Source organism: Pseudopodoces humilis, chromosome 10 (assembly GCF_049639895.1).
Source record: "Pseudopodoces humilis isolate 2021_Gansu_Grassland_sample_001 chromosome 10, ASM4963989v1, whole genome shotgun sequence".
In the NCBI taxonomy this organism is placed as follows: Eukaryota; Metazoa; Chordata; class Aves; order Passeriformes; family Paridae; genus Pseudopodoces; species Pseudopodoces humilis.
The window spans coordinates 30,720,670-30,789,176 of record NC_142209.1 but is presented as its reverse complement, the minus strand read 5'-3'; the positions used below and the strand labels follow the sequence as shown (position 1 = coordinate 30,789,176).

At 50.9% G+C, this 68,507-nt stretch overlaps 3 protein-coding genes across 6 annotated transcripts; 1 reads left to right on the top strand and 2 right to left on the bottom strand.

The window, feature by feature from the left end:
- The first annotated feature begins 12,124 nt into the window (after positions 1 to 12,124).
- On the top strand, positions 12,125 to 28,090 carry SERBP1 (SERPINE1 mRNA binding protein 1). Of its 4 annotated transcripts, none has more exons than XM_014250769.2 (10): positions 12,125 to 12,605; positions 15,608 to 15,770; positions 16,835 to 16,972; positions 17,118 to 17,189; positions 17,747 to 17,821; positions 19,530 to 19,707; positions 23,022 to 23,069; positions 25,671 to 25,844; positions 26,780 to 26,818; positions 27,665 to 28,090. In XM_014250769.2, exons 1-10 carry the CDS (start codon positions 12,245 to 12,247, stop codon positions 27,719 to 27,721), a joined length of 1,305 nt encoding a protein of 434 aa, XP_014106244.1. In that variant the 5' UTR covers positions 12,125 to 12,244; the 3' UTR covers positions 27,722 to 28,090. The 4 variants fall into 4 exon arrangements, with proteins under 4 accessions (XP_014106244.1, XP_014106243.1, XP_005521294.1 ...); XM_014250768.2 differs by having other exon boundaries at positions 17,094 to 17,189; XM_005521237.3 differs by lacking the exon at positions 23,022 to 23,069 and having other exon boundaries at positions 12,128 to 12,605.
- A 3,200-nt stretch (positions 28,091 to 31,290) lies between these two features.
- IL12RB2 (interleukin 12 receptor subunit beta 2) lies at positions 31,291 to 47,206 on the bottom strand. Its single transcript, XM_088060488.1, is given in 16 exon segments — positions 31,291 to 32,600; positions 32,879 to 32,978; positions 33,599 to 33,686; positions 33,952 to 34,089; positions 35,039 to 35,194; positions 35,272 to 35,373; positions 37,213 to 37,413; positions 37,879 to 38,095; positions 39,709 to 39,788; positions 41,310 to 41,454; positions 42,045 to 42,184; positions 42,384 to 42,559; positions 42,748 to 42,862; positions 43,222 to 43,536; positions 44,420 to 44,485; positions 46,918 to 47,206. Coding segments are annotated over 15 exon segments (2,472 nt in total). The 5' UTR covers positions 44,478 to 44,485; positions 46,918 to 47,206; the 3' UTR covers positions 31,291 to 32,159.
- A 4,933-nt stretch (positions 47,207 to 52,139) lies between these two features.
- IL23R (interleukin 23 receptor) lies at positions 52,140 to 65,474 on the bottom strand. Its single transcript, XM_014250596.2, has 15 exons — positions 65,323 to 65,474; positions 64,295 to 64,371; positions 63,214 to 63,501; positions 63,003 to 63,126; positions 62,011 to 62,180; positions 61,123 to 61,268; positions 60,507 to 60,666; positions 60,248 to 60,327; positions 59,875 to 60,082; positions 58,081 to 58,278; positions 56,852 to 56,926; positions 55,387 to 55,437; positions 54,948 to 55,041; positions 53,579 to 53,669; positions 52,140 to 52,970 (listed from the first exon to the last, which is right to left on the bottom strand). The coding sequence occupies exons 1-15, from the start codon at positions 65,469 to 65,471 to the stop codon at positions 52,374 to 52,376; spliced, it is 2,508 nt and encodes an 835-aa protein (XP_014106071.2). The 5' UTR covers positions 65,472 to 65,474; the 3' UTR covers positions 52,140 to 52,373.
- Positions 65,475 to 68,507: the final 3,033 nt, after the last annotated feature.

Here is a 68,507-nt window from a genome sequence, read left to right as displayed (position 1 = left end):
GGTGATTTCCTTATCCCCCTGTTGGGAACCTCCCTGGGGTTTGTTCTGCAAGTGCCCCCGGCCCGGCTCTGCAGCCTGATGAGCCCCGACACGACTTAACGAAGCCCACGGCGCCGGGAGAAAGGGGGGAAAAGCCCTTTTTACATCAGGTGGAGGGGTGGCAGATGGCTGGACCGCAGCAAAACAGGTGGGAGCATTGTGTGGTGACCCTCCGAATTAAGTTCGCTTAATTTGCTGTATCTCTATTAGCAACTGCAGGCTCCGGCTCCGCCCGTGGCTCCGGCCCCGCAGCCCCATCTGTGCCGGCCCCAGAGCTAAATCTGTCTCGGAGGCAGCTGGGAAGCAGCTGAAGCCTCTTTTCTCTCTCCTGGGCAGTTCCCGGAGCGGGCAGGCGATGCTCTGGAACTGCGCTTTCCCTGCGGCTTTCCCGGCCGGCCGCAGTTTTGCTGTCTCTCGCTTTTCCTCGAGGAGCAGCAGGGCTGCTGGGGACCCTGGGGCTGCGGGGACAGTGGGTGGCCGTGCTGGGGATGTGCTGGGCAGCCCGGGATGGAGCCGGAGCCGCAGTTGTCCCTCCGTCAGCTCCCAGCTGGCAGCTGCTGCTAAGCCTTCCTTTCATCGCCTGCCAAAAGCGGCCGGGGTGTTTTGCTCTCCCCCTGCCCTTTAATCTTGACTTTCATCATTCTCCGGGCTGTGCCTGCCCTCCCCTCCGCGTTCGGCATCACCGAGGGGTCGGGAGCTGGGCCGGGCTCAGCCCCCCAGGCTCTTCCCCCCACCTGCCACATCCTCACCCCAAAAATTCTCCGGGCCGCGGGGTTGGGCTGCCCGTAGTGGGAGGCGGCTTGGAGAGCAATGGGTTAACCCCCAGGGATGTGGGAGATGCCCACTGGAGCCCTCGATGGGGGAGGACGTCTGGGCCAGCTGGGGAGGTGCTTCCTGCACGTAAGAGCATCGAGTTGTTTAATTTGGGTTTTTGGGAATGAGACCAAGCATCAAACAGTGCCCCTGAAGGGCGACAAAGCCCCGTCCCTGCCGGGGCAGCCGGCCAGGGCCCTTCCCAGAGCTGCCTCCGGGTGGTCCCTGAGCCCCCGGGCCGGTGCCGGGGGCTTCTGCTCCCTTTCCCCTCGGCTCCCTGCTGTCCTTGTTCGGGTGTCCCTGGTTCTCTCCCTCGTTTCCCTGCCTTGGCCCGTCCCTTGGGACCTCTGTCCATCCCGGCTGCTGCAGCAATTCCCTCCGTGTCCGTGTGCTGGGACAGCCCAGCCGTGCCCCGGGCACCCCACACTGCCGGGCCGGGCCCGCGGAGCGTTCCCGGTCCCCTCTGGATCTGCTGGATGCCGAGGGCAGCAAACGCCAGCTTGCACATTCCAGGGGCGGCCTCTGCTCCAAGAGTCGCTGTTTTCCCAGTGCCACCAGTTCCGTGTCACCGAGCTGACCCCAGCGCCCCAGCTCGCCGCTGTGTCCGGGCACATCCACCTGCCCTGAGCGGGACATCCCGCCCTGGAGCCCTGCAGGAGCTGATCCAGCCGGGAAACCTCGGCTTTGCCTCCCCATGGAGCGGGGCAGGAGCCTGGGATTGCCCCAGGATCCGGGGCAGTCCGGGATTGGCACTCCAGCACTTGCAGCACAAGAGCAAAAAGATATTTTCCGCCTGTTTTCCTTGGAGTTCCTCCATCCCCGCCGGAACTAAAAGCGGGGTTCAGCTGCGGCCATCCCTGCTGCTGTTGAGGGTTTGACTTTGGCCAGACCTGGGAGCGCTCGGGGCAGCCGGGAAGTCTGGAGCCGGCTGGGTTTGGCTCTGGAGCTGGGCACGGTGCCAGCAGCTTTCCCAACGTCCCGGGTCACGGGAGTGCAGCTGAGCCCGGCTCGGTGGCACCGACCCCAAAACCCTGTGCAGGCTCCTGGTAACCTCTCCCAAAGGTGGGAGGGGATTGGGGGATCTGGGATGTGTTTATCCCAGATTTATCCCAGCCGCTTTGCCGGCACTCAGCACATTCCTGCTGCCCTCCGAGCTGCTGGAATGCCGCTGGAAGGGAGCTGGGGCTCCCCGGCACAGCGAACACAAGCGGGAGCCTGGGAGTGCTTGGGTGGCTTTAAACTGAAGGAGGGGAGCTGGAGATTGGAGATAGGAGGAAATTCTTGGCTGTGAGGATGGGGAGACCCTGGCAGCTGCGGCTGTTCCTGGAAGTGCTCAAAGCCGGCTTGGACGGGGTTTGGAGCAGCCTGGGGTAGTGGAAGGTGTCCCTGCCTGCTCCCCAGGGAAGTGGGACTGGATGAGGTCTAAGACCCCTTCCAGCCCAAACCATTCCAGGATTCGGTGATTTTATGGCTCTCCCACCACCCTGGGTAGCTGCTGGAATCTCTTTTCCTTCCCCAGCCCGTGAGTTGGTGCCCCCAGCAAGTCCCTGCTCGGCTCCCAGCAGCTCCTCGTGCCCCTGAATTCAGGGCAGCAGAAACCTGCGGAGCTCCAGGCAGGGACATTCGCTGTGCCTGCTGCCCCTGGCCCTGCGTGCATCCTTCCATCCCTTCTCCCGGCAGGATCAGGCGGATTTCCCAGCCTGTGCACGCCGGCCACACGTGGCTGCTGTGGGAATCACCCGGCCGGGCAGCGCCGGGCGAAGTCCGGGATCGGGGCACAGAGAGCTGCAGTAAAACGAAAACAAACTTTGTCCATTTAATGGCAGCGTGGGCCATAAACCAACGCACGAGAGGCATTTCCGTGAGGGAAAATTGTCCTACACCACGAGGAATCCTCTTCCCCCATCCTGCCTCCCGCGGGGAGGTTCCCTGTTCCCATTTCTCCGGGCGTGCGGGGGAGCCCCGGGATGGGCAGAGGGAAGGTTGGACCCTCCCAAAGCAGCTCCCAGTCCTGCTGATGGAATCAGGGGCTGGGGGGGCTCGGCCTCCAGGCACAGTTACCTCCACTGGTGCTCCTGTGGGCAGCGGGGAGCTCGGGGGGGATGTTAAATCATTAATCTGAATTAATTTTGTCTCCTGTAAATGCATGGAGGGGGAAGAGTGTTTGGAAAGCAAAGACGAAGGACCTTGGAGTGAAGCCCAGGGTTTGATGGTCATTGCAGTAAAGATAATGAAAGTGAGGTGTTTATTTGAGAGCAGATTTTAAGATATAAATCAAAATATAGAATTTAAAATGTATATAATGCTTATGAGACCCTATTTCAGAGCTGCCTCCAGCCCTGGACTCCAACATCAAGAGGACCTGGAGCTGCTGGAGAGATTCCAGAGGAGCCCCTGGAGCTGCTCCAGGGCTGGAGCCCCTCTGGAGCCAGGCTGGGAGAGCTGGGGGTGCTCACCTGGAGAGGAGAAGCTCCAGGGAGAGCTCAGAGCCCCTTGCAGGGCCTGAAGGGGCTCCAGGAGAGCTGGAGAGGGACTGGGGACAAGGGATGGAGGGACAGGACACAGGGAATGGCTGCCAGTGCCAGAGGGCAGGGCTGGATGGGATCTTGGGCAGGAATTGTTCCCTGGCAGGGTGGGCAGGCCCTGGGATAGAATTCCCAGAGCAGCTGGGGCTGCCCCTGGATCCCTGGCAGTGCCCAAGGCCAGGCTGGATGGGTTTGGAGCAGCCCTGCCTGGGTTTGGTCCCTGCTCACACATGGACAAGGACACGGACACAGACGGGAACAGGGATGGGGACAGGGACACAGGGACAGACACGGGACAGGGACACAGGGACAAGGAGACAGGGACAGGAACACAGGGATAATAACACAGGGACAGGACGGGGACACAGGGACAGGACGGGGACACAGGGACAAGGACAGGGACACAGGGACACAGAAACACAGGGACACACAGACACAAGGACAGGGACACAGACACAAGGACAGGACAGGGACACACAGTCACAGGGACAGGACAGGGACACACAGACACAGGGACAGGACGGGGACACACAGTCACAGGGACAGGACAGGGACACAGACACAGGGACAGGACAGGGACACACAGACACAAGGACAGGACGGGGACACACAGTCACACAGACACAGGGACAAGGACACAAGGACAGGACAGGGACACACAGACACAAGGACAGGACGGGGACACACAGACACAGGGACAGGGACACAGGGACAGGACGGGGACACAGGGACAGGGACAGGACAGGGACACACAGACACAGGGACAGGACGGGGACACACAGACACAAGGACAGGACGGGGACACAGGGACAGGGACAGGACAGGGACACACAGACACAGGGACAGGACAGGGACACACAGACACAAGGACAGGACGGGGACACGCCGCTGCCGCTGTCGCTCCGGTGCCCTCTGGCGGCCGCAGCCGGGAGCTGCCGGGGACATCGCGGCTCTCGCGCGGCCGGAAAACGCCTCGGGAAATTTTTATATCTTAAATGTAGTTTTGCAGTAAGGAAAAAGAGAACGGTGCTCCAGCCTCTCATCCCGGGATCCTGGGGTGGAGAGCCTGGTGGGAGCAGTGGGATTTGGCTCCGTTTGTGCTGAGCCCCTGCCCCGCTGTGGGACTGCAGGCTGGGGGCCACCGACACCCCAGGGACCCGCTGGGGCTGCGAAAGTAGAGGAGCGAGGGTGGGAAAACATCCCACAGAGGATGGAGGAGGCGGCAGGAGCGGTGGGAGCAGGCTGGGATGGAGCTTAGGACATCCCATCCTGGTGGCATCTGCACACCAAACCCGTCCAGCAGCGCAGGGAGCCCCGGGGGAACGCGGGGTTTGTGCCCCGAGCCCAGAAGCTCTTTAGGAGGAATTAGAGGTGATGAAAGAAGCAGGAAAATGCAGCAGCACGTGCTCCGGGGCAGCTGCAGGGAGCTGCTTCCTGCCTGGCCTCATGGAGCAGCAATGTCCCGTGGGGCAGGAGCAGGGCTGGGGATCCCAGCATCCCTGGATGTCACCGTGCCACTGGGATGGGGGTGACACTGCTTTCCATCTGCCGGGGAGGGGTGAGCACCTGCCAGGCCAAGTCTTTAACGTGAACCTGTGACCAGGATGATTTATATTTCTTGAGAAAATTCACACCTTTTTTCTTTTTTTTCCCAGTTTTCTAATTCAAATGAGGTTTATCTGGAACGAGGTGGTCTTTAAAGTCCCTTCCAGCCCAAAGCATTGTGTGATCCAATGACCACGAGCACGGATTTCTGGCATGGATGGGATGGGATGCCTGCAGTGCCACTGGGGAGGGCACTGCCTGTGCTGCCCTAGCAGAGCTGCCAGCCCTGACACGAGGCTTAAGCACTCAGGGTTGAATCCTCAGCCTGGGGAGGGCTTGGGTGGGGTCCAGAAGGGATGGTGGGGTCCAGGAGGGATGGTGGGATCCAGGCAAAGGTACACTTCCCGGGCAGGAGCTCTCCCAAACACATCCCAAACCTTTCCACCTCCTCCTGAGGCATTTCAAGGCCGAAGCCTTGGGGACAGTGTGTGATGGAGAGCTGGCCTGTGGATGCTCAGCCTGTGAGAGCCTCCTGTGCTCTGCCCTGAGCTCCAGCCCCTCCATCCCCCCGGAACATCCCTGGAAAAGGCAGCTCTCTGCACCTCAGCATTCCCGGCTGTCCATCCACTCTGGGCTGAGGATGCACACAGAGCCTGCCCGGGCTGCAGGGCACCTCCCGGGATTTGGGATCCCCTGGGGAGGACAGGAGGTTGGGATGGGCTGGGGCAGTGGGGACACCTCCCAAGCTGCCACCCCAGCCTCAGCTGAGCCGAACGTGCAACAACAGCCCCGGGGCTTGTTGGAGACGTGAGGCTCGGGCACGCCGCTCGTTAGCTGTAATCAGCCTAATGAGTGGGTTTGTGGCAGAGCAGCAGCAGAGGCAGCTCCGTGACCTCCTTTGGGGCTGTTTGATCTGCCCGGTTCTGCATTTCCTCACCCGGGCCAGCCGCTGCTGCAGCAGCTCCGGCCGGGCACGAGCGGGGCCAGCGCTGCCGGGAACAGCCCGTGGGCTGAGCCGGTGCCCTGCTCGGCTCCTGGGAATAACAGCCTGGGAATGAATAACAGCCTGCTCCGTGACTGACGGCAGGGATGGCTCTGGCTCACGGCCCCAGCCGGGCAGGGTGGCGCAGGCGGTGTCACCCCCATGCCCGCGGCGTGTGAGGTTTCTGTGCTGGAGCTGCTGCTCCTGCTCTGCCCCAAAAACCCACCGAGATCCTGGAGTTTGTGCCAAGCCAGTTTCAGTCGAGCACAGCAGAGAAAGGGGGGGCTCAGCTGAGTGCTGGGGAGCTGATGATGGGGTCACTCCGTGAACCCCTCGGGGGGATCTCCCCTCTTCTCTGGGGTCCTGCGGGGCCGGGCTCCTCCCAGAAGAGGCAGGAGAAGCAGGCGGGAGGATCAGGCTGGACGAGGAGAGCTGGGGGCCCTGCCCCATGTGCAAACAGCAGTGGCTGGGTGTTCCCAGGCCGGGCTGCTGGCTCGGAGGGCTTGGCTCAGGTCAGGTTTGTGTCAAACGCATCTGCAGGGACAAGAAAAACCAAACACCGGGGCTGGGTGGTGTTTGGGACAGGTCCTTCGTGTGAAGAGGGCTTTGGGTGCCAGAGGGGATGGGTTGCACTGATCCCTGCTCCAGGAGGGTTATCCCAGTGCCACGAGGCTCAGGGTTCAATGGGTGCGGCAAAGAGCTCGGCCAAGCTCCGGCTCCTCGCTCTCCTGCAGCTGCCAGGTGGGAAACTGCATCTTCCTTAACTCAGCCCTGCCTTGGCCGTGCCCCAAAATAAACCTGCACTCCTTCCTGCCCTGCCTTGTGCTCCATAAAACAAAAAAAGGCCTTTTTTATTTGTGTGGAAGATGAACTCTGTGCTCCACACAGCCGCTGGAGGGGCAGGCTGAGGATTGTGAGGGTGAGCAGGAAGGATGAGGATGATGAAGGTGAACGGGCAGGATGGTGAAGGTGAACAGGCAGGATGAGGATGATGAAGATGAGCAGGCAGAATGAGGGTGATGAAGGCCGGGCAGGGTTGCTGTGGGGTGACTCAGGGCGCCCCAGCTCCGCAGCAATTCCCGTGGATCCAGCAGAGCTGCCGGCTCAGCAGCCCGGCCCAGCTCCCTTGGCCGCCCTCCACACCCCGCGGCCGCTTGGAGCTGGGTGCACAAACAGGACGGGCTGGTTCCCAGCACGGAGAGAACGACCTGGGCTCGGGGACAGCAGTGCCGAGCACAGCTCCATCCCCACCGTCACATCCCCAGGGCCACCGTGGCTTGGATGAGGGTCTCCTGCACAGCCCTGGTGGCGGTGTCACCATGGGACACGTTGACACTGGTACCCCAGATGTTTTCAGTGCTGCAAGGACAGCGACAGCCCGGATTTTGGCTGGTGAGGGTACAGGGCAGCGAGTCAGCCTGCTGCAGGTGCTGGAGCTCCTGCGCACATCCCATCTGCTGTCTTCCCTGGCAGCCCCGTATCCCTCTCAGGGACCCGATTCCCTCAGCACCAAGGCCTGTGGCCGTGGGTCAGGGTCAGCAGGAGCTGCTCCAGGATGGGCAGTGGGGAAGGAGTGTGGGACTCCCAACACCGAACACGCGCCCATGGGCTGCCCCACGCCCGGCTGCGGTCGCGGTTTAACGCGTTCCCTTTTCCTGCCGCCCACAGGGCTGCGACACCGGCACAGCCAGCCCAAAATAAAGTGACACGGGGGAAAACCACGGCACCTTTGCCTTTGGCAGGCAGAGTGGGCCCTGCTCCAGCCGGTGCATTCCCGTGGCCGTGCGGCGGTGCCGGCGGCGGGTGCGTGGGAGGTGGCAGCGGGCACAAGCGCCGTGTCAGCTGCCCCTGGAAGCAGAGGCAGTTTGAGCTGGCAGGGAGGAGCAGATTTCTGCTCAGACAGTTACCAGCCTGCCCAGCAGGCTCCACCTGTGCACATCCCAGTCCTCCCAGCACTGCTGCTCTTGGCCCTTGGCTGCTTCGTGGAGACACCTCCTTGTTTTTCACCCCTAGCTTCCCCCAGGAATGCCCTGGGAAGAGCTGTTGTGGGTGCTGGAGGGGCTCGGGGGGAGCACCTGGTGCCCACCAGGAGCTGAGCCCAGCAGTGATGGGTGCTGGGATGTGGAGGCTCCCCTTGGTCCCACAGCACTGTGATCCCAGAGTGCCTGAGCTCTCCCGAGCTCCTTAGGAGGGGAAACATAATTTTCTCTTTGTCTTTTCAGATTGGGAAGGCAAAGCCTCTCTCCTCCAGGGCAGTTTCCAAGGGAGGTGTTTGATCGCTGCAGCCAAGGAGGCTCCTGTGTGCCCATCCCTGGAAGTGTTCAAGGCCAATTTGGAGCACTGTGGTCTCGTGGAAGGTGTCCTTGCTCGTGGCAGGGGGTGGAATAAAATGAGCTTTTAGGTCTTTCCAACCCAACCCATCCTGTGATTCCATGATTCCATCCCCCAGCCCCTCCTGGCACCAGCATTCTGCAGCTTTGGGAGCCAGGGAAGGGGTGGCTGGAGCACAGCTCACAGGAACCAGCCCAGCTCACAGAAATAGCAGCGACAGAAGGAGTGTTTGGTGTACCCGACCTTCTGCTTTGTACAGCTCCAGTGCTGCTTTTCCAAACTAAAAATACCTCTTACCTTGACTGCTCCGAGGAGGAACACTTGCTCGGCAGGTTGTTTAGGATTCTGGGGAAGAAAGTTCAGGCAGAGCTCAATTAGTCTGCCTTAATTTACAAGCCAAGTTCTGTGTCTGCATGATTTGCTTCGCTTGTCTGTGCACATTTTAAAGCACAGAGCAATGCTGTGGGAGGGCGTTTTTCACTGCACGTACTTAGGGTAGAAATGCTGCTGTTATTCACATGTTTACAGCCCTCCTCATGAAACTGCTGTGTTTTCTGCCATATTAAAACAAAATAAAACCTCAAAAAAAGTGATGTGCTGAAATGAGCAGAATATGTGGGAAGGTAAAGATATGGATCTCCTCTTGAGCTCTGCCTTCTCCTGCTCGTTCCTGTTGTCCAGCTGAGCAGTGTTGGTTGATTCTGGGAGTTCTTCTCAGACTGGATCCACATGTGGATGTGAGCTGAGAAGTTGTTACATTTCTCTGTGATGTATGGGAATCTTTTCGTACTCAGAAGTAGTGGCCGTACTTGACTTTATTTGGAAGCAATCCCTGTATTTCCTGTGGCCTAGAATCACAGAACCATTAAAGTTGGAAAAGACATCCAAGACCATCCTAACCTAAGGGAAGATTCATGTCAAAAAAACCTCCCAGCAACATCTTCCTTGTCCTCATATTGCCCACGTTGACAGCGAAATAACTGAAAACCCCACAAACCAGATTTACAAAGTCAAAAACGAGGAAAACCGTGTTTTTGGAATGGAGCAAGGACCCAGCTGAATGCTTTTTCCCCCTGCTGTGAACTTGCTGCATTTCCTATTCCTGCTTATTAAGCAGGCAGCTGACAGCTGCTGGCAAAGCTTGGGAACAGCAGAGGAGTGTAGCGTGTCCAAAGGCTCTGCAGGCCTCTTTTGGGCAGCAGCAGCTCGGGAGCAGCTCCTTAGGTGGGATATCCACAGGCCATGGAGAGCTGCGTGTCCCAGCCAGAAATAGCACTGGGAATCTGCTCCTTTGGCTGCTGGGAATGCTGCTTTGCTCCAGGGGGAAAGGAGAACACAGGAGTCTGCTGTGAAGGGGGACTGAAGAAGCCAGCCCAGATTTTGGTGGCAGCTCCTGGGAGAGCTCTGTGTGTTTTTTAATCACTGCCTCACTGTCTGCTGGTGCCTCCTGAATGCAGACCTCACCATCCAGCCTTCCCTTGGCTGGCTGATCTGTGTCCAGTGTGGGATGGGATTCCTGCAAGGCTGTGCCTGTCCACTGGGGAAAACTTATCAATTTCACTGTGCTAATTAATGAGTTTCTTTTCAAATTAGGCCTAAACAAAGGTGACTTCTGGTCCTTCACACGACCAAGGACTCTCGTGTGGGTACATTGCTAGGATCCTCCCTTGGTGTAAAGGCTTCTTTTTAGTTCAAATATTTTAAACACCCTTTTTTAAAGCTAGGAGTGGTAATGTTGTCTTGAGGCCGGAAGTGCCTGAAAACTGAATTATACCCACGGACAACGTTGTCTTTTGGAGTTTTGGCCGTTTTGATGCAAACAGGAACGTGCAAGCACGGAGTGTGACATCCCAGAGCGGGGCTGGAGCTTCCTGCAGGCTGCAATTCCTGCTTCCTGCTGCACAGAATGCACAGCCCTGGCAATTGTGTTCACGTGCTGATCCATTTCCCTGTTTGTGTTAAATACTTCGAGTCTGTTTTCATCAGAGAACGGAATGGTTTGGGTTGGAAAGGACCTTTCAGACCATCTGGTTCTATCCCCTGCCATGGCAGGGACACCTTCCACTATCCCAGGTTGCTCCAGCCTGGCCTTGGACATTCCAGGGATCCAGGGGCAGCCACAGCTTCTCTGGGCACACTGTGGCAGGCCCTTGCCAATATTGGAAGATGGGATATTGGGAAGGAATATCCCTATCCCTGTCCTCTGGCAGTGGGGAGCCATTCCCCTTGTCCTGTGTTTGGCACGTGTTTAATTCAAGGTGTCCCCCCAAACCTTTTATGCCGTGTTTGCGCTTGGGAAATGATGGAATACTGAGGGGGAGCTGGACGTGCACAGCCCTCCCAAAACAACAAAAGGCAGATGCTCTGGCTTCCCTTGGAGCTGCAAATCCCAACCCTCGGAGACAGGCAGTCCATTTCCCTGAGCAAATCCCCTCCCAGAAAGCTGCCGGTGCCATCTGGCAGAAGCACGTCAGGGATCCGAGCGGGAATCGTTCGTGTTTTGTCCATAAAGTGTGCGAGTGATGCAGCGCGGCCTCGGAGCGCGTGATGGGACAGCCAGGATTTTCCTGGAGACGGAGTTTTAATTAAGTGCTGCTTGGTGCTGTTTGATTCATCCCTAAAAGGCTTTGAGAAGAGAATGTTTTCTGTTTTTAGGGTATAATTTATGGTGATGATTTGTATCCCAAGAAGGGTTGGGGGGAGCTGCTCCAATCCTCCCCAAATCTCTGAGGGGTTTCCTCAAAATCCTCCCAAATGTGAGCACAGGGACCTGTGGGACTGAAGGAAAATATAATGAGGAACAATCCATGAAACCAAAAATTTTCCATTAATGTGAAGAAACTAAACCATGGAGTTTTCCAAACCGGCTGAGTCTTGAATTTATGAGCAATACGTATTCAAGAACTGAACAAATGTAATTAAATTAATTTTTAAAGCAATTATTTCAAGCTTCTTGGAGCAGGCAAAGCGAGTATTGGAAATAACATCCTTGCTGAGCACAAAGTTTATTTTACAACAGGTGCCAAAATGTTCTGATGACTTGGAGACATAAACTGTGAGCAATCAAATTGTGTTTTGAAGGACATGGACAATCTGTGCCTGTTTATTATGATATATATATAATATTTTATATCTATGTTCTGATATAATGTCTTTTGGTTATAATCAGATACGAGTATATATATATTTGTTATATTATATCAATGTTATAATTGTGGTATGCTGAAATAATGACATAAATAAATTACTATTAATATACAATATTTATTAATATTAATATTCTGTTTTGTGTGCCATGTATTATTCATGATGTGTTATGTTTTTATATATGATACGTTACCTTAGGTACTATACTATATATTTCATATTATTATAGATAGCAATATACAGTATTTATTTATATAGTATATGGCTATATTAATAGTATGTTAATACGTATCAATACCGCAAAATACCTCAACTCAACACTACCTGCTGCGCCTGTCCGCTAATTAGATGAGCAGAAATGCCCACGAAAGAGGGAAATCTTGTTATAACTTTCAGATCAAGGCCTGGAAATCAACTTTTATTAGCTAATAACGGCAAATCTCTTAATTCCGCTTTATCTAGGTTTTATTTCTGAGGGAGCCCACACGCGGGAGGTACCATCGGCGAGGGAAGCGCGGGGGTCGACGGGGGAGGCGGGGGGGGACGCGGGGCGGGGCGGAGCCCCGCCCCACGCCCCCCCCGCCTCCCCCGTCGACTCATTCCCCCCCTTCCCGCTGTCGCCGATGGTAGAGTCCACGGCGGGAAACCCCGCGCCCGCCCGCCTCACACAATGCGCGCGCAGTTCGCGGGGCGCCCGCCGGCGGCGCTGCAGCGCCCGCCCGCCCTCCCCGCGGAGGTGCCCGGATGTGGCCGCGCCGGAAGAGAAGCGCGTCTCCTCAGGGCCCGCCATCTTGTGCGGCAGCGAGCAGGGCGCGGGGGGCCCGGTAGCATCCGCGCAGGATCCCGCCGACGGGGGCCCATCATGCCCGGACACCTGCAGGAGGGCTTCGGGTGCGTCGTCACCAACCGCTTCGATCAGCTCTTCGATGACGAGTCCGACCCCTTCGAGGTGCTGCGCGCGGCGGAGAGCCGGAGGAAGGAGAGCGGCGGCGGCGGCGGCGGGAGCCAAGCGGGCGGCGGGGCCCGCGGCCCGGCGGGCGCCCAGAGCGGCTCCTCGGGCGGGGCCGGCGGAGCAGGCCAGGCGGGCGGCGGCGCGGGCAGCGCGGCCAAGCAGCTGCGCAGGGAGTCGCAGAAGGAGCGCAAGAACCCGCTGCCGCCCTTCGCCGGCGGGGATCGCCGGGAGGATGGCGGGGGCCAGCCCGGAGCGCCACTGCGGAAGGAGGGTGAGCGGGCCGGGGGGTCGGCGGGGAGGGTCGGCCCGGCCCGCACAAAGGGGGCCCGGGTAGGGCCGGGCCGCACGTGGGGCCGCGCATGGCGGAGCCCGCCCGGGGCGCCCGCGGGGCCGGTGGCGGCGGCCCCGGGCTCGCCTGGCCCCACGTGTGCCCGGCCCGGCCCGCGCAAAATGGAGTCGGGCGTGCGGGGCGGCCGGAGCTGCCTCGGTGCCGGCGGGAGGGAGAGGGGTAACGCGGAATGGGGAATCCCAGCAATGAGGAGAATCGTGGAGTGGCTCCTGTTGGAAGGGATCTTAAAGGCCATCTCGTTCCGTCCCCTGCCACAGGGCACCTTCCACTGTCCCAGGCTGCTCCAAGCCGAGTCCAACCTGGCCTTGCACACTTCCAGGCATCCAGGGGCAGCCACAGCTTCTCTGAGCACCCTGTGTCAGGGCCTCTTCACCCTCACAGGGAACGGTTTCTTCCCAATATCCCATCAAAACCGGCACGTGGAGTCCTGGAATGGTTCGGGTTGGAAAGGCCTTTCTCGTTCACCCCCTGCCATGGGCCGGGACACCTTCCGCTAGACCAGGGTGTGCTCCAAGCCGCGTCCAGCCTTGTAGCCTGAACTTGACTCGTGTTTCAGGTGGTCCGATGGATTTGTCAGGATATCTGGAAGTTCCTGGGCTTTCCAAAATCTGTTTGGGTCATTTTCTAGGGGGACAGCGTTGATAGCAATTTTCTTGTTTTCATATACATTGAAATAACAACTTGTACGAATTCGTAGCTTCTGTAAATTTCGAAGACATCCTACACGAAAAAACTTTGGAAAAAAGACACGGAAGTGTAAACAGACCGAAGAATATGCTTTGGGAATTAGGAGGCCAGGTCCCCACATGGGTAGGGAGGGATGTGGGCACATGGCGTCCCGTGCAGGCAGCTCCACCGCGCCCAAACTTCAGCGCTCGGCAGGTGGGTCACAACTCGGGTTCAAAGGAATCCTCGAAAAGCATCAGAGTGTGCTGACAGCAGGTGATGTGGGAGCAAGGGAATAACGGGTTTACTGCGATTTCAACAAGCTTTTCACAGAGCACGGTGCTACGTGAGAGCATCTTTGTGCTTCCGCATTTGTGTTCCGAAGTGAAGCTGGTTCTCCAGTTTGATGCTGTTAAAGAAAGAAATAGTTTTAATGTATTGTTTTCGAAAGTGGGTGTTATAAATGTTACTCGAAAGCACCTTGTGAGAAGACGAATTTAGGAGCTATGTTAGAAATATTCTTTGCTTGTGGGTCTCTCGCTCATTAATGCTTAGGAGTGTTTTCTGTGGGAGGGATGCAGTGAGCGGCTTGTCCGGGGTCCCAATTCGCTAATCCAGTGTTCTCTAGGAGCCTTAGTGAGCTTCGGGGTCCCGGTGCTGTCCCCCACGAGATGCACCTGGGACCTGGCCGTGTCTTTGGCACCGCAGGAGGGGTTTGGGCAGGGCTGGCAGCCCCTCTTCACCTGCCGAGTTTCACATCTCGATGTCAAGAGCAGTGTGAAAAATAAATATTTTGGTGGTTTGTTATGGTAGTGAAAGAGAGAAAGTCGGGGCTGCTGTTGTAGCAGTGTAAACAAAGCCAGTTTCCACTTTGAAAATGTCTATTTTTGTGCGTGGCTGTTTTTGCAGTTCTGGCATCAGAAAGGTGCTCGATGCCAGGGTTTGTTTCCTGTGTGAATGTGTTTTAAGCTCTTCCACTACTCCATAAGGCTGCAAGTGATTTGCCTGCTGAATTAGCAGTTCAAAGCTTGGTGATGATGAGAAGCAACTCGTATTTTGGGTTAGGTTTCAGCAGGAACCGGGTTTTTCTGAGTGCAGGGTGTTGAACTCGAAATTCAAACTTGAATGGCTGTTCCATTCCAGTTCTGCAGCATGCCTGCTCCTCTCCCTGCTTCTCCTCCTCACGTGGAATGCCTGTCCTCATTGGAGAGCCCTGCTCCAAGTGCTGACTTTAACCCCTTGTTTCCTCAGGAAGTCGGGAATGCTTAGGGAGCTATGTGTGCCATGCAAACTTCATGTTAAATACAGCTTGGAAAGGTGAGGGAGACATTGTTCATCTGGGTGTGTTGGCTTGGATATCATTACAACTGCAACTTCTGTAGCCCCACCCAAATTTGACATTGCTTGCTAGGCAGGATCTTGGTTCTTTAAAAAAAAATAATTAAAAATCAGCTTTGAATTTAAAAGCTGGTTTGATAGTTTTGAAGCCAAGTTAAGTTTTGGCAAGAAAGTGGTACAACAAAACAGCAATGTGTCCTCATCTTTTAAAGAAGAATAAACAAGGCCTTTCACATGAGTGGAAAAGAAGACTCTGTTAGATCTTTGAGAGGGCTTGGTAAAGAAGGGAATGTCCATGGGAGGTTTTTATTTGCAATAAAAACCCTTTTAGGAGGCCTAGGCAGGGAGGAAGAACGCTGGGCAGCTCGGTGGCACCGCAGATTCTTAAGCTGTTTTGAGAAGTGCACCAGAAGGAGAATCTTTGTCAGAGAATGTTGGGCTGGGAGGATCTGTGAAGATGAGGACCCCAGAAGTATTTCCAAAAACAGAATCACGGGATCATTTAGGTTGGAAAACACCTCCAGGATTATGGAGTCTGTTGGAACAGCACTGTCTCAGGAGCACAGGATTGACTGTCTTAGGGCCAGTGAGGTGATGCTCACTTCTTTTGGGTGTTCTTCAAATGAAACTCACTTGTTTTACCTGAAAAGCACCTTTCAGAGAAAAAAAAAAATAGTAATAAAATCTTGCTTACCTTGATCTTTGGAAACTGCCCCTGTCATTTCAGCAGGGAATAAGTTTTCAGTCAAACACAATTTGAAATTCTTGGTAAAAATGTGACTGAGAAGAGTCGGGTGAAAGTGGAGCCGCTCAGTTTCTGCAGAAATAAAACTTCTCTTCCCTTGTGTTTGCCCGGGGGGGGTTGGTATCTGTCCCGGAGCACTCCACATTCCGTTGATGTGCCTGGCCTGATGTTTCAGGGATAAGGAGGATTGGCAGGAGGCCTGATCAGCAGCAGCAGCAGCAGCAGCAGGGCGAAGGCAAACCCATCGACAGGAGACCCGAGCGACGACCTCCCCGCGAGCGCCGCTTCGAGAAACCCGCTGAGGAGAAGGGCGAGGGAGGAGAGTTCTCTGTGGATAAGTAAGAGTTTTGTCTTGATGATAAACGGCTTTCCTAACTTGGACAGGACAGGGCTGTCCTGCCTTCTGCTGCTCAGGCAAAAAAAGCTGATTGAATCAAGATTAAATTCCTCTCATGGAGACGATAACAATTCCCTTTTCCCCGGTTTTGTTTGCAAACTTTTAAGTTTTAGCTTGGGAATGATCTACATGACCAGGTTCCCAGGTAAAACTGAATTATGGTTCAAATTAAGATACTCACCATATTTCTGTGCATCTATAGGTCAGGAAGAGAACCCAAGCATAGCTGTTTCCTGCAGGATGAGATTTGTTTGCTGTTACAGCTGTAGCTTTAATTTGCACAGCTGAATTAAAGCCAGCTAAAGTTTGTCCAGTAGGTGTTTACACCCTGGCTGCAGTGGCTTCAGAACTGGAGGTGGTGAAGCCATCTTAGATCTACATGAAATGTAAATTGTCTTGGGTATTGTGAGGCAGCTAGAATTCAAGTAATGGTCAAATATTAAAGTTTTAGTTGCTAAAGTTAAAATCCTTTTAAAAGTAAGTTGGATAAAAGAGAGTTTAGTTGAAGTTGCAGCATCAACTACATTCCAAATTTTGGAATAAATGGCAGAAGATGTAAACAAACAACAATCCTGAGCATTTGTTTCTGGATCCTAAAATCATGGAACTCATAGAATGGTTTGGGTTGGAAGGGATCTTAAAGGTGGTCTGGTTCCAACCCATACCATGGGCAGGGACACCTGGGACACCTGCCGTGATCCCAGGTTACTCCAAGCCCTTCCAACCTGGTCTGGGACACTTCCAGGAGTAGGGGCGTGACTTCTTTTAAATCAGAGCCCAAACCCAGCTACAAACTAATTATAAAATGAAAAACAAAAAGAGTTCTCAGAGGGGAAAAGAACCACAAAACCCGCTGTACATTTTTGGAGGCGAATCGCTTGACCCATCTCACAAACAGTAATTACCAAAGCAAAACCAAGTAAATAAAATCCTCAGAGAGGACAAGACAATGAAATGCTGTCCATTTTTGGAGTGAATCCCTGACCTGTGGCTGTTCCATGCCAGACCCATCCTGGAGCGACCCATGCGTGGACGTGGAGGCCTGGGCCGGGGCCGTGGCCGCGGGCGCGGGATGGGCCGAGGGGATGGCTTTGACTCTCGTGGCAAACGGGAATTTGACAGACACAGCGGCAGCGATAGATCGTGAGTCTTCACCTTTCCCTGCCCCTTTTGGCTCTTCTCTGCCACTCTGACCCCTCCCATTTAAAATTGATCTGTTGAATTTCTGTGTCTGGACACTATAATGTTAACTCAGTTTTGTTAGTTCTGTTTCACATTCACATTTCAGCGGCCTAAAGCACGAGGACAAGCGCGGTGGCAGCGGATCACACAACTGGGGAACCGTCAAAGACGAGCTAACGTTAGTAACCTGTCATTGCTCACTAAACTATTAGCACTGTGTTAATCAGCCCTAATTATGGCTTGCAGAACAGCCAGATATAGCTGCCTTTTTGCCTTTGATCTCCATGATTTTTGCCACGCTTCTGCAGAGTTCTAAAACCCCAGTGATTTCTTTTAATATAAGAATGGCTTCACTGTTCAGGCAGAATTTTGGGGAAGTTTGGGAGGTCTTGTGCTGGTTTTGTAAAAATTATTTGTTCTGTTTCTAGTAAATTTTGATCAGGATAAGCATGCATTTTGTATTGCAAAAACTCAGCCGTCCCATTGGAATCTATTTTTAATGTCCAAATCCATTTTGTGTTTTAAGGGACAGTGGGAGCCTTTCAGGAGGGGTAGGGGGAAGCGTTGGGGAAAACCATTAGTTAAGTGAACAGCTGAGAATTTAAAAGGCACAGAGAGCACCGATCCTCATTGAAACAGTAAATCCACCGTAGATCTTGACTGTTAATCTTACGTAGCTTTAAGGAGGGATGAAGTTGTAAAAAAGCCCCAACTCCCAACATTATGTAATTGCAGTGAATTGGATCAGTCAGCTGTAACTGAGGAAACGCCAGAGGGAGAGGAGCATCCGCCTGCTGATTCTGAAAATAAGTGAGTACCACCCCTCTCCGTGCTCCTGGCTTGCTTCAGAGGTGCTGTTGCATTACCTTTAACCTCTGCTAGCTATTCCCACATCTGTGTGGCCAAACTCAGATTATCAGTAGATCATCCATAGTGCTGCTGAATGAGTCTCCTTAAAAAAACTCATGTCTGGAAATGTTTGTCTTTAAACCATTCCTTGGTGTCCTGCAGGCTCTTTCAGATTTATTTACGAATAATAATTTCTAATACACTTCTGGTCTTGGGATAGCAGCTCCAAATTCCAAACCCAAAAGCATCTGTGCTTCAGACTAGGTAGAAACACCAAGTAAATGGGATAAAAATGCCAGTGGGAGGCAATTTTTTAAACTTCATTTTGGAAAACAGCCTTGGAGAGGGAAGTGACTGAGCTGTGGGAGAAAGGTTGTATCCCTCATTCTCCAGGCAGTTTTCAAAGTTACCTGGATCTCTTCCCATCTCACTTGGACACTGTTACAGAAGCAACCAGGGACTGGATGAATGAAAGAGTAACCAGAGAAGCAGAAGCAGCCTTAGTGATACTGAGTTGATGTAAAAATACAATACAGATTTTTATGGTAGCCTAGAGTGACTAATGTTGTATTTTAATGAGGAGTGGGCTTTGTAAAGGACTCAAAAAAAATACCAAACAGAATTTTGAAATACTTGTTCCTAATGATTCCTAATGGCTTGATTGCCTCACTTTATATAGAAAACTTTATAGAACTTTATATAGAAAAGCATCTCTACGTATGTAGCTTTTTAATTGTCTGGTTTTATGTGGATCTTTACCCTCTGTTTCAGCAGAGGATTTTTTACTGCAGGAAAATCTTTGCCTTGAACAAAACAAATTCTGATTACATCCCGTGTCAAAAATCATTCTCTCCTACAGAGTGAGAAAAAGCTGAAATACAGCAATTTTGACATAAAACCTTTGCATTATTGCTCAAAATTAGTGGCTGCCAGATGAAAACCTTTGAAATCGAGGCTTTCATGATCTCCTTGCTGCACATACACAGCATTGGTTTCCTATAAATCAGAAATTCAGTTGGATACACACACTGAACAATGACCAGAGGCTTCCAGTAGCTGGAATATGATCCTGTTATTGAGCACAGGGGCTGTTTTACTTAAAAATAGCCTTTGGCACAAGGTAGAGCTGCTGTATCTCACAAATAAGGTGTGTGCTGTTATTTTTTCAAATTAGCTGGAAATAAAAGTTGTTTGAATAGTTGTCTTTGGTTTGACAAAGGAAGCAAATTATCCCAAGCTGCTTAATTTCTGGTTTTTAAAATACTAAAAAGCTTGAAAAGTGTGGGAAGAACAAGTTCTCACTGCCTTGATTTGAATGTTTATGAGAGATGTATTTCAAAAAGGGGGGAAGGAGCTCCGAACGAGTCACGACAGAAGTTAAGCTTTCAGTTTTGGAAATAAAATTGACAGTAATATGGAGATTTGATGGCATGGGTCAGTTTTAATTTTCACATTTTGCTGTGCTCAGAGGTGGCTGGGTGTAATTTTGTTTGGCGCTCCCTCTAAAGGAGATGAATTTTCCTTTGAGTGTTTATATTTTCACCTCTTAACTGCCAAATCCTTGACGAAGTTCAATTTATAACCTGGTACCAGCCAGCAAATGATTTTGAAATTGCATCTAGAGTGTAAATCCTAGGTTGTGATCATAATCTCCCTGAATTCACTACAGAGAGAATGAGGTTGAAGAAGTTAAGGAAGAAGGCCCTAAGGAAATGACCCTGGATGAGTGGAAAGCCATTCAAAGCAAGGATCGTGCAAAAGTCGAGTTCAACATCCGCAAACCAAACGAGGGAGCTGATGGGCAATGGAAAAAAGGATTTGTGCTCCACAAGTCAAAGAGTGAGGAGGTAAAAGTGCCTTTCCATACTTGGAGTGTCCACTTTGTGAAGGTTTTGTTATTGATGAGTGTTTTTTAGAGTGGCAGCCCCAGTCTGGGAGATGCTGACCTGTAGCTGGAAGTTTAGAAAGTGGGAACAGTATTTTTTTTCAGTTTGAACTTCATTCTTGTTTATTTGAACAATGTTCTTTTAGCAAAATTGAACTTCTGCAGTAACACAAGTGGCCATTCTGACTGTGGTTGGGTTTAGGAGCTGAGCTGTGCCCTTAGGTTTGTCAGAGCTGCCTCTTGGTGAGAGTTTTGGGGGAATGTTGTCAAGTTTGCATTCTAAAAAAGGCAACTCTTGTTATTTAGCATCTGTTGTGCAGTACACAGATTCATGGTGCTTGTTAAGTGATGTCAGCTTGAAGGAAGACTGGTCATGCCTCAGAGACCTTCAACCCAAACCGTGCATCTTAAATTGGAGACGTGGGTGTCTCCTCACTGAGTGCTGTGACACAGACAAGCTCTTGGGAAAGCACTTGAAAAGGGTTTTGTGCTCCAGTGGCACTCAGCATAGCTGCTGTAGAATTGTTTTAAATTTGTAGTTTCTCATTTCGGGCATTACATAATGCTCATTATTCTGTTCCAAGAGTGGCAAGGGGAGATGCACAAGGGAGGGAAGTGCTGAGAGCTCTTGTTTTGTAATGCAGGGCTGTGCTAATCTTTAGTTTTAATCTTTGTTTTTAACACTCTGTAATATGTTAAGTAGCTCACTTAAGAGATTGGTGGCTTCAGCTTTGTGTACTGATGGTGCTGAGTCCTTTGAAGTGGCGGGGTAGTGTGTAATACTCTGTTTGCTCTCCTAAAATGTATTCCTGCTTTTTCACACCTTGCCAGTTTCTATCCTGGGAGCTGGGATATAAAAGCAGGTGGGGGGCGCTGCTCAGTGCTCCAGTGAAAGTTCCATTTCTGTTCTGATTGAACTCAGAGTTTGACTTGGTCACAAATCAGGCTGTTTTCTTGCTGTATGGGGTAGTTCAGTTCTTGAAAGGATTGCATGGCTGTGTCTACTCTGAGCTGTTCACTGAAGTGTTTGTTAAATGCTGAAATGCTTTATTTCATTTAATCTGAAATCCTTTCTCTGGCTTGGGTAGAAAAGGGAATTTGAGTTCCATTTAATGTTGCTGTTTACTGAAAGAATGTATTAAACAGAAGTATTTATGTACTTCACCAAGATTTACCAAACCTGTAGTTCTTCAGATTCCCTCAGTGTCTCTGAATCAGATTTATTTCACATTTACTCATCTGAGGACACTTTTTTTTAACATATGAGCATCTGTGATGGTAAAGGTGATGCTACTTGTGAGAAATTTAGAGGCTAGAAAGATCCAGCCTGTAATTTCCATTGGAAAACTGAATCAGTGAACTCAAAAAAAAAAAACCAAAAAAAACCAAGCAATAAACAATAAGAAATAAAAGAATCTGAACAAAACCTGTGAATAATCAAATTACTCCCATGGAAGACCTGACATAATTAGTAGATTGTTCTATTTAAGAGGTGAACTTCTCAAATAAACAAGTTGGATATTTTTAGCCCCATCACATAAGAAGGTAACAGCCTCTTGCTGTGTAAGCATGAAAGTGAGGTATTAACAAATCTGCCTTTAAATTGAGCTGCTTTTAGCCTGCTTTATTGTACATCCAGCAGATGTGTCTCCCCATCTCCCTTCTTCATTGTTCTCTGATCCCATGGGAAGCAGTGTGGGGATTTTCTCTCAGGATTATAGGAGAATAGCTCTATAATACAGGCGTTAAGAAAGCTTCCACTGCAGCTCCTTTGTGAGCAGCTTTAGAAGGCAAAATATTTTAAAAAACCAGCAATCACCTGCTGTTTCCTCTCTTTGTCCTCTTGGCTGTACTTAGGAGTCAAGAAATTAAGGTTTCTCTGATTCTTATTGGTAAGAAGGGAGATGATGTGTGGATGTCGTTTGGTTTCTAGGTAAATTTTGGTTTTCAGCCCCAAATCTTCTGTACTCTTATGGCTGAGAAACACTGTGTGCCCCAATAGATGGCTCAGAAATTCAAAGCATTGTGGTGAACACCTGCATTCCTGTAGCTTGAGAACTCCTTGGAAAACTCCCACCAGGAGTCTGGGAAAAGGGAGAATGAGGAATCTGATGCTGCTCATCTGCCTCTGTCTTGGGAAAGAGCTGTCCTCCTTCTCCTCCTGCTTGTCCTCCCCTCTGAGGGCTGAAATGCTTGGCCTGCCTGAGGTCTTTCCTCTTTTTCCAATTTACTCTGCAGGTGCTGGTAAAATTCTTAGTTCTGTCTCAGATTCTTGCTGCTTTAATCTGAAATCCAGGAGCATCAGCAGCCCTGGTCCAGTGAGCCTCTTCCCAGGGCACGGGGTTATGCCATAAACCACAGATCCTCTTCTTCTCTGCAGCTGGTTTTGGTGGCTTGAGCCTTCAGTTCCTGCAAAAAACAGGAAAAAGTTATACAGATCCTAAAATTTATCCCAAAAGCAGAATCCAGGAGTCCTGGAAAAACTGATACCCAGGAGATCTCTGTCCCTGCTGTGCCTCTCTCTCCAAGCCTCCTCACTAATCCAGTCCCTTCCTTAGAGGAGGTCACAGTGGGAGATTAGGAAACGTATTTTGGAAAAGAATAATTCATCTCCTCGGAGTTGGGAGGAAAGACTCTTGAATGAAGGCTCTGCAGGAAGATTTCCATGAGCAGTGATTCAAACATCCCGGCTCTTGTGCCTGACGTGTGGCCATGCTGGAGACCAGCCTGCATGTGTGGTCTGACAGGGCTTCCACACCTCCTGGGCAACCTTTTGGTGTCCATCCATCCATCTGAGCCTTTTTTTGGTGTCCATCCATCCACCTGAGCCTATTTTGGTGTCCATTGAGCCTTTTCTGGTGTCCATCCACCTGATCCTTTTTTGGTGTCCACCTGATCCTTTTTTGGTGTCCACCTGATCCTTTTTTGGTGTCCACCTGATCCTTTTTTGGTGTCCACCTGATCCTTTTTTGGTGTCCACCTGATCCTTTTTTGGTGTCCACCTGATCCTTTTTTGGTGTCCACCTGAGCTTTTTTTGGTGTCCACCTGAGCTTTTTTTGGTGTCCACCCTTGCCCCGTCCGTCCTGTGCTGTCTCTGGCCGCTTGCACAGCTGCTCCTCGTCCCTCTGCTCCGTGTGCTCAGTGCCATCTGTCCCCAGCAGCTCGTGTGACCTGATTACCTGGTGTTCCTGTACTGAGTTGAGTCTCATTTCTTCCTTTTGTTTTCTCCCTTTGTTCCTTTTGTCACTTTGGCGTGGACACACAACTGTCACCAGACAAAGGCGATGACAGAAATGCAGGGGAGTCTGCTGGATTCAAATGAGGTACTGCTCCTTTCTCTCTGATACCTGGGTTTTAACATCAGCCCCTTCAGCAGGGAACGTTTGGCTGCTAAAAACTCACCAAAATAGAGAATTTTATTAAACACAGAGCTTTTCTGTCCGTGCCTCTTGTCTCACTGTGCACCATCCAGCACCCAGCATGGTTTTAGAGTCCTCTTGCTCCTCATCCTGCTGATTTCAAACCTTATCATAAAAGCTTCTACTGTGAGTCTCTGTATTTTTTATTGCTGCTGTTCTTCCGTCTCTCACTGTCTGCTTTGGCTCTCTTGGTAGTTTGTTTTTAATTTTTGACAGCCTTCCCCAAGACCCTTAAGCACAGCACTGCCTTCAAGAAGTGATCAGTTACTAAATCAGAGCACTATTGATACATAGAAATTTAATGTTTCCCAGGATTACTCAGGATAAGCAGCTTGTTCAGTGTGTCTCACTTGTCACCCAAGTGATGGAAGAGGCTGAGGAGAATGTGCCAGGTCTTTTGTTGGAATTTTTTGAAAGAGCTTTAATTACTTTGGATAGAGAAATTATCAGGTTACACAGGGTATTTGCAATTTGTTGGTTCAGTGGTTATACCAAAGTCAAGTTGTGGAAATACAAATGATTTTTTGTAAACTGTAGCAATTTGTTTTTAAATAAAAGCAGCATAGGGATAGAAATGCACAGAAATATTGTAGAAATCCACTGATCCCACCACTCAGGAAAGGGAATTACCACATGGCTACCAGTAGTTGGAAATAGAATCTCAGTCCCCTGCAGTGATAAAAACTAGATAAAAAATGAAATGGTCAGAAAGGAATTTAAAACATCTCTAAGGAGTTTTGTAGTGTTTTACAGAGTGTTGCTGTTAGGTTTGAGTAGTGCCATGTCAGGCTGAGGTGTGGAATGGCTTTTCTTTGTTGAGACAAACTTCCCAAGTTTGGCAAAAGAGATTTCCAAGGGAAAGGTGTACAATGAAATGAATAAAATCAGGAGTGAATTAGGGACCAGCTGTTCTGTGGGATACCTCCCAGTGGAATGTGCTGGAAATCAAGCAGCATGGAAAGGGTATTTTTAATTAAATTGGAGGGACAGGACAAGGGGGAATGGCAGGGATAGATGGGATTTTGGGAAGGACCCATGGAATCCCTGACAGCAGCTTTGACTCCAGACCTCTCCATCCCCTGGCAGCCTTGTGAGGGCTTCACAAATGGTAATTAAAGAGTACAGGGCTTAATTGCACAATGTGTTGCCTTTGAAAGTCCAAATGTTGTGTAACTACAGCAGAAAAGTCAGTTGGAGTTGGGAAGCTTGAGCCTGCACGTGGCATTTGTGTAGGAAAACCAGGAAATTGCTGTGCCAGGAGTTGGGGGCTTGGAGGGAAGGAAAGTCTTGGATGTTGTTTCCAAAACATGCTTGAGCTGTAATGGGCAGGTTTTTACATTTTTTATATTATCCTAGATGCCAAAAACCCACTTGCACATGGGAAAAACACCTGTGTAAAATAAGATAAATAATTGCTTTAAAAACACCCGGTGGGGTTCAGTGTGTAACTGAAATTTTCCAAGGTGCTGAATAATAACATTGTTGGTGTTTGTAACTCCTGGGAGCATCCCTTGCTCCTCCAGGCTCAGGTTTCCACCAAATGCACTGGGAGCAAACCAGTAAGAGAATATCATGGCAAAGGTGCTGAAATCCCCATTTTCCAGTGTCACTGGTGATGCATTTCAGCTCCTTCAGTTCCTTATGTTTGAGTTTTTTGTGTCTCATTTGCTGTTAGTGAATGCAGAGCACTGAGGGATTGTCTCTCAGCAGATCCCTGGTCTTAAGGATTTATCAAGGGCTGAAGTAAATAAAGTGTAAATCCTCAGGGAGCAAAATAAGGATGAGTGATCAAGAGTGGAAAAAGAATGGAATTGATGGAAGAGGGACACAAAAATGAGAATTGCTGCAACATGACGTTCTGTATTGGCTTGGTGTAATGTCAGTCTGGCCTGGGATAAGGACACACTGCTCTGATGGAATTTTGGGAAGGATTTCTCCATGGAAAGGGTGGCCAGGCATTGGAAGGAGCTGTCCAGGGAGGTTTGGAGTGTCCATCCCTGGGGTGTCCAGGGAAGGACTGGACATGGACTGGTGACAAGGTGGGGATTGGGTGCAGGTTGGACTCAGTCCTGGAGGGCTTTTCCAACCTCAGTGATTGTGTGAACTCATGAATTATCCTGGAAGGGCAAAATACCTGGGTTGCTGAGAAATTCCAAGTTCCCCCAGTCCCTCCAGGGAGCTTGTGAAGGCTTTGTGTGATGGGAGGCGACCTGTGGTGGCCAGAGCTCAGGTGCACTAAAGAGGACTTTGGTGGTGTTTCCTTGGAGGACTTTGGTGGTGTTTCCTTGGAGGACTTTGGTGGTGTTTCCTTGGAGGACTTTGGTGGTGTTTCCTTGGAGGATTTTGGTGGTGTTTCCATGGAGGATTTTGGTGGTGTTTCCTTGGAGGACTTTGGTGGTGTTTCCTTGGAGGATTTTGGTGGTGTTTCCATGGAGGATTTTGGTGGTGTTTCCTTGGAAGATTTTGGTGGTGTTTTCCTTGCTGATGGAGAAATCCTCCTTGCAGGCTCATGCTGAGGACTCGGTAATGGATCACCACTTCCGCAAGCCCGCCAACGACATCACATCCCAGCTGGAGATCAACTTTGGAGACCTGGGCCGCCCCGGCCGCGGCGGCAGAGGGGGCCGGGGGGGCCGAGGGCGTGGGGGCAGAGCCAGCCGTGGAGGCAGAACTGACAAGGTGAGCACCACCCCCAGCTCTCATCCCCAGGGAAACTCATTTCCTGCTAGGATCTTCCTGGTTTTTTTTTCCTGGGGGAGGTGCTCTGATTTTCCTGGGGGAGATGCTCTGACAATAAACAGGATGTTTTAAACTCAAGTGAAAATCTTCTTGGTCAAAGTTTGCTTTAAAGCAGCCTGTTGGGTGTTTGAGTAGTGTTGTCATCAAACACTAAAAAGGGAGGGTGGATTTTTTTTTAAAAAGTGCCTGTCTTTGTGTCTAAACCTGAAAAATGACTTTCCAGTGTGGACAGGTTAATGTACCATGAGCTGCCTCAGTTTGGGCCAGAGCAGAACCACAAGTGCTGGGCTGGTTGTTTCCAGCCCCAGCCAGGACACTCTGTGTGTGCACTGTGACCTGCTGGGGGTGAGGGACTCGTACAGCTGCATGTCAGATCTTGAACCTGAGAAATTCACGTTTTCCAGTTGGAAACGGGGCTCTTTCTGGTTTTTCTCTAATGTCCAGTCATGTTTTTCCCTTCTTTAGTGATAAGGGGAATACCCTGGAAAAATACTGAATGGGGTTTGGGAGAAAATACGTGAGCTTCAAGCACTGTAGTGTAGCTACAGTGAAGATTTGATTTACTATGAATCACTTTCTTGCCTTAAAGGCATCAATCAAATTGTTACTATCTCAGAGCTCAGTCTGTGTCCTGTGGTTTCCTTCACACAGATTTGCTCATTTTTGTCCCTTCCAGCAGACACAGGCTTTACAAATTCTAGTTTATTAGTTGGGAAGCTCTCTCCTGACAACAATATCAGGATATTTTAAGGAATTGAAATGAAACAGTGCTGGTTTGCTCTGACTTGTTTCGCTAATACTCAAGAATGCTGCCATAAAGTAATTCCAAGCTTTCCTGCAGCTGATTTTGTGTTGTTGCCTTTGTTTCCTTGCAGTTGGTCAAGGAGTTTGATGTGATCCACACGCCCAACCAGGTGGGTGAGCTCTGCATGTGCATTCCCTGGGATCAGGGATCAAAACTTGCCTCCTTTTCTTGGCTGTTTCTGCTCTTGTGTGCTGAGCAACTGGAGGTGCTGAGCCTGTAACTGAAACCCTGCTGTTACTTTTTAATTCTGGTTTGTGGTCTGTGGAGTCTTAGGCAAGGCAGAGGCTCTGCAGCTACAGGTGTTGATGCAACTCTCATTTTAAATCTGTTTCTTGATAAACTAATATCACAGCAGGAAGTTCCATTAGCTTGGCTCTCCCCATTCTTCTCCAAGGACCAAGGGAAGAGTATGAAATTCTTAATTTCTGCACTGGTTTTTGCATGTGGTGCAGAGCCTTTCAGAAAACTCTGTTGGTAACTACTGAGGGGAACCTTGGGTAAAGCATGAACTTTTAGGGCTAAAAATCTTGCACAGAAATTACTTTTATCGACATCTGGTTTCTGAGTGGGAAAAATTAAACATGAAAAACTTAATTTGTGCTCCAGACAGGGCCTTTTCTGTAACATTTCACTTGTGTCCCTCAGTAAGGATTGGTCCACAGGGAAGGATCTGCCCATGGCAGGAGGTTGGAATTTCATGTTCTTTAAGGTCCCATCCAACCCAGGCCATTCTGAGATCTCTTTAAAAAAGAGAATTGTGCAATAACAATGTGCAAACATCAATTTGCCTACAGTTCCTCTCCAGACAGCTTGGTTTAAAAACAAAAACAATTATGGGAGGCTTTGTAATATTTGGAATAAATAAAAAAAAGGGTTGTTTTTGTAGTAATTCTCCATCCCCAAAGTGCTGCCAGCTCTGTCTCAAGGCAATAACTCTGTGATGTTTCTCTTGCAGTCAAGTGCTTCTGCTCCTGACGTAGATGACCCAGAGGCTTTCCCAGCTCTGTCCTAAACTGGATGTCATAAAGCCAACCCTGCCCTGGTCGGGCCTTCCTCTCCGAGGCTTGCATGCTTAAGGATCCTAAAACAACTAAGAAATTGAAAAAAAAAACAAAACAAAACAAAAAAAAAAAGACTGTCATTCATACCATTCACACCTAAAGACTGAATTTTATCTGTTTTGAAAATGAACTTCTCTCGCTACACAGAAGCAACAATATGGTAGTCAAGTTTTGTATTTAGAAATGTAATGGTAGCAGGGATGTTTTCATAATTTTTTCAGAGATTATGCATTCTTCATGGATACTTTTTTGTATTGCTGCTTGAAAATATGCGTTTCCAAACTTGAAATATAGGTGTGAACAGTGTGTACCAGTTAAAAGCTTTCCCTTCATTTGTGTTCATTTTTTTTAAATTCAGGATTTTAGACTTCCCCCCCCCCCCCCCACCTCCCCCCAAAAATCCAAATTAGGTTTTAATTATTGCACACTACTTCAGTTTCCTTAATTCCTCTTTGGCAGGTTTTTCTCAGCCCATGGAATCTCTGGAATATTAATTTGGCAGACTGTTAGTGCTGTGTGGAATGAACTCCTGGAGTACTTTAAAACAAGTTTTAATGCTTCATTTCCAACATGGAAAACCAGTCATTTTTTTTCATCTCTGTTGGGTAGTTCTGTTTACACAAAATCTTTCTAGAAAATTGAAAGCAGATACTTGAAATCAAGATTCAAAGCACGTTGGTTTATGATTCAATACCTGTGTATGGATCCAGCAATGGGTAACTGGTCTGAAAACCAGATTTTTTTAAAATTCCTGTACCCCACCTTTCACTCCCCCTTTGGACCTTTTATTCCTTCCTCCTTCCCTTCAACAGAACAAGATGCTTTGTTGGCAAAAAAAAAAAAGGAAAAAAAAAAGTTTTTAAATTACCTTTGCTTTTTGTTTGAGAGGATAACCCTGAGTTTGGGGCAATTCCTGTCCTTGGAACTGGGATACCCCAAGCTGGGGATAATTCCTGCTGTTGGAGCTGGGGTTGGGGGGTACCAAAACCTTGAGTTTGGGGTAATTGTTGGAGCTGGGAGTGGGAGGAAGGTGGCAGCTGTGGCTCTGGAAGCCCACACGGATTCCAGCTGGGATGTGGGATTGCCACACAGGCACAGCAGTACCTGAGGCATTCCCAGGCTGCATTCCCAGGGAGGAGCAGGGCTGGCTCAGGAGGGAGTTGTGGCTCATGGCTTCAGACTGGGACGATGACCATCTGTGCCTGAGACACCAAAAATTCAACCCAAAACCTCAACACTTCACCTCTCCATCCAGATGCAGCTCGGGCTCAGGATCTGCTGGGGACAGCACCAAGGAATGTTTTTCCAGAGAATGATTTTAAGAAATTCCTTCTCTCCCATGGAAATCCACCATAGGTTCAATTTCATCCCCATGTATCCATCCCTTCAATACACAAAACGAGTTGAGTGAATGACTAATAAAGAGGATTTCTTAGGGGTTTTATCCAGCATTTGTTAGGAGACTAGGAACAAATCTCTCATTTTATTTCATGTTTTCCTCTTTGGCCAGATTAGAAGGTATTTGTAGTTTCTTAGGTAGGTAGAAAACGAAAGGTAATGCCCTATTTTTATAAAAACTGTGCAGGACAGTCAAAAAGTGTTGGAGAGCTTGGAATATGGAATCCCAGCCTGCTCAGCTGTGGTGTCAGCAGCTGCCTTTGCTTTTCCTGAGCTGTTTTCCACGAGAGCTCGTGTCGTGACCCACTGTGAGTATCACAGATCAGTTCCCTGGCCTGCATTTCCAGCCCCAGGTGGGAGGAGGAGGCCAATTTTCCATCAGAGGGTGGGAAAATCTCCTGCTTCACCTCTCCTGGCTGCTCTCAGTGTGGGGCTGGTGTAGGAACAGAGTTGTTCCTTTCCCTCTCCTGTTGTTTGGTGGGATGTGCTGCACTTCCAGCCCTAGGGACACCCTGGATAGCACAGCAAACAGAAACGTGGAGCAGAGCTTTCCCTGGAGCACAAACCTTCCCTGATCCAAACTCTATTGGCTGTTCCAGGTGATTTTGCCAGCTGGATTTTCCCTTTCCCTGCTCTAGACCGTTCCCAAATGGCCCAGAGTGATTTTCAACACGGCTTGTAACAGAATTGGTCCTTCTGCTGTTCTGCCAGATGTAAATTTGCCTCTTTCAGTCCATTTGTGTCAAGAACTAAAACTGTGAACGTTTCTCTTTAATATTGGTGGGTGTTAACTGAAATAAAGGTTTATTTTCATGCTCTTTAAAAAAAAAAAATGTCCTGAAAACACATGGAAATGAAACCACTTGGGTTCCTAGTGGCTCATCTAAGGTCTGTCCCAGGAAGTCCAGCTTGCATTCCCATTCCCAGGATGGATTTTGCCTTGGAAAAACATCTCCCAAGTAGTTTATTTATGATTAATGAACTTGCTTTTGCTAACACTTCTGTCCTCTTGCTCCTGCTGTCACCAAATCTAGGGGAGTACAACTTTTTAATTGTGATCCTTTGGAAAAGAGAGCAGGAAAAGTTGGAAGCACGGAGCAAATTGGCTTTGGAATGACCAAGGACAAGGTTTGAGCAGGGAAGTTGATCTGGGAGGGAGCAGGGGGGGGGACTGATTGATCCATTCAGGAATTAACTGTATGGGAAAGGATGTGGATTCTCCTGGAATGTCAGGAATCAGTTGGAGGAGCTGAGCCCAGGCTCACCTGAGCCAGCTCTGCGCACTGGGATGGGTTTATTGGAGCTCTGCCTCTTCCAGCTGTGCCACCCTGCTGCTTTTCCAGAGTCATTCCAAGGACCAAACTCCCTGCCCTGGGCACTGCTGGCTGCTCTGCCTCAGCTTGGGGTGTTCTCAGGAAAGCCAGAGCTGACATTCCTGCTGGAAAGGGTGTCCTGAGGGGGAAACACTTCCTGGGATGCTCAGGGCCACTACTGGGGGACTTCCAGGCTGGAGTTAAAAAGGTCTGCTCCTTGTCTCTTGGAAAGACTGGACATGAAACCCCACATTTTGATTGATCTGGAGATTTGCAGAGCAAGGAGAAAATGAATTCAAATATTCCCTTATCCTTACATGGAGATCAAAAATCAACATGCAGAAAAAGATGATTGGTAAAATAATGCTTTATAAATAAACCCCTTTTTTGGCATCTAATCTGCCTTTCTAGTTCAATTTGATTTGCAGACCTGAGTTGTGGGGCTCAGGCAGAATCCTTTTGCCAGGGTGGTTCCCAGGCAGGGTGTGGAGAGCAGGCAGCAGGTTCTGGTTTTCTGGATGTGTGACCCAGTTCTGAGGGAGATGTTTTCCTTTGATGACACGCAGCCAGGTGACACAGGTGGGACCAGACCTCAGAAGCCCAAAGTGAAATGGCAGAGCTGGTGTTTGGCAATACCCAAATCTGCACTTGAATGGTGGCATCAGCATCCTGGGGAGGCAGAGGATGCTCCAGGTAAGTTCATACCTGGACTATTCCATCTCTAACTGCAACATTTCAGCTTTATTTTTAATTTTTAATTGTTCTGTGTGAAGCTGGAGCTTGACCAGAGAAAACAACAGGAAGCCAAGTTCAGATTTCCAACATTTTATTTATATACACACATCTGGTAAACAAAGTCATTAAATGTGTAACACCCTTCCAGCCTGTAATTAGAGCACTCCAATAAATCACTTAAATTCCTCTTGACAATCCATTTGGCTGAGTACAGATGCTGCCTGCTGCTTTTAGTTCTGGTCAGGAATTTTCCTGCCCTGAACTGAGGCAAGGAAGGTGCTGTGTCCCTCGTGGGTCTGGTGTCACTGGGGGCTCTGTGACTTGGTGCCAGGGGAGGAACAAGAGGTGCTGAGCTGTTCCATCCCTCCCTTTTGCCTTTCCATCCCTCCCTTTTGCTGTTCCTTGTTCTTTCAGGAGGAAATGATTATTTCCAGCTCTGATCCAGCCAGGCTGAAGCACTCGTGGGACAGGGCTTGAGGCAGCCCAGGCTGCAGCAAGGGCTCCCCAAATCCCCAAATCCATCTCTGGCATCCCCAGCTGTACCTCTGATTCCAGGCTGCAGAGGAGCAGCTGTGGTGAGGTGTGACTGGGAAGGGTTTTGTCACTTGGAGGTGTCACATGGGACTGGACTGGCTGTGCTGAAACATTGAAATATTTTGTAAAGTGCCAAAGTCCTGGCTGGGCTCATATCAAAACACACTGAAATATTCTGCAAAGTGCCAAAATCGAGGCTGAGATCACATTGAAACACCAAAATACTCTGCAAAGTGACAAAATTCAGGCTGGGCTCACTGGGAGCAGCCTAGGACAGTGGGATGTGTCCCTGCCATGGCAGGAGTGGCTCTGGGTGGGATTTAAGATCTCTTTCAACCCAAACCATTCTGGGGTTTAATCCCTCTCAACAAACACCCCGATTTTATCGGGACACAGCCGATGGATCCACTCACACTTTCCTGGCTGAGAGGATGAGGAAGCCGCAGACGAGCACCAGAGTCACCCATAGTGCCCAAATTCCTGCCGGGCTCACATCGCCACCTGCCTACCTCGGGAAGGAGCTGCCGCTGAGTTTCACTCGATCCAGGCTCAGATTCCCTTGGCAGCAGGGCCCGGGAGGCAGGAACGCGGCTGGGAAGAGGGGAATGGGCTCGGGCTCAGGCTCGGGGCTCCGGGCGGAGGGGCCGGGGCTGGAGATGTACTCGGGCTCCAGCAGCAGCTTCTGGTAGAGCTGCTGCTCCCGTGGCCAGTGTCCCCTGCTGCCAGCGCTGCCCACCAGCAGCTTGTCCCCAGGCTCGGGGGGCTCAGCCCAGCTCTCCTCCACCGGGGTCGTTTCGGGCTCTTGGAAGCCGCTGGGCAGGAAGGGGCTGGAGGGAGCGCTCAGCTCCGCCTGCGGGGGAACACGGGATGAATCCCGGCACGGAGCTCCCGGGACTCCACAGCCCCTCATCCGGATAAAAAGAAAAGATCTCTGCATTCTTGTGGTGGTTAATTTGCCCAGCACATCCTCCAGTCTCCTCCAGCGGAGATTATCTGCTGCCAGAGATTGCTGGATTTGCTGCTTTAGGAGATTACTGCCTGCCATGGCTCCAATTGCTTTTTTTTTTTTTTTTTGGTTGTTTTTTATGAAGGTTTTGGGATTAGAATGAAAAAAACTCTCTAATTTACCTTGGTAGCTGTTAAGCTCTTGGCCCACGTGGCGTTGGCAGGGTCGGGAATGGCTTTGCTGTGCCACTGCGGCAGGAGGAGGGACAGGAGCCACTGGAATCTGCAGCGGGGGATAAATGCAATTAAAAACGTCAATGGTGAGACCTGCAGCACCTTGGTGCTCCTTGGGTGTGGAATTAAAGCCAGGTGTGATCGTGGATCTGCCCTCAGAGGGACCTGCAGAGCTCTTGGCTGGGTAGGGTTAATTCCCAAGGATTGCCGCCCTTCTGCTTGGTTTTAAGACCTGGTTAAAAATTCACAATATCCATGGACTGCAGGTGTATTTTAAGGTCAGAGCCTGATTTTATTATCGTTCATGTACTCTGAAAGCTTCATTTTGGAGAACCCTCACTGTTCCACAATCATGAGGGGGCACAACCATCCTGTAGGACAAGGGAAAATGGCTTTAAACTAAAAGAGGGTTGATTTAGATTAGAAGGGAGAAAAGGTTTTTAAAATGCACTGGCCCAGCTGGGGCTGTCCCTGGATCCCTCCCTGGCAGTGCCCAGGGCCAGGCTGGATGGGTTTGGAGCAGCCTGGGACAGTGGGATGTGTCCCTGCCATGGCAGGAGTGGCTCTGGGTGGGATTTAAGATCTCTTTCAACCCAAACCATTCTGGGATTTAATCCCTCCCAACAAGCAGCCCGGTTTTATTGGGACACAGCCGATGGATCCACTCACACTTTCCTGGCTGGAGGCACAGAACAAACACAGGCTGAGAGGATGAGGAAGCTGCAGACGAGCACCAGAGTCAGCCAGTCCCCAGCACCTGAAATGCAGAGCAGGCATCAAAAAGATGAAAAAAAACCCCAAATCTTTGTGTGCTCCATGAATAAACCACCCTTCAACTCCAAGGAGACATCTCTGGGAGCTCAAAGCCGAAGAGATGCCACGTCTGAAACAACAAATCTTCAGCGACCAAGAGATCAGAAGGCTTGGGGAGCTCCAGGGATTTCAGAGGAGCAGGAAAAGCATTCCCAGAGTGTGGAAAGGAGGATCCAAGGGCAAGGAGCAGCCTGGCACGGGTTCCTTACCCTCCAGGCAGACGCTGTCGCTGTTGCCCCGGGGCCCCTCCCCGGCCGCTGTCGCCGCTGTCATCCAGAGCTCGTGGTGCTCCCCGGGCTGCAGCGCCGGGATGTGCAGGGAGCGAGGAACCTTCCCAGCGGGAACGGCTGGAGGAAAACCGGGATGGGGATGGAGAGCCTGGCACGGGGCTTTGCTGCCTTCAGCTGGGCTCTGGATAAAGGGAAGGAGGGGAGCAGGGAAGGAGGAGGAATAAGGAAAAAGAAAAGGAAGAAGAGGAAAAAAGTGGAGGAAAAAGAAGAGGAGGAAGAGGAATAAGGAAAAAGAAAAGGAAGAAGAATAAGAGGGAAAAAAGTGGAGGAAAAAGAAGAGGAGGAAGAGGAATAAGGAAAAAGAAAAGGAAGAAGAATAAGAGGGAAAAAAGTGGAGGAAAAAGAAGAGGAGGATAAAGAATAAGAGGAAAAAAGTGGAGGAAAAAGAAGAGGAGGAAGAGGAATAAGGAAAAAGAAAAGGAAGATAAAAAAGGAGGAGGAGAAAGATGAATAGGATGAAGAATAGGAAGAAGAAAAAAAGGAGGAGGAAGAGAAGATGAGGAAGAGCAAGAAGAAAGATCAAGAAGAAAAAGAAAAGAGGAGGAGGAAGAAAAGAAGATGAGGAAGAGCAAGAAGAAAAAGAAGAGGAAAAGAGGAGGAGGAGGAAGAAGAAGACGAAGAAGAAGACGAAGAAGAAGAAGAAAAGAGGAGGAGGAAGAAGAGAAGATGAGGAAGAGCAAGAAGAAAGAGAAAGAAGAAGAAAAGAGGGAGGAGAAGAAGAAGAAGAAGAACAAAAGAGGAGGAGGAAGAGCAAGAAGAAGGAGAAAGAAGAAGAAAAGAGGGAGGAGAAGAAGAAGAAGAACAAAAGAGGAGGAGGAAGAGCAAGAAGAAAGAGAAAGAAGAAGAAAAGAGGGAGGAGAAGAAGAAGAAGAACAAAAGAGGAGGAGGAAGAGCAAGAAGAAAGAGAAAGAAGAAGAAAAGAGGGAGAAGAAGCCAGGATGAATTCCTGGAGACCTTCAGTTATGAAAGGGGGGCAGGAGGAGCACTTCCAGCCCCAGGAACCCACCATGGACCTCGGGCTGGCCCTGCCTGGTGCTCCTGTGCAGGTAGATGTGGTAGGCAGTGATGCAGCCCCTCTGCTGGGGAGCTGGGATCTCCTCCCAGGACACCAGGACACCGCTGGCCCAGGGGGTTGTGAACATCTGGGGCCCGGCTGATGGGGCTGCAAGGCACAGGATTGCTGTTGGAGCTGAGTTTAAACTGTTTTAAAACCAGCTGGGAGGGTGTTCTGGGGCTGACCTTGTGCTGTGGAGTTGGCCCTGACGGAGGCTGCCTGGCCAGCCCTGCCCTGGTAGAGCGCGGACACGCGGATCCCGTAGCAGACGTTGTCTCGGATGTGCTCTGAGAGGAGAAGTTACACCTGCAGAGCCGCTCCTGCCAACATCTGCACAAATACTGCGGCAGCTGCTCTAATCTGAGACCAATCTTGGCATTATTGATATTATTGGGATTATTGAGAGATCTTTCATAAATTTTCTCTGATTTACTGAGCTCGGCTGAGCCCTACTGGGAATTAAACTGGAAATTAATGGTTTCCCAGTGCCAGAGGGCAGGGATGGGTGGGATCCTGGGAAGGAATTGTTCCCTGGGAGGGTGGGCAGGCCCTGGCACAGGGTGCCCAGAGCAGCTTATTTTTATTATTAGTAAAAAATAATTAGTTAAATTAATATAATAAATATAAATATATAAATATATGAAATAAATATATGAAATAAATATATGAAATAAATATAAATAGATAAATATATGAAATAAATATATGAAATAAATATATGAAATAAATATATGAAATAAATATATGAAATAGATAAAATTTATTTTATATTTTATATATAAATAAATATATACATATATAAATATATAAAATATATTAAATATAGATATAAATATATAAATATGTAAAAGATATAAAAACATAAAATACATAAATATGTAAAATATATAAAAACATATAAAATACATAAATATGTAAAATATATAAAACCATATAAAATACATAAATATGTAAAATATATAAAAATAAATAAATATGTAAAACACATATAATAAAAATTAAAATGTATATAAAATATATAAAATAAAAAGATAAAATATATATTTTATATATAAATATATAAAATATAAAATATATTTATATATAAAATATATAAATATAGAAACTATAAATAATATAAATATAAATAAATGTCATAAAATAGACATAAGTACTGAAATAATAAATAATAATGAATTGAAAAATGTATATATAAGAAATTTTATATTTATATATAGAAATTATAAGAAAATATATATAAAATATATAAAAATATTAAAATATATTTTATATATTATATTTATAAAATATATATAAAGTATCTAAAATATATAAATATATTTTATATATATCAAATGTATATAAAATATCTAAAAATAGATATATTTATATTTTTTAAATATAAAATTTATAGAAATATAGGAATATAGAATCCCAGACTGGTTTGGGCTGGGAGAGACCTTAAAGCCCATCCAGTGCCACCCTTGCTGTGGCACCTCCCACCATCCCACCCAGCCTGGCTTGTGAAGGTGACATTTACCTGCCATTGCAGGTGACATTTACCTGTCATTGCAGGTGACATTTACCTGCCAGCACAGGGTGACATTTACCTGTCATTGCAGGTGACATTTACCTGCCATTGCAGGTGACATTTACCTGCCATTGCAGGTGACATTTACCTGCCAGCTCAGGGTGACATTTACCTGTCATTGCAGGTGACATTTACCTGCCATTGCAGGGTGACATTTACCTGTCATTGCAGGTGACATTTACCTGTCATTGCAGGTGACATTTACCTGCCAGCACAGGGTGACATTTACCTGCCATTGCAGGTGACATTTACCTGTCATTGCAGGGTGGCATTTACCTGCCAGCACAGGGTGACATTTACCTGTCATTGCAGGTGACATTTACCTGTCATTGCAGGTGACATTTACCTGCCAGCACAGGGTGACATTTACCTGTCATTGCAGGTGACATTTACCTGCCAGCACAGGGTGACATTTACCTGTCATTGCAGGTGACATTTACCTGTCATTGCAGGTGACATTTACCTGCCAGCACAGGGTGACATTTACCTGTCATTGCAGGTGACATTTACCTGCCATTGCAGGTGACATTTACCTGTCATTGCAGGTGACATTTACCTGCCAGCACGGTGGAGAGCCGGGTCGGGGGCAGTTTCCTCCAGGTGTTTCGGGGCTGCAGGTGCGGATCCCTCCCGGGCTCGGCCCATTCCAGCAGGTACCCCCCGACGGGCAGGGTGGGGGTGACAGGGGGGCTCCAGGTCACCAGGATGCTGCTGTTGCCCAGGGCAACGCTGGACACTCGCTCAGGAGGGGGCAGATCTTCCAGGGGACAACAAAACCCACCCAGTTATCGCGACCCGGAGCCGAGCGCCGCCATCCCCGCGTGGGTTGTGCCATGGAGGGTAAAAATTAATGGGAATTACACAGAAGGGAGGGAGAGGGGGCTGCTGTCGGGAACAGTCACATTCCCAGCTTTTCTCATGGATTGGGCACCCTCAGCACGGCTCGGTTGTGCCATCCCAAGCCCCCTGCCCCGATGGGAGCACCAGGAATGATGTGGGGCTGCTGCAGCGATCCCAGAGCAGGGATATTCCCTGTAACGGGGATATTCCAAGGGCTGGAGCCGCTGTGGCCGGAGCCAGGCTGGGAGAGCTGGGCCCGGACACTGGAAAGGGCCGCAGGGAAAAGCGGATCCGAAGTTCCGCCGGGAGGAGCGCAAAGGGCAGAACCCTCTGCGGGAAGCGGAGCAGGATCCCGGGAATGCCGGGGCAGCGGGAGCCTTACCCGGGCTGCCCGGGAGGATGAGGATGGCAGCGGGGCGGGAGCTGCCCCGGGGACCCTGGGCAGTCACTGTCACCCTGTGGGCCACCCTGGGGGTCACCCTGGAGAAGCTGGTCTGGCTGGTCCGGTGGGATTGTGCCGGGAGCTTCCCCTGGCCCAGGGCTTCCAAGGTCACCGTGTATCCCAGGATTCTTCCTCCTGCCTCCAACCTGCTCAGGGCCTGCGGGGAAAATGCAGCTGTCACCTGGGAATGCCAGAGAGGGGCTTGGGGTGAGGGATGGAGGCACAGGACACAGGGAATGGCTTCCCAGAGGGCAGGGCTGGATGGGATCTTGGGCAGGAATTGTTCCCTGGCAGGGTGGGCAGGCCCTGGGATAGAATTCCCAGAGCAGCTGGGGCTGTCCCTGGATCCCTGGCAGTGCCCAAGGCCAGGCTGGATGGGTTTGGAGCAGCCTGGGACAGTGGGAGCTGTCCCTGCCATGGCAGGGCTGGAATTTAAGGTCCATCCCAACCCAAAACATTCCAGGATTTATTTTTCCCACTCAATTCCAGTTTAGGGAAGCTCTTTTGCTATCAGATGCTGATTTTTCCAGCAGCAGCACAGCTGGGGAGAGCAAAACCCTTCCTGGCCTGAGGCTGAATTCACAAGGGATGGAAAAAGAGATTATCAGCTGCTCTCCTGGATCTGTCAAAATGAGCAGCTTTTGCTTGGGAGGAAAAACCTGGATTTTACTTAAAACCAGCGTAAAGAATTATTTAAACTGAACCACTCAGAGCACACATCTCTGACAGTCTGTGGAACACCACACCCTGCTTTACTCCCCTCTGGGTGCAGTTGGACTCCCAGTTTCAGTTTCCTGCTGTTTCTGTGACATTAATCCATTTGTCTGGCTGATTTTTGTCATAACAAAACAAAGCACAAACCAAAATGTTTGCAGGGCTGGAAACCTGCTGAAATTAAATTTGCAACCCTTTTCTGGGTATTTGTCAGAGAGTTAGAGCACAGCCTTGGTAGGAAGTGATCCTGAGTCTCAGTCTGGCTGTGAAACCTCTAAAGGCAGTTTATTACTCTGTTTCATGAATGATGCTGCAGGAAGTCACTCCTGATAAAGAAAATGCTGCAAGATAAAGGTCCTCAAGTTAAAGCCACAACATCTGGGCTCACAGAATCTCATGAGAATTTCTGCTTTCACTTCCATGGTGCCTGCTGGTGTGTGCTGGGGGGAGAGCACAGTGAATTTTTTTACCTAATTCTGGTGGGTTTTAAACCAAATTCTGTCTGGAATGTTCCCTGTGGGGTCCCAGCCCCCAGCTCTGCCCACCAGACCCCAAAAACGCTGTGGAATCTGGAGAGGGGTAAAGGGAGGGAGGGAGGGACAGGAGCCAGGGAATGGCTCCCAGTGCCAGAGGGCAGGGCTGGATGGGATCTTGGGCAGGAATTGTTCCCTGGCAGGGTGGGCAGGCCCTGGGATAGAATTCCCAGAGCAGCTGGGGCTGTCCCTGGATCCCTGGCAGTGCCCAAGGCCAGGCTGGATGGGTTTGGAGCAGCCTGGGACAGTGGGAGCTGTCCCTGCCCATGGAACAAGATGACATTCAAGATCCCTCCCAATCCAAAGAATTCTGCCATTCCATGAAATTGCAGATAGAAAAATGATGATGGATCTCCTTGTTCCATGGAGCCCTTGTTCCATGTCCCTGGGAACTGCTGAAACCCTTGTGCTCTCCCAGGGTTCAGTCCTTGCTGCAATCCTAAAAATCAGAATTGCTCCTTTCACCTGGCTCTGGTTTCCCCTCTCACCTGGCTGGGTTTTGCTGGGGTTTCACCAAACTCACCTTCCAAAAAAGGGAGAGGTTCTGGTGCCCAGGGCCCAGGTCCTGCTGCCGGTACCAGACATCCAGGATCCCAGCTGGCACTGCAGGGGAAGGAAAAGCAGAGCAGTGGGCATGGCTGGGGCATAAAACCAAGAAATGAAACAACAGGGAGGTAAAACCCCTGAGAAAAACTCAAATTGAAACTTTAAACTGTCCCTGAAATGCTGCAGGGTGTGATAATCCATGTCTGCTGTGGTTTGGCTGCTTTGAGGACGGGATCATGAGGACAACAAAGCCACAAAGCCAAGGAGAGGAGTTTGGATCTGCTGGGGGCTTCATCCTGACCTCAACAATCCCGATGGCTCCCAAGGACACCCACACATCAGTGCACAGCATTAGCTCCTGCCTTTGCATAAATCTGAGGCTTATGAAGGTCCTTGGGCTCGGCTCCATCAATCCCAGATGCGGATGAGGGCGTCTGGGGGATGTGTTGGATTTTCCTGTCAGGTTCTGGGCACTAAAGGCCTTTAACAGCTCCTCTGAGGCAGCTGAAACCCCTGGTGCCTCCCACAGCTCTGACTGGAAACTCTTGCTGTTTTGAAGAAACCCCCCCAGATGACCTTAAAGGGAAGATCTGGCTGGAAATCCAGAATCAGAGATGAATATGTCAGGAAAGCTGAGGTGACAGAGCTTGGCTCCTCAAGGACCCTGACCAGCATCAACTGATTAAATTAAATTAGCGATTGCTAATTATTAACAGCAGGGGGCAGCTGATGGGACAGCAGGGCTGCAGCAAAGACACAAAACCCTTCACATCAGCGATGCTGGGAGCACTTTGTCCTGCACTGACTGCAGAGAGTGACTGGAACACAAACAAGAAGCAGCAGCAGGAACAAAGCCAGAGCACTGAGTGTGAGCTCAAAGCAGCAAAATTCAAATGTGGGATTGCACCTGCTGCCCTCCAGCCTGGATGTGAGAGCCTGTGAAGCCCGTGAGCAAGGTAAGATTTTTGGCAGTTCACAGGAAAAGGAATTTCTCCCTGAACAGGTTTGATTGGAGACAATTTGTGGAGGATTTCAGCTCCTGCAAGGCAGAGCGGGGATGATGAACCCAGAGCTCCTCGATCAGCTGAAAACCCTCTGGGGCTGGTGATGGCCACAAACCCAGGGAGAAAACTGTGGAGAGCGAGGGAGGCGTTCACACCTCCCCATCAATGAATGCAGAAAGTGCTGCTGTCGCTGGGGAATGGGAAATGGGCTGATCAGAACAGCACCAGCCCCACCAGCTCCCAGGAATTCACAAAAATTCAAAAAAAGAGCAGCCCAAGCCAAGCAGAGAATCACAGAATTAGAAGGGTTGGATGGCACCTTAAAGATCAATCTCATTCCAACCCCCAAATCCTTCAGCTGCTCTCAGTGAACTCTGGAAATTCCTGTTTTGAGAGAAACACCAACAGCTTCCCCGTTTGTTCATTAAAAAAATGCAATTTTCTTACAGAAACCTCTCTCTCTCTCTCGGATTAGGGTTGGCACAAAACAAGGCAGCAGCACTTTGAGCCTCCTGAGCTGGAGTTTCCCGTGGGATGCAGAGCTGGCTTTAGGGCAGGAGGGTTCATTCCTTACCTGCTGCTGGAGTTTGGCTCTGGGTGCTGCTCCAGTCACTCCACAGCCCCCGGCCGGGCAGGATCCTGCAGCTCACCTGGAACTCGTAGGTTGTGTCAGGCTCCAGCCCCTGGAGATGATATTTCTCCCTGCTGAAGATTTCCACCTTTGGTGGGGATGAGGGAATTGATATTAAACTCCCAAGGAAACGAGAGGCTGGATTATGAATTCAGGAGAAACCCTGATCAGGGAATGATGTGAGGAATCATCAGGCCTGCAGGGCTTCAGCTGAGAAATCCCTCATTTCTGAGGGATTTGCTCAGCTCCCAGCAAAACCTTCCTTTTGCCACCTAAAGCAAATAAAACTTCACGGAATTGTGGAATGGTTTGGGTGGGAAAGAACTTAAATCCCATCCAGAGCCATCCCAGCCATGGCAGGGACAGCTCCCACTGTCCCAGGCTGCTCCAAACCCATCCAGCCTGGCCTTGGGCACTGCCAGGGATCCAGGGGCAGCCCCAGCTGCTCTGGGAATTCCATCCCAGGGCCTGCCCACCATTCCAGCCAGGAATTCCTTCCCAAAATCCCATCTAAATCCTTCCTTTTTCAACTCACAGCCATTCCCTGTGTCCTGTCCCTCCATCCCTTGTCCCCAGCCCCTCTCCAGCTCTCCTGGAGCCCCTTCAGGCTCTGAGCTCTCCCCAGATTTTTTCCTTCTCCAGCAGGACCAGAACTGCCTCATTCCCGAAGGGAATTACCGTGCTCCAGGTGCTGCTGCTGAGGGGGCGATACCTCAGCCTGTAGTGCTGTGCTTGTGCCTCATGGTGCCAGGAAAGGCTGCAGCTGGTGGCAGAAGAATCATCAAATTCCACCACAAAGTCAGGAGGATGTGGCTTCACTGGCACCAAAACACAGAAACAAGCAGGGCTCAGAGAGGCAGCACAGCCCAGAACGGGGGGTTAGGTGGAAAACAGGATTATTGGTTTAGGCTGGATGATTTTTCCAAGAGGTTTAATGTTTTTCCAAGAGGTCCTGAATATTTTCAGCTTTTCCCCGAGGGTCTGGGGCTGACTGGGAGGTGAGGAGTGGTGCTTTACCTATGTCTACCAACATGAAGGTGAGTGGCTGGGAAGAGGCATTTCCTAATTGATTGGAGGCAGAAACCACCACGGTGTAATTGGAATTAAAATCCAGCTTGCTCAGACTCCCAGAGCCAAGCACAGGGCTGGGAGTTTCTTCTGGAAAGCAGAAGGTGTCAGTCCCATTGGAGAGCCTGGAGCAGAAGGAAAAGTTTGGTTGGATTTCTGTGGAGCAGGGAAGGTGTGGGGGGACAGGTTCCCTTCCCAAAGGGATGGATTGGCACAGCCTCTTCCCTGACCCCCGAGGGAGCTGCAGGGCACCATCAGAGAGCTGCTCCAGGGGGTAATTAGGCATTAATTACATTTACAGCCCCTCACTTACTCTATTCCATAGGCAGTGTCGAGGTGGGTGAGCCTTCCTTTGTGCCAGCTGCAGGTGGGACGGCCCCGTGTCCCAAACTGGATACAGGACACGTTCCTGGGCTCGTCTGGAGGGGCTGGAACAGAAATTCCCGTCAGTCCTAAAACCACAGCCTGCTTTGGGTTGGACCTTTGAGGATCCTTCAGTCCAACATCCTCAGGCAGAGCAGATCAGAGCCTCATCCAGCCTGGCCTTCAGCGTCTCCTCCTCAGAGAGGTTGGCAGGAGACATTTTCAGGGGTGCTGGGTAGGGAGGACGTTGTTTGCAGATTTATGGAGCCTCTCTCCCTTCAGGAATAACACAGCTGCACAATTCCAAGCAGGAATATTCCCAACAGGAAGAGCCCCTCACAGCCAGCAGCAGCCCTGGCCAAAGCCACCCCTGGGAGCCCCTCCCCTGTTCCCCAGCAGGGATGAAGAAGCGATGTTCCCTTACTCCCAGCCCGGATATCGATCCCACAGACGAGTTTTGCCCTGTCTCCACAGATGCTTTTGCACGTGAAGGTGTGTTTGCCGTGGCTGCTGAGCAGGAAGGTTTTGCTGACGGAGCCTCCCTGCCCTCGGATTTGCTCGGAGCTGTTGAGGAAGATCGCTGCCCAGCACCAGGAGGCTCCTGGAGGAGCTGCCAGCCTGCAGGACACGGTGATGTTGGTGCCAGGCGGCACGGCCTGGCCACTGCTGGCTGTCACCGTCCCCTTGGCGCACACCCCCGAGGCTCTGGGGGCACTCACAGCCCCTCTCCTGCAGGATTCTGTGGGGGAACACAGAAAACTCCAGCTGGAGCCCCCCTGGCTTCCCTGCTCAGCCAGGGGGTCCCCAATGCCTGCTGGAGAAATTCCGGGCTCTGCACAGGAACCCCTGGGATGTTCTCTGGGAGCAGCAGCCGTGGGGCCGCTCCCAGTTCCCAAAAAACCCAGGCAGCCCCAGAAACCTCCTTTCATCAGGGATTAGAGAGGTGCCTGTGGCAGCAGAGCTGTGGCAGGAGGCACAGGAAGGACCCAGAGCTGCTCCTGGAGCCCCTCTGGAGCCAGGCTGGGAGAGCTGGGGGTGCTCACCTGGAGAGGAGAAGCTCCAGGGAGAGCTCAGAGCCCCTTGCAGGGCCTGAAGGGGCTCCAGGAGAGCTGGAGAGGGACTGGGGACAAGGGATGCAGGGACAGGACACAGGGAATGGCTGCCAGTGCCAGAGGGCAGGGCTGGATGGGATCTTGGGCAGGAATTGTTCCCTGGCAGGGTGGGCAGGCCCTGGGATAGAATTCCCAGAGCAGCTGGGGCTGCCCCTGGATCCCTGGCAGTGCCCAAGGCCAGGCTGGATGGGTTTGGAGCAGCCTGGGACAGGGGGAGCTGTCCCTGCCATGGCTGGGGTGGGATGAGATGGGATTTCAGGTCCCTCCCAACCCAAACCATTCTGGGATTCTGCAAACACAAATTTTTTCCTGTTTGTGAGCTCTGCCTGTCCCGGTGCCTTTTCTCACATAACCACCTTGAACTAAAACCCAAACAAACTCCCTGCATCTCTTGTGAACTCCAGAAAGGGAGATGCTCACTGGCACTTGGAGTAGAAGCTGGAAAAATCCTAATTAGGCTGAGTGCTTGATTAGAGAACTAATTGCTCTGTAGGAAGAAACCCCTCTTACCTGCTGTGAAGTGCAGCACCAACCAAATTGCTGAGGGCACAATCCATGAAAATGCCATTTTGGTGCCTAGAGAGGAAGGAATTCCTGTTACCAGCTGCTGAAGAATGATGTTATGTACAGATCTTTGTGTTTTTCTGTTTTACTAATTGAGAAAATCCCAAATGCTCATTTTGTGAGACCTTTCTAATGAAAAGTTTCATTTAAATCCAGAGGCTGTGACTTTCAGGCTCTCAGCTCACCCAGAACCTCTTCATGTGGTGCCTTCTGTAGGTGACTCGTGAGTGCCAGGATGAGCAAGCTCAGGTTCTTCAGGGAAATGTTCAGCCTTCCACTAAACTGTGAGAACAGCAAAGTGCCCTGCAGGAGTCACAGAGACCCTGCCCTTATCTCCCATACCTGGCTCTGACATCCAAAAAAACAACTGAATTCCATACAACACCATGAAAACAACTGTTAAACTTCCATAGAACAATTCAGAGTGATTAATTAAGTGTAAATCAGAGTGCTTTCTTAAGTCACTGAGTGAAAAAGTTAAAGTTTGGAGTTTGAACTAGTTTAGAGGACAGGAGATAAAATAGAAAATTGAAGATGTTGTCTCTTGTCCTTCTTTCTTCTTCATCTTCTTCTAGAAATTTTAAAGTAGCAGTGATTAGATAGAGAATGCTGCAGTGCAGCTCACAAATATTGAGTCATTAAGTCAATTAAAAAAAATACATGTGTCATTAATTGAGTGAAAATGAGTGTAAAAATAAAAAATCTGTGTATTTCAAGGCCATTTTGTGCCATTCCAATCAATTTGAGTCAGTCAATAATAAGTTAAGCAGAAAGTCCAAGAAAGACTGCCAAGTCTTTTGATAATATATTAATAAACATAAGAAACAGAAGCCTAACGAGCTTTTAAAGTATTCTTCCTAACACAAAACTAAAATAAATGAAACTCTCTGTGAAAGAGTATCCCAAAAAAACTCAAGATCCAGCATCACTGCCCCAAATACCCGGGACAAGGGGCAGAACAACCTCACCCCAAAGCATCTGCTCAGAGCTGCTGGAGATTTAACTGAGATGGGAGAAAAGGGTGAGAAACTGCTGAGGAACCACCTCCAGCTCAGAGCTGAGAATGGAAAATGAATGGAAACCCCCTGGATTCCACATCAGTGTGATGCCTGAAGTGTTTTAGCTTTCATATTTTCCAGATTCTGCCCTGCATTGGTGCCTAACTCTGAACTTCACAGAAAGCCCCAGCAAGTTCTCCTCACAGCTCAGGCAGACAAAATTGCAGCTCCAGGCCCAAAGGGTACAACCAGCAGGGAATTGATGTGAGGACTGCATCACCTGGAGCTGGAATTGGACAATTAATTCATGGAGCAGAACTTATCAAAGTGTGAAACTCGTGACTCAGAGCCCAGCTCGGGTGGAGCCACGGCCGGGCTCTTGCACTGCCCAAGGTGCTCCTTGGAAGGGCTTTTAATAAATCCCTGCTTTATTCCTTTAACCCTGCCCAGCCCCTGCTCCAGGAAGGCATCAAGGGAGGGAAATCAGCACTGCTGGCTGTAGGGGATGAAACACAAAAGGGAATTGTCCTGTGCCAGGAGGGGGAGAAGTCTCCAGGTGTCTGTGGGGTACCAACCTGCGCCTGGTTTTGTGTTTTCTTATCCCCCAAATCTCCTCTGGGAGCGCCAGGGTCACAGGCCACGCTCTCTGTCACCCTGTGGATGTGGCACAGGGCTTCTGGCTGTCCCCTCAGCCTCCAGCTCTGAGGCACCACAGCTCCAGGGCTGGCTTTCAACCCCACTTCTCCCTGGAAAACCTCCGCTGTGCTGTCCAGGAGCTGCTGGAGGAACATCTCGGTCATTCAACCCTGCTCTTTGTGCCCCAAATCTCCCCAAATCCCTGGCACTGGCTGAGGTTTTAGGGAAGATTTCCTGCACTTTGGCTGTCCCCAGGCTCTGTGAGGACAGTGACACCCCAGGTCATCCCAAACCTTATCAGAAATCCCGGGGGATTTCATCAGAGCCCAGGGAATGAGGGAGGGGTTGTTCAGGATGGACTTTTGGAGCTGCTCTCCTTGGGCTGCTCCATCCCAGGGTGCAGGGAATATCTGGGATAGTGAGCATTTAACAGAGCTCTAAATGAATTAATTCTTGCTGTTATTGTTCCTTCTCTTTTCAGGCCGCCCATGACATCGGCTCAGCTTTTCTGGCTGCTTGTGCTCAGCTTTTCTCCCCCTGGACACCTCAGCACAGGAATTTCAGGCACAGCTTCAGAAATGAGGCGACACAAAAGTTTGCAGCCTCCAGGAATCCCAAATTTTGCCTTTGAGCCTCCCTCAAAATTTTGCCTTTGAGCTACTTTTCCTCCCTCTCAAAGCCAGGAGCAAGTCCTGGGCTCCTTTCCAGAGCTGCCAATAATTATCATTAATTAATAATTAATTTCCTGGGTGGGGAAGGAGGAGGGGGAAATTCCCCACAGAATTCCGAATATCAAAAACTTCTTTTTACCTCTCGTTTCTCCTCTGCCTTCATCAGTTGCCCTTTTCCAGGGCCCTTCCCAGCTCCACGAGGCAGCCCCAGGATTGGGATGAGCTTCAGCCAGGACAGCACCAGGAGTTCTGTGGGATCCAATCCCCTTTTTCCTGATTTCCTGGGAATGTTCACTCGGTTCCCCTCATGCAGGAGGTGTTGGAAGGGAGATGCTGCTGGATGGCTCAGGGGATCAGAGGTTGGGGTTGTAGTGACAGGCAAGAGGAAATCACCCTCCTTTCACTTCTATTTTTTTCTTATTTCCTTTTCCTTCTTCTTTTAAAAATCTTTTTAGGTTTTATTTTTTCTGATTTTCTTTCCTTTATGTATTTGTTTTCCACTTTCCTTTTTTCTTTTCCCCCTTTCTCTTTTCTCCTTTTGTATTTTTTTCTTTGCTGTTGTCTTTTTTTACTTTTCCTTTTTTTCTTATTTATTTTTCTACTATTTTTTCTTCCTTTTTCTTTTTCTCTCTTTTTTTGGTCCTTTTTTCCCTTTTTCTTTTCCCTTTTTCTTCTTCCTTCTTTTCTTTTCCCTTTTCCCTTTTTAATATTTTTATATTTTTTACCTTTTTATAATTTTTATTTTTACCTTTTTTATAACTTTAAATACTTTTTATCATTTTTATCTTTTCCTATTTTTTATTTTTATCTTTTACATCTCTTTTATATATTTTTTACCTTTTGAATATTTTAAAATATTTTTTTCTTGTTTATATTTTTAAATAATTTTTATCTTTTTAATCTTTTCCCCTTTCTTTTTTCTCCTTTTCATCCTTCCCCTTCACTTTAAATACCAAACTCTGCTTTTCCCAGGCTGCTCCAAACCCATCCAGCCTGGCCTTGGGCACTGCCAGGGATCCAGGGACAGCCCCAGCTGCTCTGGGAATTCTGATCCAGGGCTTGCCCACCCTCCCAGCCAGGAATTCCTTCCCAAAATCCCATCTAAATCCCCCCTTTTTCAACTCACAGCCATTCCCTGTGTCCTGTCCCTCCATCCCTTGTCCCCAGTCCCTCTCCAGCTCTCCTGGAGCCCCTTCAGGCCCTGCAAGGGGCTCTGAGCTCTCCCTGGAGCTTCTCCTCTCCAGGTGAGCACCCCCAGCTCTCCCAGCCTGGCTCCAGAGGGGCTCCAGCCCTGGAGCAGCTCCAGGGGCTCCTCTGGAATCTCTCCAGCAGCTCCATAACTTCCCCCTGGTGTCCATCTCTGCTTCCTTGGAACCTGGACCATGGAATTGTGGCGTGGCAGAGCTGAAGTCCAGCAGCAGCAGGATGAGCCACCCCCCTGCAGGGTGGCAGTTTGAGGGTCCCCTCTGCGCTGGCTCCGTGTTTTCCATCCCTTTGTGTGCCAGGGGCTCTCGGTGACTCTGCCTTCCCCAGCAGGGTGGGATGAGTCCTCCAGCCTGGAAAATCCCAGTGCTCTGCTTCCTTCTGAGCCTCCAGCCAAAGCTGGAGCCAGGGGGAGAGTTTGGTGCTGCTCCAGGGGAGTTTGGTGCTGCTCCAGAGGAGTTTGGTGCTGCTCCAGGGGAGTTTGGTGCTGCTCCAGGAGAGTTTGGTGCTGCTCCAGGAGAGTTTGGTGCTGCTCCAGGAGAGTTTGGTGCTGCTCCAGAGGAGTTTGGTGCTGCTCCAGGAGAGTTTGGTGCTGCTCCAGGGGAGTTTGGTGCTGCTCCAGAGGAGTTTGGTGCTGCTCCAGAGGAGTTTGGTGCTGCCCCAGGAGATGATGATGCACAGAAGACACAACATCTTTATCCTTTATTGCACTGTGATGTTTTCTGTGTCCCTGTGGCAAGGTTAACTCCTGGCTGTGAGGAGAGAATCTCCCCTATTACATCACCTCTGTAATTCATTTCCCAATCCCTGTGTTCTGCTCTTCTCTTTCATTCCAGCCCTGCTCCCACGGCTTTCCCGGTGCCGTTCTCATGGGATTTGTCCTGGCAAGATGACATTCGGGGCCCAAAGCACAGCCTCAGCTCTCACATCCTCTCCTTTGGTCTGTGCCCCTGAGCTCAGCCCTGTCAGGACTCCTCCTCCTCCTCCCAAAACCCCTGAAAGGCTCAGGGAAGGGACAGGCTCCCCCAAATCCCATCATTTTTAATGATTTCTCCCAGTTTTGTTGCGAGGCCGCCCCGGCTGCCGCTGCTTTAGCCCCAGCACGTTTTCAGAAGGGTTCTGCTGACCCAGGCACTTCTTTGCAGCTTTGCACGAGCCTTGGCCACAATCTGGGCTTTGATCTCCTCTCAGAGCACTCAGAAATCCCCCAAGGTCTCGGGGTGTTACTGAGCTCTGTGAAACCTCCCAGCCTGAAATCCGATTTTAGCCCCTGCAGCGCCTGTGTCTGCCACCCAACCTCTCCCACGATTTACTGACAGCCAAAGCCCGCTGAGGGCGAGCAGGGGGTAAAACCCAGCTGCAGCAGGTGCTCAGAGGATGTTTCTGTCACCTCCTGCTCCTGCTGCTCCTCCCCAAGGGTTTAAGGCGCTTTTACCTTCCCTCCTGAGCCTCCACCAGCTGCAGTAAACCAGACTCTGCAGAAAAGAAGCAGATGAAGTCACACCATCAGTTGGTGACTAAGCTGAGCCTAAACCCAGCTCTCTGCGCTGCCAACCTGAAACCAGAATGAATTCCACGTCCTCCTGCATGGCGATGGCACAGAGGGTTTAAAAGCGTGACTCAGATGCGCGTTGAACGCGTCATTTATTGTGTGTTAAATTCATTTATTGTTTCTTTATCCTCCTTTCGCTTTAAATCATTTCCAAGCTGACTTCTTGAAGAGGTGAACGGGTCTCACAGGGGAGTCTCTGCCTGAGCTCTGGTGGTGGTGGGATCTCCTTGCAGCCCTGAGCTGCTCCCTGTAGACACATCCTGCTCTGATGGGATGGAGCAGGAGTGGGTGGATCTCTGTTCCCCCCCCTGAGCTGTCTGCACCCCATTTCTTGTTTCTTCCCATTTGTTTTCTCTTTCCCTTTGTAGAAAAAGTCCTTTTTTTTTAGTGTGGTTTTGTTAGAACCTTGTCAGTGATGAGGCAGCGCCGTGGAGCATCTCTGGGGGTCGTGAAAATCATGGAATTCATTCCTGAGCTGATCAACAACAAGTGGGAATCTCTGGCTCTGGATCCGACTGCCAACAGTAAAAAAAGAGCTTTAAACAGGGGATACAAAAACCTGACAGCAAAAATACAAAGGAGTTTGTAATATTTGAGGGAAATGGGGAACCCTGAGGTGTTAAATCAGTCCAGAGCGACTTTGTGATGGGATTCATGGCATGCCCCATCCCTGGAAGTGTTCCAGGTTGGATGGGGCTTGGAGCAGCCTGGGATGGTGTTTGGGATCACAGAATCCCAGAAAGGTTTGGGTTGGGAGAGACTTTAAATCCCATCCAGAGCCAGCCCTGCCATGGCAGGGACACCTCCCACCTGCTCCAGCCTGGCCTTGGGCACTGCCAGGGATCCAGGGGCAGCCACAGCTTCCCTGGGCATTCATCCCCGAATTTCTCTCTCTCTCTCTGTGTATTTGTGCCCTTCCCAGCCCAGATTTTCCAGCTGAACCCGTGGAAAACAGAAATATTTCCTTTTACCTCCCGAGGAGGGCTGGCACCCACGGCTCTCTGCCCATGGTGGGAGCTGGGATCGCTCCATCCCTGCTGGAAGAGCAGGAGCTCTGCTCCTGGGGCTGCAAATCCAGCCAGCAGCTCCCTGAAAAGCAGCAGCAGCTCTGTTTCCAGGCAAGAGGAGCATTTCCCCCCTCGAGGTTTGGCAGCACAAGCCTCAGGATGTGGACATTGAGAAAAAATAAAAACCTTCCCCACCTCACACTGCTGAAAGCTGCTCTTGTACAATTTCCTTCCTGCACGGGCAGCACTCACTAATTTTAGGCTCCCTGCTGTGCCACACTCACATTTCTGCATTTTTTTTGCTGATCTGAAGAAGAATCCTCACCCTCCTTGCCAGGTCACTGCTCCTCTGGAAGCAGGGACAGATTCCTGGGGGTGTAAAGGAACAGCCACAGCACCCACCAGGGTGCTTTGGAACTACTGAGAGGAAAAACAACAAAATTAATCCATTTGTGCCACAGCTGGTGGAGAAATGCTCACAGTGCTTAGGAAAAATTGGGGAAATTTAGGAGTTTTTTCTAAGTTTAGGAATTAAACTTAGGAATTTTTAGGAATTCCTAAAACTGAAGAATATTTTCTAAGTCCCAGAACACCTGGAAACGGTTTCAGGGCTGCTGGGGGAAGGAGGCTGCTGTGTTTCACCTTCTGGGTGTCCAAATTCATGTTCTTGTGCCTGGTAAATCCCATCTTTCTCCCCACAGCATGATGAAGAGCTGTGGGATGAGAAATCCCTCACCCAAAGGGAAGGATTCAGCCAGTGAGCGATTCAGAGGGATTTTAAATCAGCCTGGCAGGTTTTTTTTTGGGGGAATGGGAGGAAAATGAAGGACAGAAAAGGTTCCATGTTCACCCGTGTGAGACAGAAATCGGTACAGAAATCCTCCTTGGTGCTGTGTCTGCTCCTCAGGAGCAATCCCAAAATATTTTCCACATCTCTGCCAGGATATCTGAGGGAATTTTTTATCTGTTTTAACTGCAATTAGCTCCAGGAATGAAGTGCTCTTAACATTTGGGAATGAAATGGTTCAAATCTTTGGAAATGAAATATTCCAAACCTTTGGGAATGAAATGGTTCAAATCTTTGGGAATTAAGTGCTCCAAATCTTCAGGAATGAAATGCTCCAAACTTTTGGAATTGAAATGCTCAAAAAATTTGGGAATGAAATGGTTCAAATCTTCAGGAATGAAATACTCCAAACTTTTGGGAATGAAATGCTCCAAACCTTTAGGAATAAAATACTCCAAATCTTTGGAATTTAAATGCTCCAAACCTTTGGGAATGAAATGGTTCAAATCTTTGGGAATGAAATACTCCAAACCTTTGGGATTGAAATGCTCCAAAGTTTGGGAATGAAATGTTCCAAACTTTTAGGAATGAAATGTTCCAAACCTTTGGGATTGAAATGCTCCAAATCTTTAGGAATAAAATACTTCAAATCTTTGGGAATTAAATGCTCCAAACCTTTGGGAATTAAATGCTCCAAACCTTTGGGATTGAAATGCTCCAAACCTTTGGGAATGAAATGCCCCAAACCTTTGGGAATGAAATGTTCCAAATCTTTGGGACTGAAATGCTCCAAAGCTTTGAGGAGAGGACGATGTTGGGCAGTAACTGAAGATATTGCACCCTGCAGGAATCTCCTGCTCAGCATTCCAGGAATCCAAGCTTGGTGGGTTCTTTGCTTCTGCCAAGTTGAGGTGAGGTTAAGTTTGGGATTTGCTGGCCCAAGATCCCCAGGCAGCCCCAAGAACCTGCAGCGGGGTAAGAGGGCAGAATTCCAACCCGGAGCTTTGCTCTGCTTCTTCCACTGGCAATCCCGGTGCTCCAGGGCTTTATCCCAGTTCCAGCCTCTCTCCGAGCAGCCCTCCCACGCTCTGTGGGAAGCAGGGATTTCCATCCACAGGCTCCCTGTTGACAGCTCTGAGGCAGGACAGCAGCTCCTCGGGGACCAGCATCTGCTCCGGGACATCGCTGGGCGGCCTCTGCTCCCAGCGCTTCTCCGGGAAGGATCCGCGTCCCGCCGGCTCTGGGAACTCCTGGCTGCTGTTCAGGACCAGGTGGATCTTCTCCAGCAGGCACACCTGGGCTGGTCCCCCCTGCTGCTGCCACAGCTGGGGGACAGGGTTGCTGTAGTCCTGGGAGAAGATTCCCATCTCCGCTGGCGGAGCGGCCGCGGGCTGCGGGTGAATCCCGGCCGCGACGTATCCCGGCGTGGTTCCGATGGAGAGCTGGGGTTTGTAGGCTCCGAGCTGCTCTGGGCTTGGGCTGCTGGGGGTCACCACCACGCTCCTGGGCAGCTCCCGTGGCTCCTCCGTGTCCAGGTTCTCGCTCCGCTCCTGCGCCGGCACCTCCTGGAGCTCCGTGACCGCGGGGTCACCGCAGGCCGGGAACGGCTCCCGGGGGCTCTCGCTGGGGAAATCGCCCTGGTCCTGGGGAAAGATGATGGGTGTGGCAACAAACTGGCAAATTCTGTTCTAGGAGAGCTGGAATTAGGGCTCGGAGCAAACCTGGCCCAGGGGATGGAGTGGGATGAGCTCCAAGGTCCCTCCCAGCCCGGAGCCGTGGCCACACGGGGAATGTGGAATTAAGGTTTAAAGACCTCAGCTAATCCAGGCTCCCACACACCTTGCAAATGCCTGGGAAATGATTCCTGAGCTGTTCCCAGCACCTTGAACCTCCTCCCACCCGCGCTCCTCACAGCTCCCAGCGAGCTGCCCTCTCCCAGGGAACAGGGAATTGCCAGAGGAAACGGCCTCAGGTCGTGCCAGGGGAGGTTTAAGCTGGATTTTGGGGAAAATTTCTCTGTGGAAAGGGCTGGGCAGCGCTGGCACAGGGCTGGAGTCCCCATCCCTGCAGGGATTTAAAATCCCCGTGCATGTGGCACTTGGGGACATGGGCAGTGGTGGCCTTGGCACTGCTGGGAATGGTTGGACTCAACGATCTCCGAGGGATTTTCCAGCCTGGATTATTCCGTGATTGTGTGAATCCAAGCTTTAACCTGAGGGGAAGCAAAGCCAGGAGAAAACTCTGCCCTCACCTGGAGTGACTTCACCACTTTGCTGTTCTCCATGCGGGGAAAGTCTTCAAAGAGCCACTTGGGCAAGAGGGACACAAGGGTGGCCTTAGTCCTTCACCAGCAGGAAAAAAACAAACCCCAAATTTAAATCAGATTTATTACTCAGATATTCCTCCTGCAGGATAAAACTGGGCAGGAAGAACAAAAACAAACCCCAAAATTTAAATTCAATTTATTGCTCAGATATTCCTCCTGCAGGATAAAAGTGCCTGGAAGGACACATGAAGAACACCCAGCCTTTGAGAGGGGCTTGGAAACTCAGGGTTCCCCTTTCTTCAATCTCACCAATTTAATTTTCATTTTATATGAAATATAATTATATATATATTATACATATATATTATACATATATAATATAAATATATAATATAAATATATAATATAATATAATATAATATAATATAATATAATATAATATAATATAATATAATATAATAATATATATTTTATGATTATATATTATATATATTGTATAGATAAAATATATAATAAATTATATTTCAATATATAATATTTTATTATATTATGTATTTAATAAAATTATTAATATAATATAATATAATATAATATAATATAATATAATATAATATAATATATATTTTATGATTATATTTTATATATATTGTATAGATAAAATTTATAATAAATAATATTTCAATATGTAATATTTTATTATATTATGTATTTAATAAAATTATTAATATAATATAATATAATATAATATAATATAATATAATATAATATGTATTATATATAATAATATATAATATAATATAATATAATATATATTATATATAACAATATATACTAACGTAATATAATACTATAATAATATATAATAATATATTACTATATTATATTATATTATATGTAATATAATATTTTATATAAAATATTATATAATATATTAATATATAATTATAATAATATCATATATAATATATAATATATAATATATAATATATAATATATAATATATAATATATAATATAATATATAATATATATAATATATAATTTAATACTTATAATATATAATACAATATATATAATAAAATTATACTAATTTTATTTGACTCTTGTGGTTGCTCTCTGCTTTACTGTAGAGCACCAAAAGGTCCTTTCATACAACAACCTGAAAAATGTGTGACATTGACCCCAGGCTGAGGTGAAAAGGACCCTGTAGTTGATTTTAAAACATCCCAGATGAAATTTTATATTTCTTCTACATCAAAAAAAATAAAAAAAAATAAAAAAAAAAGATGAATTGGAAATAATAATTAGTGAATAATAAGAAATAAAGAAGAAAGACATGGGGGAGAAAGGAATACCTTTTCCTGACTGATTTTTTGAACATCACAATTGCGAAAAGAACCGACAATCCCAGCACGCTGAGGCTCAGTCCCAGGAAAACCCTGATATCATCTGCGAGGAAGGGGGTGAGAGGGAGGAGGTCACTCCTGGGGCTCAGGGATTCACTCTCTCACGGGTTAATTTGATATTTTCCTGGTGCTGGAGGTTATATTCGAACCTCACTAGAAAGTAAAACTCCAAGTTTTTGCTCTGTGGGTGCTGCTCATCCACGAGAGCACCGCGGCCTTTCCTGCACGAGCGTCCCCACGGAGTGAAAAGGTCTTTTTCTTTGGGGTTCTGACCTCCCCAAAGTATTTGGGAGCTCTCAATTCCCACTTCCAGGAGCTGCTGGGGTTAAACCTCCCACCTGAGGCCAGGAGCAAGCCGGGCTTAGCAAGGCGGAGCTGCCCTCCTTACCCTGGGACATCTCGCCGTGAGCGCTGCCCAGGAGCGGCTCCTCCGCAGGGACTGCAACAGAGAGAGGGGAAAATGTCTGTGCTTCATTCACAGGGCTGTGGCTGACACAAAACCTGCCCTGGCTTCATCTTTTTAGGAAAATAAATAATAATAAATTAATAATGGCATGATGAGGAAAATAAAGCTCCCCAAAGCTGGAATGACTCCAGCTCTGCCTGGGCTCTCCACAACGTCCCGTTTCCCAGAGATCCAATTAAACAAAGTGTTGATCAACATCTGTCGCAGTCTACAGAACATCTTCCCTGCACCTCCCTCCCCTCAGCACCCAAAACAAGGATCCAGTCCCTCTGGGGAGCTCCATCGTTTTTCCTCAGCACTCCCAGGCTGTGTAACAGGTTTTCCAGAGAAGTTGTGGATCCCTGGAGTGTTCCAGGCCAGGCTGGATGGGTTTGGAGCAGCCTGGGCCAGGGGAGGTGTCCCTGCCATGGCAGGGGTGGCTCTGGGTGGGATTTCATGTCCTTCCCATCCCAAACCATTTGGGATTCTGTGATTTCCCCCAGTGCCTGAACCCCACGGGAATGAATTCCCCCATTATTTCCATGCAGAGAGGGAAGATCTGCAGCTGAGGACCCTGCCAAGGTCTTCTTCTTTCTGCTAAAATCAGCGGCCAGCTCGGATCCTGGCCAGGTTCAGCAATTCCCTCGGGATCCCTCATCCTTGACAAACTTTTGGTGCCACAGGGAAGGGTCCTGGCCTGAGGGCAGCGCCTGCTTCCATCCCTTGGGAAGAACTTCCAGCTCCCAGAGCTGCCAGGCAGAGCCACGGAGCCCTTTGGGCACAGGAGGAATCCCTGGGCAGCTGCAGAGGATCCATCTCGGAGGGCACCGGGGTTGGGGACACCCTCAGCTGTCACCTGCGGGTGCCTCTGGTCCTGCCAGCCCTCAATGGTCCTGCCCAGCCTCTCCTGGCCCTTCCACCCCCTGCCCAAGGGTTCTGGTTAAACCTCTGGGCTGGGCTGGAGGAGCTCAGACCCTGCTCTGATCTCCTGGGGACACCCAAAGCCACCCCCAGCCATGAGGATGATGATGATGTTCCTTCCCTCAAACCCTTCCCAGCGCTGATCCAGCTGAAGTTGTCCCTCCTGTGGCTCCCACTCCAGGCTGGCTCTGCCCAGCTGCTCCCTGGAAAAGCTCTTTGCTGGATTTTGCTTTATCCATAATATTTTCTCGGGAATTCTGCATTTGCAGCCTCACTTTTCTGCCAGGGAAAGAGACAACGGCCCCACTGGTGAAGGAAAATGCTCTTGGGTGTTTTAGGTGTGTGCAGGGGAGCAGAGCCCGGCTAGAGACGGCTTTTATACAAATCCATTGATTTTCCCCTCTATTTTCCTCTCCTGCTGGCTGGGGAGGGTTTATCCTGTTCCTAAAGCCGAGGAATCGCTGTGGAGGGATCGGATCCTGCTCACCTGGGCTGGAGCTGGCTTGGCTGATCCCGTCGGGATACACCGCGTACAGCCGCACGCGCAGGGGAGCTCCTGCCGCTGGCAAAAATCAGATTTACCCTCAAAATCAGCTTTTTTTATCTGCTCTGAAGCCCCTGGGCTTGCTCAGGGCCTTGGGATTGAGTGGCCAGAGGAGATGGATTTGCCTTTGTGGGTCTGGTGCTGTTCCCGTTCACCTTGACTTCATTTTCCTCCCCTCCTTTCCCTGTGATCCTCACCAGGGACCCAAATCCCATTTTCTGCCCTCAAATCTCCAATTTCTCCCCTCCTCCTCCTCCCCTCAGGGCTCTTCACAGCCCCAATCCCCAAAAACAAGCGGGCAGGGGCTCCAATTCAAATCCAACTGCCTTTATAATCTCTATTTTGGGGTTATAATCTCTATTTTGGGGTTATAATCTCTATTTTGGGCTTATAATTTATATTTTGGGGTTATAATCTCTATTTTGGGGTTATAATCTCTATTTTGGGGTTATAATCTCTATTTTGGGGTTATAATTTATATTTTGGGGTTATAATCTCTATTTTGGGGTTATAATCTCTATTTTGGGGTTATAATTTATATTTTGGGGTTATAATCTCTATTTTGGAGTTATAATTTATATTTTGGGGTTATAATCTCTATTTTGGGGTTATAATCTCTATTTTGGGGTTATAATCTCTCTTTTGGAGTTATAATTTATATTTTGGGGTTATAATGTATATTTTGGGGTTATCATTTATATTTTGGGGTTACAATCTATATTTGGAGTTATAATTTATTTTTCAGAGTTATAATCTATATTTTGGGTTTGTAATCTATATTTGGAGTTATAATCTATATTTTTTGATTTATCATCTATATTTTTGGATTTGTACTCTGTATTTTTGGATTTACACTCTATATTTTTGGATTTATAATCTATTTTGAATTTATACTTTATATTTTTGGATTTATGCTCTATATTTTTGAATTTATACTCTATATTTTTGGACTAATACTCTATATTTTTGGATTTATACTCTGTATTTTTGGATTTACACTCTATATTTTTGGATTTATAATCTATTTTGAATTTATACTTTATATTTTTGGATTTATGCTCTATATTTTTGGATTTATACTCTGTATTTTTGGATTTACACTCTATATTTTTGGATTTACACCATCCCGATGAGCCACACCGAGGGGTTCAGGGTTTCCTGGGATGTTTTACCTTGGATGTAGGTGTGTGTTTGGTGCTGTGGGATTTTTTCCCAGAGGAGCAGCTGGTTCTGGCCGTGCTGGGAGCTGGAATCCCACTCCAGCACAAACCAGAGCGGGGGGCTCCGGCTGTGCCGGGGGCGCTGCCACCGAACCAGGAACCTGCTCTGCTCCTCAGGCTTCACCTCCACGGCTCCTGGTGCTGGGAATTCTGTGGAGAAAGAGGGAAAGGGAATGTCAAAACTCATCCTTGGAGAATGGAGAGTCAGCCAAGCCCAGGAGAAATGTGGTTTTCCTTGGAAGGGTGAATAGGATATTACAGAATAGGGTGGGTTTATATATAAACAGACAAAAAAAAATAGATATTAATTTATCTTTATGTATTGATCTGTATTTCATGGAATTATTTAGGCTGGAAAAGACCCTAAAGATCAAGGGCACCTCTGACCCGTGGTCACATCCGTGTGGCCTTTGAGTCCCTCCAGGGATGGGGATTCCACCCCTGCCCTTGGCAGCTGTGCCAGGGCTGGAAAAGTTTTCCATGAGGGAATTTTCCCAAATATCCAACCCAAACCTCCCCTGGCCCAGCCTGAGGCCGTTCCCTCTCCTCCTGTCCCTGTTCCTGGGAGCAGATCCCAAATCCCCCCGGCTGTCCCCTCCTGCCAGGGACTTGTGCAGAGCCAGAAATTCCCCCTGAGCCTCCTTTGCTCCAGGCTGAGCTTTCCCAGCTCCCTCAGGGATTCTCCAGCCCCTTCCCAGCTCCCTCAGGGATTCTCCAGCCCCTTCCCAGCTCCCTCAGGGATTCTCCAGCCCCTTTCCCAGCTCCATTCCCTGCCCTGGACTCGCTCCAGCCCCTCCTGGGCTGGCACTGCCCGTGTGCCCTTGGCCCTCCTGGCCAGCTGTGCTCATCCCCAGCCAGATGTGGAGTTCTGTGCTTGCAAATCCCAAACATCCTCGGCTCTGTCACGTCCCTGAAATGTTTCACCTGTCCCTTCTTACCAGAAACGTGCACGGTTCTGATAAACACCAGAGCTTAGAGAGTTTTTTCCACCTTATTTCTCTTCAGTTTCTTTTTAGTCATCTATTTGTCCTCAGCTCGAATGGGACTTTCCCCTCCCATTGCTCATTCAAAGACGTTTTTCAGACCTAGGAGAGCGTGGCTGTGGGGAAAACCACAGCCCGGGGCACAGGGAGCATGAGGTGGTCCTAAAATGATTTAGAAAAGATTTTTTTTTGGTGTTCTTTTCCAGTTTGGAGGGGCCCAGCTCACAGTGGGGGCTGGCAGAGGGAGCAGCTTTTGCACCCTTGGCTTTGCCAGCCAACAAACTGATTTTTAACTTTGCTGTTGCAGCCTTGGGAGGTGAAGGGCTGAGATTCCAGAGCCTGAAGGGGCTCCAGGAGAGCTGGAGAGAGGCTTGGGATAAGAGATGAAGGGACAGGACACAGGGAATGGCTCCCAGTGCCAGAGGGCAGGGCTGGATGGGATGTTGGGCAGGAATTGTTCCCTGGCAGGGTGGGCAGGCCCTGGGATGGAATTCCCAGAGCAGCTGGGGCTGTCCCTGGATCCCTGGCAGTGCCCAAGGCCAGGCTGGATGGGTTTGGAGCAGCCTGGGACAGTGGGAGGTGTCCTGGAACAGTGAAATGAGATGGGCTTTAAGGACTCTCTCAACCTAAAGCACTCCAGAATTCCTTAAACAGCTGTGGGGCATCTCCGGGGGACGCTGGATTTGTCTGGAGGATTTTGTGCTCCCTCGGTGGGAGCTCTGCCGGCAGCATTTCCCCGCTTCCCCGGGAGCTGCCATCCTACCTTCCCGAGCCTCACCCCGCTCCAGGGGGATGCTGGCAGGGCTGGAGCTCCCTTTGGAATTGCGGGCGGTGACAAGGAGGCTGCGGGCTCCCGGCGGCACCAGGACCGAGCACTCGGAGCCGGAGGTGAGGCACAGCAGCCGCGGCCCCTCGGGGCTCTGCGCGGACACGGCGAAGCTCAGGATCCTCCCCCGGGCATCTCGGGCAGGCTGCGGGACACGGACACGCGTGTGTGACACCGAGCCACCACCGGGACACCGAGCCCTCGGCTGGGCTCAGCCTGAAGGGGATGGAGAGGTTTTGCTGCCGTCCGGCTGCTCGGGGAGGAGCGGCAGAGCCGAAAATTGGCAGAGGCTGCCCCAAAAGCGCCTTACCTTGATCAAGACCGTCACCTCGTGGCTGCCGTTCGGCAGGGCCGGACCCAGGCGCCGCCACACAGCGGGAGCGGCGGGGACTGCGGAGGAGCGGACACCGTGACAGGCGGGGGGACACCGGGACACCACCGGGGGACACCGGGACAGCCCCGGGGGGACACCGGGACACCCCCAGGGGACACCGGGACAGCCCCGGGGGGACACCGGGACAGTCGGGGAGACACCGGGACAGTCGGGGAGACACCGGGGCTGAGCCCACCTGTCTCGGGGGTTCTGTAGAAGAAGGGGGGGCTCCAGGCGCTCCAGGGGCGGTGGGCGGTGCTGAGCCGGCACCGGACCTGGAACACGAACTCGGTGTCGCTCTGCAGCTCGTGATGCCAGCGGGGTCCCTCCGGTGTCACCGTGTCACACAGCTCCACCTGCGGGGGAAGGGGGGAGCTGGGGGAGCGGGTCCCCACCGCCCCCCTCGTGTGCCAGAGCCCCCACCGCCATTCCTCCCCCGCCGGGATTTTGGGGCTCCTGGGATCCGGGCTCCGCCCTGCTGGAACTCGGGGATGTTCCCAGAGGGCTCCGCTTGGAGCTGCCCCGCTGGAGTTGAGCGTCCCAGAGGATTTTGTGCCTTGTCCTTGCAGAGCAGAACGTTGGGGAACCTTTGGAATTCTGTCTTTTGGTTTAAAAAGCCGGGATAACCCTGCCCACGAGGCCATCTGCTCTCCTGGTCCCCAAAGCAGGATCTGCCTGGATCCCTGAGGTGCCCATTCCCCACCACCCCCCGGCATAGGGGGCACCTTGGAACGACCCCAGAATGTTCCCATTGCCCAGGGGGTCTCCAGCAGGAACGGGACACACATCTCTGGAACGTGTGGGGTTCTCACATGCCACGCTGGGGTGCCCGTGGCTCGGTGCCTCTCCTGGCACTGCACGTTCTGCAGCCGCGTCCGGCTCCTCCAGCGCGTGCTGGTGATGGCAGGGGACGTCTCCGAGGTGTCGGCACCGATGATCACGGGCAGAGCAGGAACCACTGCGGGGACACACGGGAAGGGGTGGGATGGGGACTGTCCTGGTGATCGGGGGTCCCCAAAGTCCCAGAGTGACACTGCAGGGCTGGGCAGTGTGGGCGGCCACGCACAGCCACAGCACACTGTGTGATCGTGGATGGATGATGGATGGATGGATGGATGGATGGATGGATGGATGATGGATGGATGGATGGAGGATGGATGGATGGATGATGGATGGATGGATGGATGATGGATGGATGGATGATGGATGGATGATGGATGATGGATGGATGGATGGATGATGGATGGATGGATGGAGGATGGATGGATGGATGATGGATGGATGGATGGATGGATGGAGGATGGATGGATGGATGATGGATGGATGGATGATGGATGGATGGATGATGGATGGATGGATGGATGATGGATGGATGGATGATGGATGGATGATGGATGATGGATGGATGGATGATGGATGGATGGATGGATGGATGATGGATGGATGGATGGATGGATGATGGATGGATGGATGGATGATGGATGGATGGATGATGGATGGATGGATGGATGATGGATGGATGGATGGATGATTTATGGATGATGGATGATGGATGGATAATGGATGATGGATGATGGATGGATGGATGATGGATGGATGATGGATGATGGATGGATGATGGATGGATAATGGATGATGGATGATGGATGGATGGATGGATGATTTATGGATGATGGATGATGGATGGATGATGGCCATACCGATCTCCTGCAGGCTGAGGTGCCGGGGGCTCGAGCGGGCAGTGCCCAGTGCGTTGCTGGCCTGCACCCACACTGAGTAGAGGCTCTCATTGTTCAGCTCTCTCAGCGGCACAGGTGAGTCTGCAGGGAAGATCTTTTCTTCCTCATCCTCCTCATCCTCTGCCACCACCCTGGAAGCAGATGCAGCCCTGTCAGTGCCCATCCCAGCTCCACACACCCGCTGGCACCGCCACCCTGGTCCTGAGGTGTCACCAGGCCATGGCCATCCCCAAACCCGGAGTTTGTCACCCCTAAACCAAACCCCTTCCCTTCCCTGCACTGCTGTTTGGATTTTCACAGTGGGAAGGGAACCCTGCATGGTTGGATCCCAAGCAAATTTAGGCAGGAGCTTTGTCCCTGAGCTTCCAAATGATGGGATGAAGGTCTTTAAATGGAGCCAGGGTAGCTGAGAGCCTGCCAGGCTGGTGTGGTGGGGACTGGGTGGCAGGGACTGTCCCAGGCCGGGGCTGTGGCATAAAGCCAGCTCCTCTGCTTCAGCTTCACGCTGGAATTTTGGTTTTGGGGTTTGGGCAGCGTTGGGCTCATCCTCTCTTTATCTCTCTTTTTATTTAGAGAGCTCCCAAGCCGCTGGGAGCTGCTGGAATGTGAGCGGGGTGACCACCCGAGCTCCTGCGGTGGAACATGTGGTTCTCGGGCAGGAGGTGACAAAACGTGAGCGGTAGGAAGTGGAACTGGGGCACGGCAGCTCTGCAGTCACCAGGGACTGTCACCAGGGGCTGAGACCCAGAAATGTCACCAGGGGCTGTGACCCAGAGCTGTGACCCAGGGCTGTAACCAGGGGCTGTCACCCCGGGCTGTAACCCAGAGATGTCACCAGGTCTGTGACCCAGAGCTGTCACCCAGGGCTGTGACCCAGAGCTGTCACCCAGGGCTGTGGCCCAGAGCTGTGACCCCCCGCGCCCCCTCCCCTCCGCGCTGCCCCGGGCTCTCACCTGCGCAGGTGGAGGCTGTGGCGGGTGGGCAGGAGCGTGTCCTGTCCCTGGTCCCAGCTGCACTCCAGGCTCCCCGAGCCCTCGGGTGTGGCGCAGCTCAGGTTGCCGGGGGGGTCCGGGGGGTCTGCGGGGCGAGGCTGGTGAGGGCGCGGCCGCACCGGGAGGAGCCGGAGCCGGTTCTCCGGGGGCTCGGGGGCTCGGGGGTACTCACAGCCCGCCCGCAGCTCCGTTCCGCACACCACCCCGCGCCACTGGCTGTCCCCACAGCGGGAGAGGCAGGTCACGGTGGCCAAAGGCATCCTGAAATCGCGCAGCCGGAGCCTCACGGTGCCGCCGGGCAGCGGGCTGCCCTCAGCGTGGCTGTAGTTGAGGAGGATGTCGAGCTGGACCGAAGGGCAGCTCAGGGAGGACTGGCAGCCGATGGAGATGTTGGAGCCCATCCGCACCACCGGCGCGGGCTCGATCCAGACGCGCCCCTTGCACTCGATGTTTGCGGCACCTGTGCCAAAGCGAGGGGGGCTCCGGGGGTGTCCCACGGCAGCAGGGGCTGCAGGGATCCCCAGGAAGCTGCAGGGATCCCCAGGGAGCTGCTTTGCTCCCCGGGATGCAGCAGCAGCAGCAGCAGTACGGCTGGATCCTGCAGCCGGGGGATTGCACCCTGCCCCGGTCAGGGATCACGAGTGATGCTGGGGAGAAATTGTTCCCCCTGAGGGCGGGGAGACCCTGGCACAGAGGAGCTGTGGCTGCCCCCGGGTCTCTGGAAGTTCCCAGAGCCAGGTTGGGTAGGATTTGGAGCAGCTCGGGACAGTGGAAGTTGTCCCTGTCCAGGGCTGGGCGAGCTCTGAGGTCCCCCCTGGGATGAGCCCCCCGCCTGCAGCAGCGCCCCGGCCCCTGTGACTCATCCCAGCAGATCAGAAACAGCCAGTTCCTCCAGTTTCACCCATTTTAGGTTTTGCTGTAACGTTTAAATGAGAGCAGGGAAATAACCTGAGCTCTCGAGAGCTCTGATCCCCAAGATTAGGGCGGCGGAGGCCCTGCCCTTCCCTATCAGATGAGGCTCCGCAGCAGCCCCGGCTCTCGGGCGCTATCGGGCTCCATCTGCCCTTCCTGGAAAGGGCAGAGCCCAGAGCTCGGCACAGGAGCTGCAGGAGCCTGGAAACATCCCCGCTCCAAGGAGAAGGAGCTGCAGGCCATGGCATTCCCCCTCCAAGCTCTGTCTTTGCCCCGTTCCCACCCCGAATGTCCTGCAGGAGCTCAGGGCTCAGCGTGGTGGCCCTGGTGTGGTCACTCACCTCGGCACAGGCAGCAGAGCAGGACGGGCAGCACCAAAGCCTCGCCGGACCCCGCCATGGCCCACGCTCGGCATAGCCTGAGGGATGGAAAAGGATGGAGCAAATCCCCCTGGAAAAGCAGCTCCAGCACGGGCAGGGCGGGTTTGTGGCAGGGAAAGGTGAGCAGCCCTGCTCTGGAGAGGATGGAGCTCGGAGCCATCCCGAGGGGCGGCTCCAGGGATGGGAGAGATCTGGAATGAGCCCACCTGAGGGTCAGGAACATCTGGGAAATGTGGAAAAGTTGGGGGAGCAGCTCAGCCTGGAGAGGAGTGGGCTCGAGGAGGGCAGATCCTCGGGAATGGATATCTGGTGGGGGAGTAAAGGTGAGGGAGCCAAACTCCTCCCGGCATGGCCCAGGACAGGAAATCAGGAAATCAGGAAATTCCAGCTAAACATAAGAAAAAGCTCTTTAAAGGTAGCCAGAGTGGGGCTGTTGTCCTGCAGTCTCCATCCCTGGGGATGCTCAGGTGTGGTTTATGGGATAGAAACTCCCTTTTCCCCTAATATCTTTCCCACAGGTCCTGCCCAGGCTGAGCCGCGGCTCTTCCCAGCAGTGAAGTCCTTGAGACAGCCCCAAAATCCCCCCTGTCCCCGAGGAGTCACCCTTGTGCCCGCATCCACAGCTGCTTAAATTCCCCCCCTCTCCCTTCACCTCTCTCCACAGCCCCTTTGGAAGAATTCCCACAGTCCAGGGAAGAAAGCCCAGCCCCGTGGGACTCGGAATGTGGGGCTGGAAGGGCTCAGACTGGGGAGGGGAAATGCAGCTCCTGGGGGGAAATCGCTCTTTTCTGAGCAAAGGATTCTCCTGGAAGCATCCAGCGAGGCACCCCCAGCCCCCCGGAGATGGGGTGGCCCCAAGACCCCCACAGACCCCTCTGGGGGTGGGGGGTGGGCACAGGGAAGGAGCCCTGAACCCCTCCATTCACCTGCCCAGGGCTGAGCACCCAGGCAAGCCCCACTCTCCATCATTCCCCTTCTCCATGCAATACCTGCTGTCAGGAATGGCGAGTTTCCTCTCAGGGAGCTCAGAGTCCACAGTAAAAGCTTCAAAATGCTCTTTTTCAACCCAGCAGCAGCGAGTGCTTGGGTATTTCTCGTGCAGGGTGAGGTGACCTGGTTTGGTTTTAGGGCTGATCATCATGAGTGAGTCAAATTTCAAGTGCCTCCCTATTACCTGACCTACAAAGAGAAGCTGTCGGTTCCCAAGTGCCCTGGAACCTTCTGCAAGTCAGAGCAAATGAAAAAATGCAATTGGGGTCCTCTGAGAAGAGCTGGAAACTCTAAATCTGCCCAGCTCTCCGAGGGATCGCAGGCTCTGCCTCCTCTGGGAATCACATTCTTGCTTTTATTCCAATTTAGAGGAGTTTGCCAAGCCCCAAGCAGAAGGAACGAGGCAATTTGGAGATGCTGGGCTTTGATCTCATCTCTGGTAAAGCCTCCTCGTGCATTAAAGAAATGGGAATTCAATAAAGAGGGGAGAAGCTGCTCCCCCGAATCACACGGAATCTTCACCGTGGCTGCACCAGGAGCAGATAAATGCAGGAGCAGCGGGTGAGGAGCAGGAGCTGGGATATTCTGCGGTTCCAGCAGGAGCTGGGAGCTGGGGGAAGCAGGGAATCCTTACCTTGGCAATCCTCAGGACCTGTGGCACCCGAGCTGCAGCAGCACTGGCTGACCCGCACAGAGCAGCAGAGTTTCCCTCCCGGTGTGAGTCAGTCCATGGGAAAACCCAGATCCCTTCCAGCAGCAGCCTCGGGACGTCTCAAAATCCTGGCAGGACCTGGAGACACTCCGGGAGAGCCGAGCCCATCCCCAGGGGATTGTTACAATCCCGGGAGCTGGCAGGGTGAGAACGTTTTCCTGGCGATCCCAGAGGAATGAAAAGTCCTGGAGGAATGGGGGTGTTTGAGTGTCACCCCTCTGAGCTCATCCAAGGATGTTACAGCATTCCCGAGGTTGGGAGACCCAGGGATGCTCCAGGGATGCTCCAGCCCCCTTCTGCTGCTCCCAAAGGCCGGCTCTGCAGAGCCCGGGGCTTCCTTTTTCGTGTCGCTTGAAGAGTTAAACCTCAAAAACAGTGTTAACCTCATTAGACACTGCAACCACAGGAAACCCCGCACTGCTCCCGCCTCTGCCTCGCGGGAGGAAATGTAGGGGACCAGAATTTACCTCCCTGCACCCCGGGGAAAGCTGAGCCTCCCTCTGCCAGCAAACCCGGGCTGCTCCGGGTTTTGACGGGGAATTTTTGTGGAAGTGAGAGCAGGAGCCGGCCGGCACCACTGGGGGAAGTGGTTCCAGTGTACAGTGTGCCTGTAGGGGTGTAGGAACGGCTGGGTTTGTGTGGGTTCACACACCCCGAGCAGGACTGGGGGGGTTTCCGTGGGAATTTCACCTTTGGGATGTCCTGGCAGTGTTTAATGCCCGGGGCACACGGCTGGGGCTGCGCCTGGAGCCAGCTCATCTCATCCGGGGCTGGGCTGGCACCCGGCACATCTGGAGCCAGGGCGGCACATCTGGAGCCAGGGCGGCACATCTGGAGCCAGGGCGGCACATCTGGAGCTGGCACAGGGCGCTGGAAGGCGGAGCTTTCCCAGGACAGGTGTGAGAGCCCCCCGGAGCTGCCGCTCCCCGCATTCCCCTGCAGGCTCCCGATGTCCTTTGGCTGCCGTGTCCGCTCCTCCTCCCGGGCAGCGGGGGAGCAGAGCCAGGGCTCTTCCCCATGGATTTCTCTTTCCCATGCTCGGGAATGTCGCCTTCTTCTGAGGCAGCTGCACTGCCCCGACTTTCCAACCCCATCGTGTTGGAAACCACGAGGCTCCCCGTGTTTTTTTCAGATATTCCCTAGAGCCTGCTGGAAACCGAGGGCAGGGTTGGTTTTAGGGAGAAATTCCTCCCCGGAGGGTGGGCAGGCCCTGGAACAGGTTCCTGTGGCTGCCCCCAGACCCCTGAAGTGTCCGAGGCCAGGCTGGACAGGGTTTGGAGCAGCCTGGGATGGTGGGAGGTGGAACAAGGTGAGATTTGTGCTCCCTTCCAGCCCAAACCATTCCAGGATTCTGTGATCCTACAGGCAGAGGTGGAAACGCCTCTCCAGCACTTTGGTGTCCTGCAGAGTCCCTCCCGAGGCTGGCACCGGGTGGGTCCCTGCCCTGCCCCGGCCTGAGAGATCGGCACAGAGCCGGCTCTGCTGCCAAGGGACAAGCTCTTGTGTCACCCCAGAGCTGTGCCCGGCACGGGGGACACTGGGGACACACTGGGGACACACTGGGGACATGAGGGACACTGGGGACACACTGGGACACATTGGGACACACTGGGGACACACAGGGGATACACACATGGCACAGGCACAGGCTCGTCCCCTTCTCGCCCCGCTGGCACCGAGGTGACATCCAGATATTCCATCCCAAAATCCGTGGGAGTGGGGGGACACTTCCCTGGCCACCCGTGAGGCTTCCCAGGGGACAGGGACACTCCAGAGGGACCGGGAACCTCTGCTCGCGTCAGTCCCGCTGGCACCGCGCTCCAGGCAGGATCGGGTTCCCGGAGGAGTAAATATTCCCAAATCCAAGCTCCAGGGCTCGGGGCAGGAACAAGGAAGGTGATGCCAATGTCAGAGAAGGTTTGAGTGTGATTTTTGGCCGGGGTAAAAGGACACCCGAGATATGAGAAGGTTGCTCCCGGACTTTAAAAGTCAGTTTGTCCTTCCTGTGAGCCGTGCCAGGAACAGCCCCTGCTCCTTCCCTGCGAGCACGGACACGGATCAGCCGGGAAAAGGAAACTTTGGGCAGAGTTTGGTTTTCCCTGCGTGCCGGGACAAGCAGCAGCTCCTGCCCACGATGCCACATTTCCCTCTGGAGGCTGCGGGCCCTGGCTGTGCCCAGACAGGTCCTGGCAGCGAGAAAATCGGGAATAAAGCTCCCCAAAAGGGGCTGTAAACACAGCCACGGCCACGGGCGGTGAATGTCCTTCCCTCCTCACTTTGGGAGTGATCCCCAAACCGAGCCTGGAAGGGTTTAAAAGCCGTGGGGAGGGACATGGGGTAGGGGTGGCTTTGGCAGCGCTGCACTGGATGGGGTTTGGGGGTTTTCCAACCTAAAGGATCCAAGGTTTTATGGAATCGCTGCTATTTCCAGACCGATCCCTCACCCCCGATGTCCACTCTCCATTCCCCACC

Excerpts from the sequence above, each read along its gene's own strand:
- SERBP1 (XM_014250768.2), top strand. The coding sequence starts at position 12,245 with ATGCCCGGACACCTGCAGGAGGGCTTCGGGTGCGTCGTCACCAACCGC. Across the intron at positions 19,708-23,021 it reads ACAAGTCAAAGAGTGAGGAG|ACAAAGGCGATGACAGAAAT; the intron begins GTAAAAGTGCCT and ends AACTGTCACCAG. Across the intron at positions 25,845-26,779 it reads GTGGAGGCAGAACTGACAAG|TTGGTCAAGGAGTTTGATGT; the intron begins GTGAGCACCACC and ends GTTTCCTTGCAG.
- IL23R (XM_014250596.2), bottom strand. The coding sequence starts at position 65,471 with ATGATCAGCCCTAAAACCAAACCAGGTCACCTCACCCTGCACGAGAAA. Across the intron at positions 60,083-60,247 it reads AGGTGACGGTCTTGATCAAG|CCTGCCCGAGATGCCCGGGG; the intron begins GTAAGGCGCTTT and ends CGTGTCCCGCAG. Across the intron at positions 58,279-59,874 it reads GCGGGGTGAGGCTCGGGAAG|AATTCCCAGCACCAGGAGCC; the intron begins GTAGGATGGCAG and ends CTTTCTCCACAG.